The sequence below is a fragment of the Ceratotherium simum genome, chromosome 15 (assembly GCF_057802395.1).
Source record: "Ceratotherium simum simum isolate JZ-2026a chromosome 15, ASM5780239v1, whole genome shotgun sequence".
Taxonomy (NCBI): domain Eukaryota; kingdom Metazoa; phylum Chordata; class Mammalia; order Perissodactyla; family Rhinocerotidae; genus Ceratotherium; species Ceratotherium simum.
In genome coordinates, this window is record NC_141914.1 from 32,630,526 (window position 1) to 32,702,614 (window position 72,089).

At 35.3% G+C, this 72,089-nt stretch overlaps 2 protein-coding genes across 2 annotated transcripts in view; one reads left to right on the plus strand and one right to left on the minus strand.

Moving 5' to 3' along the window:
* UTS2B (urotensin 2B) overlaps positions 1 to 2,934 on the plus strand; it is a 14,260-nt gene extending 11,326 nt beyond the window's left edge. The window contains exon 5 of the mRNA XM_004424572.3: positions 2,909 to 2,934. Coding sequence (XP_004424629.1) covers positions 2,909 to 2,934 — 26 coding nt within the window. The remainder of the gene's footprint in view (positions 1 to 2,908) is intronic.
* Positions 2,935 to 5,055: 2,121 nt separating this feature from the next.
* OSTN (osteocrin) lies at positions 5,056 to 38,497 on the minus strand. The gene is made up of 4 exons (XM_004424573.3): positions 38,399 to 38,497; positions 35,581 to 35,795; positions 10,805 to 10,901; positions 5,056 to 7,049 (listed from the first exon to the last, which is right to left on the minus strand). Exons 1-3 carry the CDS (start codon positions 38,495 to 38,497, stop codon positions 10,817 to 10,819), a joined length of 399 nt encoding a protein of 132 aa, XP_004424630.1. The 3' UTR covers positions 5,056 to 7,049; positions 10,805 to 10,816.
* Between the last annotated feature and the right edge of the window lie 33,592 nt (positions 38,498 to 72,089).

The following is a 72,089-nucleotide window of genomic DNA, read 5'->3' on the forward strand; positions in this document are numbered from 1 at the left end:
TGTTAAAGCAGCACCTTACTTCAAGTTATCAAATTGCATTTTGGGATAAATTAGGCAAACGATGTTAACAAAATAACCTTACAATCCCAGTGATGTAACTTGCTTCAAGATTTATTTTGTGTTGACATGAAGCCTTATGTACATTGATCGTTTTCCTTCCCTTTGTGCCTACACCAACTGTCTCTGTAGCAGGATAGGAGAGAAATGGAGGTAAACACACTCTTAACTGCCAAAATAAGGCACATGATCTCAATCTAACTTAACAGGGTCAGGGAAGCACCTGGGAAATGTAGAGAAGCACAAGGAATAGTTGGCGAGTCCTATCCCTACCACAAACATTTTGGGCTTGTTATACCATGTATAACAAAATCTTCCCAGTAGTCATTTGAGTAAACCATTGAATATATGAATTTGGAGTTTAGAGAAGCAGCCCAGATTGGAGAGATAAATTTAACAGTTATCAGCATGTCAGTATTGCTTGGTATTGTGATGAGACCATCTAGGAAATGACTCTGGATCTGAAAGAGAAGACATCCAAGGACTGACGCCCAGCTCACTCCAAGGTTAGAGAGTGACAATCAGTGGGTAGACAAGAGACAATCAGAGTGAGATGCTGAGTAGAGGCAGCTACCAAGGAAGAAGGCAACAAAGAAAGGAATGCCCCAGGAGTCAATAAGAAAACTGTTTCCATGAAGAAATAGTTCAACTGGATCTAAAACTATGATGGGTCCAGTAAGATGAGAACTGTGACTTTCTAGTTGAACAGCAGTGGAAAGATTATTAGTGGCTCTGACAAGAATTTTTGGTGGACTTTTGGTTAAAGAGAACATAATAAAAGAATGGAAACCACTGACAGTAGACAACTCTTTTGAGGAATTTTGTTCTATTTATTTATTTATTTTTTATAATTTTATTTATTTATTTTTTCCCCCAAAGCCCCAGTAGATAGTTGTATGTCATATCTGCACATCCTTCTAGTTCCTGCATGCGGGATGCGGCCTCAGCATGGCCGGAGAAGCGGTGCCTCGGTGTGTGCCCGGGATCCGAACCCGGGCCGCCAGCAGCGGAGCGCGCGCACTTAACCGCTAAGCCACGGGGCCGGCCCAGGAATTTTGTTCTAAAGTGTAGAAAAAACTGGGATATTAGCTAGAGTAGTTTGAGGGATCAAGCAAGCTTTTTGCTTGTTTGTTTTTAAGCAAGGAGATATTAAAATGTATTTGCATGTGATAGGAACTAAGCAAATATTTGTAGTGATAAATGTAAGAATTAGATGCCCAGGTTAGGTTGCAAAAACTTAACGCACGTTATAGCTGAAGTGTGGTTCTACTGGCAGAAATAGAAACTGTCTACCATGAATAACAATGTTTAAAGGTGAAATGGACCCCGAGATACAGCTTAAGGCAAAAGTAACCTAGACTTGCTGTGAAATATTATAATTTTCTATAATCATTTAACATATAGTTGATAGATACCTAATAAAATATTCCATTCATTAAAAATATAGCTGTCCAACCCCCTAGCATCATGCTAAAAACAGGAATTACAAGAGTGAACCAGACAGACATTAAGGGACACTGGAATGCAGCTAGGGTTTTCCTTTACATAAATGATAACTGAAAGATAAGCACTGGGGAGTTGGCTCTACTGGTGATGCCATTCATGACAGTTCCCTTCATCCAGGTCCAAAAAATTTTCCAAGCTATATTCCATTGCATACTTAATCGAGCTGCTCATGTAGCATATGTCTTGAGTATGTGTAGATTTATATTTTCCTGCCAGACTGAGACATTCAAAGATATCTGAAGAGACAGAAAGGGCAGTGACGATAATTTTCCAAAGCGCACTATAAAAAGAAGATCGGATTAGAGAGCCAAGCTTCTCAGTTTAATGTTTGAAAATAAACTTCTCCTTTCATAGGATTTGAATGTGGTTTTGTTTAAAGGAAACTGTGGCTCTTGCAAAAGTGAAAAGTAGACTCTGAGTGCTATCATAACACTGTGTGCGTCTGCGGCATTTGAACTAGGGTCACAGTTTACAGGGTGAGTAGAGTAGGAAGGGAAACCTGGGCAGGCAGACAGACTTTTATCATTTATTTCACTGAGTGTCTTAGCTGTACTATGAGTTTTCCACTCTTTTCATTGTGCATCCCATTAATCATTAGTGAATCAAAGACCCATCTCTCTGACGTCTTAATTTTATAAACCATTTAAATTGACAGACATTAGAGAAATTTATGATTAGTTAAATGAAGCTACTCTAAGTCAGGCAATTGATTGGGAACAACCTACAGAAGATTTAAAATGACTCATTCATGCATTTGAAGATTAAAATGCTGTTAGAATCGCTTTGATTTTTCTGAAGCATTATTTTCTGATCAGAATGTGAAGACTCAATGTGACAAACTACTTAAATATCATTTGGTGGTTTGCAAAGGGAACTTGAAACTCTCTTTCTTCTTTCCCCAGTAAACAGAAGCACATATATCACTGTTTTTTACTATGTGACTTCCTCTTTGGGATTTCAGTTACCCCAACTATGAAATAGAGGGATGCATCTAATAGGACAACCTACTATTCTCTGAACTATATTACATGCATTATAATGTAGAACAGTGCTGGCCAGTAAACCTGTCTGTGATGATGTGACCATTCTCTAATTTGCACAGCGCATTATGGTAGTCACTGGCTACAAGTCAGTAATGAGCACTTGAAATGTGGCTAGTATGATGGAGAAGCTGAATTTTCAAATTTTAATTAAAGATCCTCCTGAGCGTAATAACTACTATATAGAACATCCCTTTTACAAAACTCTTTCTCTCATACTCAGGCGCACATAAAGTATTTTATTCAAATGTAATGTTTTATCAAATGTCCTCCTAATAAAGAATTTGTTTTGTTTTCTTTTTTAGCTTGCTTTTGGAAATACTGTGTCTAAAGTTTTTTCTCTGGATGCCAAAAAGGAACGTTAGAAAAAGATATACATCTACTCACTCTACTGCTTAAAGATTGTGGTTATTTCAAGCATAAAGAACTGTGGCATTTATTCTGCATATTGTATGTTTGAGGTTTATGTTGTGGATAATGACAAATCTGACAAATCAGATGCACTTTTGAATGTCATGGGACTATCAAAATGGCTTTGTAGAGCTAAAGTTGAGAGTGGTATATCTATTGTATACTTTCCATAAATTTATTGTCTACATAGAGTTTTGTCTGGTGATGTCTATGCTGTTGAGCTATCAATTAAAATATTTCAAGGAGCATCTTGGAAAATTAAAATAAATTATATTATCTTAATTTATGTGGAAAATATGCACCATTGTCCTTTTTTTTTTTTTTTCAGTGAGGAAGATTGGCCCTGAGCTAACATCCATGCCAATCTTCCTCTATTTTGTATATGGGATGCCGTCACAGCATGGCTTGATGAGCAGTGTGTAGGTCCATGCCTGGGATCTGAACCTGTGAACCCCGGGCCGCCAAAGTGGAATGTGTGAACTTAACCACTACGCCAATGGGCTGGCCCCTCCTTTCTCTTTTTTATGATTGTGCTGGCTACTACCTCTTTTCTGTTAAATTGGACAACTTTCACTAAGATGTATGAATACATTACTAGGAAGCAGAAATATATCATTTATTGGACTCTGGGAGAAAGACTAGATGTCTCAGAGATAAATATTAAGAGAATTTTCTTACAGAACAATTTGCCTTTTGGTTTCTTAATTCTCGTCTCCGTCTCCTCCACAACATCAAAAACTATTTGAGACTCTCAGCATGTCGATAAGAGACTAGACTCAGTGTACTAAAAAACAACAAACAAAACAAAATAAACTTATTGGCTTTTCCTAGATTCATTTCTTTTTTCTTTTTTCCACATCTGTACCTCAAACTGCTCTTGCTTACATCTGAACAACATTATTTAACCAATTCAAGGCTGGGAATTCAACTTCAATTTTGTCTGCCACTTGTGCTGGCACAGAAATGTTGTCCAAGTTACTTTATAATTAAAGGATATTAATGACTAGAATAGCTGGCCAGATGAGCCTACACACATTCCCTTACTTCACAATATGGGGGAAATGCAGTTTATCTACATAATATTAATTGTGTGGTGCTTGAAGATAAAACTGTCTCAGAAGACAGAATGAACAATATTGCTTACACTAAAAAAATAAAAATAAACACATTAAACAGACGGAGTTGAGTAATATGCTTGTAGTGCTATATATATGTTTGTTAGGAGCCACTCAAATGTACATACATATTGCTGCTCAATAATGCCTGAATGTTCCCATGTATTTATACCATTTGTGAACACAAACATAATATTATCATAAAGAAAGACAAAAACTCCGGCTTTCATCATCTCATGTTTATTAACTTTGGAGCAGTTGAACAATATTCAAGCATTTTGAAACTTTAGGGATAATGTCATTCAAACAATCTTTTAATACTTCTTCCTTTTAGAAGAATCCATTAAGTTATCTATTAATAATTTGCTTTAAGAAATTTAATTCCCTAAAGCTATCTGTAGATTAAAGGTAGAATTTGCTAGACTTTTTCTAGTGTGAGTAAATTTTAAGACAATATAGCCAGGAATTAATGTCCCCTCACGGAAAATTGGTTATGTGATTGGCGTCAGGACTCAGAAACCCATTTCACAGTTTGCTCTATGAAGCTTCACATAGAAACCAAGAGAAAAAAAAAGGTAATGTATTTCTTAGAAACTAAATGAAAAGTCCCTTTAAGTTGGTAACTTACCAGTGAAATATAGCTGGATTTAGTAATATACAATGCATTGGACAAATAAATGAGATGACTCGTCATATTCTTAACAGAAATTACGTCTTAATTTCCTGCTACGTTAAAAGAATACCTATTTCAAAGTAGTATACTGATGACTTATTTTCTACTCTGGATAAAGTAGTAGTAAAAATTAAAATATGAAATAAAATAGTTGTAAGTGGATAAAACATTTTTTTTTCTTGGGTATATATTATATTATGAGACAAATGCATTACACGTTAGAATAGAGTATAAATCAATATACTGTGACTCTTACTTTAATTAAATTGAATGCCATAAGCATAATTTTGAATTAAAAATATATGATAGGAAATAAATTTGTTTAGTCCAACTTTAAGTCTTCACTAAGAGAAATTTTTAGGCTAAAGGAGGTTGTAATACCTTTTGTCAAAGCATGAAGAAGTAACACCCAGTTGGATTAGAGGCTTACAAATATCCAAATGGGAGAAAAGGGAAAGAGCTTCCAAGAAAAAGCATACATTTTTGTAATTCATCAGAAGGTTGGGGAAAGGTGGGCAAGAGAAGTTATGATATCTTCTTCTTAAATAATTCTTTCAAACAGTGAGTCCTGCAGGGTATTTGCCCATGTACCACTGCTAACTTTCTAATGTAAGTTTATGAAAAGCAGAATTGGTTAGCTTTCTCAAAATTCATTTCTCTTTGCTACAGCACCTCTATTGTAATTAAAAGAATCATTCATTTACTGTTTTTTCCTACACTTAAAGATTTCTAGCAGTTGGAAAGTTTTCCCCAAAACTAAGAAGTTATATACAAAACTACTCTGTATTTTAAGTACATAGGTTCATTTTTATATTTCTTTGCATTATTTTATTCTTTGGATTGTATATTAATTCATTTTTAGTTAAGATTAATAACTACCTATTTCTCTCTTCTTCTAATATGATTGTACCTTCTCATAACACTCTTCCTTTTTATGCTAAAATAAACCTCTGCTCTACTGGCCAAACTGTTTTCCTCCCACATATCAGGTCTATTTGACAGTGATTGTTAGAGTTTAAAGAAGTGCTTTCCAGAGGTTTTAGAAACTTCTCCTAACTTATGTCGAATCTCTGGTCCAAGGACTATGTTATCTTCATGTTTTGAAAGCATATCCAATGCACAATGGTTTTATGTGCCTAAATTACAGTAACATCACAGTTATTGCTGAGAACTGAGAATTGATAGGTCAATTAAAAATAATTTGAATCATTTTAAAGAAATCATTCTCAAACACATTATACTCTTCAATGCCTTATTAAACACAGTATATGAAACAGATTAAACAGTTTCTTAGTTGAGTCAGTAACATCAAAAAGATGGTTTATTGTGCTATGCTAAAATGGGCTGTGCTAAAATTATATGTACTTAACCCAGACTGCTCTGGTGGCTTACTGCCTCATGATTCTTTGACTTCCCCCATACTTTCATCTGTTGCTTTCTTGTCTAGTTGTTCTCCTCATAATCAGACACTACTGCTCTTAATTAACTATCAGTTGTAATCTAGAGAAATGGAAAGTTGTTAGTGGACACGGAATATCCAGACTTGACAAATGAGTAATATCCTTCACTTCCTAATTCTAAATCAATATTCTCTGACCTGCAGGTATTTTCTCAGTTCTTTGGGAGGATAAAGTTTATTGGCTTAATTACTGCTGTTTTTTCCTTGCTCAGAGATCTTTTTCCTCTTGTTTCTGGAACTGTGGCTGTGTTTTATTTGGTTGAGCCTAACTGAAATTTGAATATAATAAGAGAAGCCTAATTTTGTAATCATTACCCAAGAGGCTCACAGACAAAGGATGAGAGAGAAGTAAAAGTATTCAAGAGAAAATATACAGCATTGTCTTTCCTTGTTTCCCAATAATGAGCAAACAGATTGGACCTAATTTTACAGAACAAATCAGTCTTCAGTTATTACTCTCCAACTACATGAGTGTAAATGGTAAATGCATATAGAAAGCATTTCACTGTACCGTGTGTTTTGATTGTTTCTTAGAAAAGTAAGATTTGGGACCAAGTAACCATTCCTGAATAACTAAAAAATGTATTTTAAAAACATCCATGCATTGAAATGACCTGCATAATTTAATTGAAACTGTAACAATACTGTGATGTGATGGACTGAAGTTCAAGCTTTGGAAAGGATTTGCAGAAGGTCAGTTCCTTAAAAGTTTAATTATTAAAGAGTGTGAAGAACTTCACTGAAGCATCTTCCATGTCTCTGTGACATTTTACCCAAGGAAGCTGCGCCTGCAAAAATGAAAGTTGAAATTGTTAAAGCTAATGAGAACTCTGTAGCTAAGGGGAAATCCATTAACTACAGTTGAGAGGAGTGAAAACACGACATGATGTTTCCTTATAGCTTTTATTTATGTGGCATGATATTATTGCAAAAACAATACTGTAAAATTGTAATTTCGGATCAAAATGCATTAAAAAGAGCACTTTCAATATATAAGCTAGGTGCTTGTGCTCAAGCCACACTTCCTTTCTTTGGGTACCTGCTATATTCTATTTCTTTTGAGTTTTCAGTCTTAGTTCAAAGGATGTTGCTATGACAAATAAAAGAAAGATAAAGAAAATCTGACTACTACTTTCTGTTTATTGTTATGATAACATGTTGATAATTCTTGTATATTTTCATCTTTTTAAAGGGTCCAACCAGATACTAGCATTTAAACATGACATTTCTGCTGTTTGAGAGTTATGTTAATTTATTTGAATGATGCTGTGTCAATATTGTTCTAAAATTGTTGGTATAATACAGCAACATGTGCCTCACATTATTAAAAGTCTTAATGTGTGTGGCAGCAAGATGTGGCACAATTACCGGTCATATTTCTACTAAATTTCATCAAGTAGGCATCCTGATTTCAATGTCAGGGCCCTAGAACTTGCTACTTGCATCTAGAGAAGCACAAAACCTTAGCTAAAATATCTGCCTAAATTTGAGTTGCTCAGAGCTGAGGCCTATTAAAAACTCAAAACTTTGGTCCAATATATTAACGATTTGAGGAGGACATTGTCTAAATATCAGAATTATCTTCCTTTCCAAAACATGTATCAGGGAAGAGATTAGCATTTGTTCTGGAAATTAGGTAACACACAGCAGCTATATCTAGACTTGACCTCAAACCAAGCAAAATTTCCACGATTATTACCAGTTTCACTTTTAGTGTGAAGACTTATAGTGAAACCCAGAAGGTGAAAACCCACAAATCAACCTCCTCCAAAAGAGTATACATCAACTCCCACAGAAGTGAAACAAAGATTTTCATAAGTTCTGAGATATTGTTTCTGTTTGTTTTAGAAATGTGTGACCAGTGAAGTTACCATCCAGCAATGACAATTTAACACCCAGAAGACCTTATGGGTCATGAAGAGAATGTTGGCCCTACAAGTCCAGAGACCTGGGTCCTGGATCTTGCTCTCTCTGACAGTCTGTAAAATTTTCTGCAAATCAATTTCCTCTTACAGCTCCAGCGTCCCCATTTGTTAAAAAAAAAAAAAAAAAAGAATTAGATTAAATGAGACTTCATGTTCTTGAATCTCTAATGACTTAGCTGCAAGACTGTGTGAACATTATTTAATGACCTTTAAGTTATCTATTCAATGATGCAATATGACATCTCCTGTTCAATTCAAAGGAATACTGTGACAATAAGAAATAATATACCAAAAAAATAATTTTGAAAAGTTGAATGGAAATGAAAAATATATATTTTATGGTTTTTATTTTTCATAAACTATAAAACATGAAACTTCACATGAGGAAGTCAAAAAATATCTGAGATATCTTGGTGATAGAGGCAGGAAACAATGAATAGAAACAATGGTTGAGCAGGTGAACCCACAATGCTTGCCAAAAGGGAAGCAGAAAATATATGATAAGTCCTTTTCTAAAACTATTCTTTTGTGATATTACTATCTTGAGATTTTAATAATAAAGACAGTGATCGTCATGATACTCAACAAAGTCTGTTAAGTGAAGGACATAACACACTAATTTAGATTTTACCCAACAGTGATTCAGGAAACATTATATTAATTCAACTCCCTTTTCATTGTTTAGTAGCTACCTGGAGTTTTTATGGTCTAAAACTTCATATGAATATTTACATGGAAAAATGAGTTTCCTGTATGATTTTTTTTTTATTATAACCTGTTTTGGTTGAATTCAGAAATATTAAAATGGGTGACAATCAAGAGTGGCAAAGGGGATAGGGTACATGTGGAAACCAATTGAACTTAATTACTGAGCTCAGTGTCATAATGTTTTCTATATATCAAGAACCCGAAGGATTGTGACCCTGATTTCAGGGAATTACTTAGTTTTTAACAGCGATTAGTTAGTCCCTACTCAAATATAACGTGGTGATTTTTAACAACGCTAAAGAGTGACCAAATCTCTAGATATAAAGAAAGAAATATCTTTAGATATAAAGAAAGAAAGTTCAATCTGAGTTTTGAAGATGGTGCTGCTGAAAAGGCAGTGTTCTTGGCAGTATTCATTAAGTCCTCCTGTATTTACGAACATTCAGTAACTTCATAACTTCAGTGATTAAGGACTCCAAGGGGAAAAAAGTTTCTTTTAACTAAGTCATTCTGAGAATGAGAAAGTTGAGGTAAAATATTGACTTCTCATTGTGATTTAGAGCACTTGATGAGGAGAAAAAAAATGGCATGATTTAAATTAAGAGAAGGTCAGGGGTAATGTGATGCTTCTGGGGTCTTTACATCATTGGTCTGAGGATCATCTTGAGAGAAGTGGAAGGCAGAGTTCTCTCTTCTGTAGCCTGACATTGTCAAAGCAGTTCCAGGTTCCTATCTGTTGGGAGGGAGAATTCACCCTCTGTAAGCCCTACTGAGAGAAAACATATGGCCTAGATTTTATATTTAACAAACATTTAGTGTTTAAAACATATATGTATCATTAAATATACCGTTTAAAATATAAGCTCAGGATTGAAGCTTTCTGGATTTAAATTCTATTTGTTTCATTTACTAGCTATGTGGCATTGTGAGTTAATATATCTAAGCTTTCCACTCACTTGTATAATAATGAAAATAATAATAATAATAATAACAACTAATGATTATTGGGCACTTAACACATGTCAAGCACTATTCTAAGTGCTTAATGTGTATCAATTCATATGGTCCTCAGGATTTGACCCACAAAGCCTGACCTCCCTAGTTGGCACTTTTACTCCTTATACTGTACTACTTCTCAAGGTACTGAAGATAGAAATAGTGCCCACTTTACGGAAGAGGATGATTAAATGAAGCAATGCATGTATAGTGCTAAGCAGAGGGCCCAGCACAGAGTAAATTTCCAGAACTGTAATATAAGCTGTTATCACTTGCATGTATTGTGTGTCCAATGCATTCTAGGATTAGTACAAGCATCTAATTTAATCTTCATAATACTACTATATTATTATCTAAATGTACAAACTGTAAAGAAATAAGGTATATTGACGGAAACAAGATAATGAATGACAGAATCAAGATTTGGATTAGGTGTTCTGATTCCATGGCTAATATTCTTTCTGCTACACCATTCTCTCTCTTATGTTCCATGTTATCATAATTCTGGTAATGTAGTTATTGGCAACAAAATGGTGTGTGTCACTGGAATATATTTTCTTCATAATAGAGGGATTGCTACACATTTATGTATATTTATGAAGGTGATTTATTATGTTAATTAGAATTTTAACCCTTGTTTGACTATTAATATTCAATAATTATATGGGAGTTTGTGAGAAAAACTAGATCTTTTCTTTAGGGGGAAGTAGATCTAGGGCGTTCCTTTGCTTCTTTAATGTTATTTAAATTATGTAGCATCAATATGCTAATTGAATACAGAAATGTTTGAAAAAGTGAATTTATAAGCTAGAAAATCAAAAGGGGGATTTATAAACCAAGATGGATCAATTAGCCCATTGTGAAGTGTTAATCAAAAGCCTGCGTGTATTGTTACTTATTCAAATTGTACTCACTACTGGAATCAATTAGCTTCTGGAATTTGAAAGCCGGTTTCCACCAATCCGATCCACAGGGATACCAAATCGTCTTTTTGGATGATTTACTACTTTCCTGAAACAAACCAAAGAGAACATTTTTAAGCTCAAGTCCAAGTTATCAATCATTACTTTTGCTCTTTTATCTCATGCAGATTTGGGGGCTTTCTTTGGGAATTGGAATAACCATGATAGTTATCATTCATCAGTACCCACTATGTGCCAGACATTATCTCTTACCCTTTCAACGTCTTTCAAAGTAGATATTACCACCTCCATTTTACATCTGAGGAAACTGAGGCTTAGAGAAATTAAAGAACTTATCCAAAATCAAATAGCTCAGATGAAAAGCTAGGTTTTCCCAGCATACCAATTTGCTAAGTGTTCAGTCTGGGTAAGTCCCTATCTCTCTTCAGATTCTGATGTATTCCTCTTTTAATTGAGGAAGATCGCACTAGGTCAGTGGTTTTCCCCAAGCTCTTGCCTCAGAATGGTCTTCTGGGGAAGGATAGTGGTGGGACAGGAAAGGGTGCTGATGCCAAGACTGAATGGGGAGTAAGTTTGCCTCCCATCTCCTCACTCACATTTTACCTAGAGAAGCTTTGTATGTGATGGTCTGTGTTCGTTCTATATTTTCTGAGTCAAATATTGTTTGGGGAAATAAAAACTTCGTTATTAAAATGAAGTTCAAAAATATACTACAGGAGGCATATAGCTTGTATGTCCTATAAATTATTTCTTTAAAAAGAAGAAACATTTTAATTTGATTTATTGCCATCACTTAGTGCTATCAAATCAAAATCCTATCAGGAGAGGTCCCAGAAATTTGAGTGCATAATATTAACTGGCTTAGAGTTAAGAGAAGTTTGGAGTCTTCTTAATGAAGATACAGATAGGCAGGAGAAGCTAAGAAGCTTATGTAAGTGACTTATCTCACAGCTAAATGTAATTGACATATAGCTTTGTTAGGCTTTTTTTTTTTTTTTAAGGAAGATTGGCCCTGAGCTAACATCTGTTGCCAATCTTCCTCTTTTTTTCCTTTTTTTTTTCTCCCCAAAGCCCCCAGTACATAGTTGTACATGCTGGTTGTAGGTCCTTCTAGTTCTTCTATGTGGGATGCCGCCTCAGCATGGCTTGATGAGCGGTGAGTAGGGTCTGCGCCCAGGATCCGAACCGGCGAGCCCAGGGCTGCCAAAGCAGAACACACGAACTTAACTGCTGCACCACTGGGCCTGCCCCGTTAGGCTTTTTATTGAAATAATATATATGTAGAAAAGAGGAAACAAGTGAACAATAATAGACATATACAGATTATAAGTGCAATAAGTACCCAGATCAAGAAATAGAACATTACCAGCAAACACTTTTGGAATGGGGAAAAGTCTTAAAGGTTATTCTCCCACCAAATGTCAGAATTTCTGCTTCAATTTTTTGACCAGCAATGATATAGCTCATTGCTTGAAAATCTCAGTGATGTAGAGCTAATTACCTTACAAGACAACTTAATCAATTTTCAACAGCTGAACGAGTCAAAAAAGATTTGTTTCAGAACATTTTCAATCGTTTCTTTAGTTCTTTCTAATTACTTGCATAATCTTGTCAGTATATACTATATAATTTAAACACTAAAAATGAATGAAAACCACAATATCTATGATTTTTTTCCTATTATCACTTACTATGTACCTACTATATATAAGGTTCTTTTTGTGGCTATCTTGGGATCAATAAGTCAGAAATAGTCTTTGCTTTCAAAAACTTATAAGTACTGTCAGACTGATAATGATTTAATGCATATAGTAGAGGAAGAAATTCTCTCATTTTTCTTTATGCTAAGTTTTCACCTTAACTACCAGGTCTTATCAATGTTCTTCATATCACTATTAGGTAAATAATTTATTTGAAAATCTCTGAAAAGTATAGAGAACAATGGAAACATGGGAGATTTTTATTACTGTATCTTGCACATAGAAATTTCTATAAACATTAATTCTAATTAAAGCAATTAATTTGAAAGTAATTGATATTTACTTAATGCTTTCTATATGCCAGGCACTGTGCTTAGTGCTGTGTATACAAGGATGATAAAAATAGGCATTTTGACCTGATATGAAGCTGACCCTCAAATGATATTATAAGAATAGGGCCATGTTATGTTTTTTTACTTTATTCAGTCTTCTTTTCTGCTGATTCACATCCATCTTCCTTTTTAGATTGGCCCTTAGTTTTTCTAGTCAATGCAGACAGCATTGTACGTATGATCTTGTAGGACTGTCTCCTTGACAACAGTTTGATCAGTGGGGGAAATCTGGGAAAAAAATATATAGTGCTTATCCTTAACCTATTCACACCTCTGCCTCCATTCTTCAGATTTCTGAAAAAACACACTCTCTTATGTGGTGCCTATTGATTGCACTTCTAGATTTCTTGCCACCAAATTGAATACATATTTTTCAACTTGATAATCTAGTGGGAAACATGTTATCTGTAAAATTAGCAAAAAATTTATGGTCAAGAGTGCTACAAAGCTATGCATAGGAGTTGTGCTTTAGGTCTTCTGATGTAATTATAAATAATGACTGCTGAAAAAAAAGTATTCTTTATATTTTTTGTTATTTTTATTCACATAAGTAAATTTATTGACTCAAGTGGTTATTTTCCTTGTGGTAGTCAGAATAATGCCCCTCCCCCAAGAATGTCTACATCACAGAATCTGTGATTATGTTACCTTATCTAGCAGTAGGGACTTTGCAGATAGGATTAATAAAGACCTTGAGTTGAGAAGACTATTCTGGATTATCTGGGTGGGACCAAATTAGTCATAAGAGTCCTTAAAAGTGGAAGATAACTGAAGAGTGGGTCAGAGAGCTGCAATCTCAGAAGGACTTAACCCACCATCGCTAGCCTGGAAGATGGAAGAAAGAGCCAGGAATCAAGGAATGCTGTGACCTCTAGAAGTTCTCAAAAGAAAATGGGGACCTTGGTCCTACAACCAAAAGGAACTGTGTTCTGCCAACAACCTGAATGAGAAGGAAATGAATTCTCTCCTACAGCCCCCAAGAAAGAACACAGCCGGGGACCTTTTGACTTCCTCTGTATCCTGCTGCCAGACCAGGCAAAGAGAGAGCACAGAGCGGCATGCAGAAGGAATTTTAGGGTCCACCCATTGGCTAGCAGTCAATCATACAGCTGCCCCTAATTGAAAGGAGACTGAGAAAAGTCGTCTAGAATGATATATGGTGACTGGTGAGCATCTTCTGGACTTCTGACTTACACTATTGTAAGATAATAAATTTATGTTGTTTTAAGTCCAGAAGTTTATGGTAATTTATTGCCATAGCAATAAAAAAAAAGAATATATTTATCTGTATGATTTAGGGCTGATGTCTAAGTGTAATGTGGTTAATATATTAAAAAAATTAAACTGTTGTGATTCTTATTCCTTTAACCCTTATATTCCTTCACTGACTACCACCAGTATAACTCCAGGGAAGGGGTAAGGTGGAAGCCACCTCAGGATGGAGGAGAGTGGTTACGGGAAGTCCCAGATATACAGGAAGAGGAAGTGAGAAACCAGCTCCTTCCAGATGTTTAAAGGGCTGGTGACAAGAGGAAGGAAATGGCACCTGGGAAAAAGAGTGGTGCCACACATATGAGAAGAGGAAGGAAATGGCACCTGGGAAAAAGAGTGGTGCCTGACCTCCCAAGGCTCCTGGGGTACTGATGATACCACGAAAAGTAATCCTTTTACTTTTTTTAAAGAGAACTATAATGGTCTCACACATCATTATAAAGTAGAACATTTATTGGTCCATACTACTAAGGTATTTTTTCAAAAATGAAGGTAAAATAAATGAAAATAGCATTTTTCTTTCTTTACTGCAGTTGATCTTCTGTTCCTGCTCACATAAATGAGAGATGGCTGTGGTATGGTGGATAGCAAAATAAACTCTTTTTCCTTCCTTCTTCCCTTGTCTCTGTTCTTTCCTTCTCTTCTTTCCCCCCGGTTTGATCCAAAAAGTATTAGGAACGAGGAAATGGTAGGCGTGGATTCTATTTGACTCTTCCGCTTACTGGTAATGTGAGTGTTTAGAAGTCTGCTGTCATTCTGAGCCTCTCTTCCCTTGTTGATAAAATTCAGATAATACCTGCTCTGCCTTTCTTCTGGAGCTGTTTATTCACTTAACACACTTGTTTGTGAAGTCCTATTTGATTGTCTAATGCATAACGGCATGTATTCGTTCTCTGCACTGGGGAATCAGAGGTGAAGAAGACACATATTAACTGTTAGAGCCGACATGTTACTTGAAAAAAGCTAATGAGGTAACACACCTGAAAACATTTTATACATTTTAACTGATTCTATTATTCTTTCCTGTCAGTCCAGTCCAGTGGTTTTTAAGCTATTTGTAGCTTACTATTTCTACAAATAAAAGCTTTATAAAAGAGAGCTATATCTAAAAAGCTAAGAGAAGAATTGTCTTAGGAAAGGTGTACCTCACTTTCCCCCTATATAGTGGCCCCTGAAAGAGCTTCCAGAAACACTTAAGTGTCCTTAAAGCAGAGTTTTATAACCACTGGATAGAGACATAGATCATGAGTATTTTTGTTCCAGCAATAGATTTGATTTGATTTTGATTCATTTTATCAAATTTGGGGTTGGTTGCAAATGTTCACAGGTATCTGTGAAATCAAATAAGAAATCAAATAAGAAAAATAAATAAAACAAATATATCTGAAAAAATCCATTCAGCGTTTAGAATTTTTAGCACTACTAGAAAAATTGAAACAATTTTTTCCATAAAGCAGATAAACCAAAAATTGATCATAGCTCAGGAAGTTAAATAATTTCTATACAGTCACTATCCATTCAAAAGTAAAATGGCAAATTAGTATTTAACATTTTTGCTGACATGAAATATATATAATAGACTACACTGTATCACACATACACTGACAGGAATACACAGTGTGTAAAACATGAACATTAAGATACAGAAATATTCTTATGACCAAAAGGGAAAATTGTACTTTCTGACTATCTAGTCCCTCTTGTGACAAAATAATGGTATGACATGGTTTTATTATATATCCATTTAACCCAATCTACCTTTTCCATTCTAAAATATTCTGAAAGTAGTTTAAGGATACAGAATATCTAGCAAACTAATATAAAGAGAATGGATTGTTTATTTTAAGTATAACTTTAAACTTCACACTCAAATATAGACTTCTTGTGCCAAATAGGATTTTCAACATTTATATTCTTCGATAAGTCAATTTCTGAAAATGTTTTACATTCTAAAACAATAGTTAAAAAAGTTGTACTTAAATTTTTTATTAAGAATCACTTCATACATACAAAAGAGTCTATAAATTTATCTATGTTCATTTTAAAGAAAAATGAAATGAACCATTCCTATTTGCAGCACCAAATTAAGAAATAGAATATTGCCAGTACTTTAGAATTCCCCAATGTTCCCCCTCCAAATTGCATCCCTCTCATGGCTCAGTCCCTGAGGCAATCTGTAGATTGAATTTTGGTCTAATAATTCCCTTGATTTTCCTTATAATCTATATGTATTCTTTAAGAGTCTCTTGTGTAGTGTAGACAGTTCTACAATTTTATTTAAATGGCATCAGGTATGAGTTCTTCTTGACTTCTTTCAGCAAGTACTATGTGTTTTGAGATTTGTCCATGTTGACATGTGCAGCTGCTATTCATTTATTTTCATTGTTGTATAATAATTCATTGTTTGAATATATACCAGCTTATTTATACATTTTACTGTGGATGGAAATTCGAGGTATTTCCTTTTTTGTTATTATTGTTGTGTACTGTTCAGCTGAAAATTTTCTTATATATGTCTCTAGTACACATTCAAGGATTTCTCTACAGTGTATTTTTAGAAGTAGAATTGCTGGCTATGCCTGTACTTAATTTTAACATAGTGCTGTTTTCCAAAGTTGTACCAATTTACACATCCAAGAGCAGTGTATGACAATTTCTATTGTTTCAAATCTGTGCCAACTCTTGTTATTGTGAACTTTTCATTTTTCCAGTCTAATGCATTTGTATTCACATCTCATTGTGGTTTTAATTTGCTTATCCTGAATACTAATGAAGCTGCTCACCTTTTCATTTGTTTGTTGGCCACATGGATTTTTTCTTTTGGAAGTACCTGTTCAAGTCTGTTGCCTATTTTTCTATTGGTTTGTTTTTCTTTTAAACATTGACTTATAGGAGAGTTTCATATATACTCTGAATATTAGACTTTGTCAGTTATACGCATATATTCTTTCCCATTTGTGGTTAGTCTTCCTTATTGTGTCTTTTATGAAAATCTTTAATGTGTTTTTAAATTTATCAATATTTTTGCATTTTGTTTCTTAAACCATTTCTAATGTTATGAAAATATTCTCCTATGTTATCCTAAGATCTTTTTATAGTTTTACCTTTCACATATACATTTTTAATCCTTTTGAAATTATTTTTATTTATGGAGTGAGATAGGGGTCATGTTTCTTTTTTTTGTATATCCATACCTAATTATTTATAAATTTTAGATTCCACTTGTCAAGTTTCATGAGAAATTGTTTGGTAGTTTTACCTGGAATTGTACTGAATCTAAGGTATAAATCAATTGGGAAAGAATTGAAATCTCTATGATATGAGAATTGAAATCTTTATAAATCTCACTATCCAAGATTATTTATTTAGGTTGTCTTTAAAACATTCTCACACATTTTTATAATTTTCTCCATAAAGACTTCCCATAGTTTATTGGATTTATTGTTGTTGAAAGTGATATCAGGGGGCCGGCCCGGGGGCTTAGCGGTTAAGTGCACAGGCTCCGCTGCTGGTGGCCTGGGTTTGGATCCCGGGCGTGCATCGACGCACCGCTTCTCCAGCCATGCTGAGGCCGCGTCCCACATACAGCAACTAGAGGGATGTGCAACTATGACATACAACTATCTACTGGGGCTTTGGGGGAAAAAAATAAATAAATAAATAAGAAAGTGATATCATTTAAGAATATATGTTGTGGGTTTTTTAATGTGTCCCTTACTTCGTTAAAAAAAGTTCCCTTTTATTATTAGTTTACTGGTGATTTTGATCATGAATAGATGTTTAATTTTATTGAATGCTTTTTGTGCATCTATTGAGATGATATGTCTTTATTTTGTCAACTTGTTAACTCTATTAATTGACTTTCTAAAGCAAATCAACGTTATACTGTATTTTTGTGATAAACCCAACGTGATAATGGTGTATTAACTTTTTGATACATTACCGGAATAGTTCTGCTATTTTTTTGGTAGGAATTGTATCTACAGTCATTAATGAAGTTGTCTTGTAATTTTCTTTTCTTGTTCTCTCCATACGTAGTTTTGGTGTCCAGATAATGCTATTCTCATGAAATGATTTGAGGCTTGAAACTTCTTTTTTGGTTATCCTTCTGTTATTTGTTTGATTACATCACGGTCTGAGAACACATTCTGTTTGATAAGCAAGTTTTTAAAATTTTTAAGGCTTATTTTGTGGACAGGCATTTTATTAATTTTAATAGTTGTTTCATGTGAACGTAAACATTTTTTTCCCCAATTGTTAGATATGCAGCAACTTTTACTGATACTGCTTATGGTTTTTAGTTCCAAGGAAAGAAACCTGGGAATTAGGGTGTGGAGAGTGTTCCCTAAAAACAATAGTCTGATTTGTTGCTACTCTTAAAGAGGCAATAAAATGCTTGGCCCCGTTCAAGAAGGGCATATGGGGCTCCACCAACACTGAGTCATATGCAAGCAGGGATACAGTAATGGCTAACAGAGCATGATCTTTTAAACAGTTCAGTAATTTAGATTAGTAAAACATGAAAGTAAATTATCTTATTAGCAAGCTTAGATGAATATAGTAGCCAGACTCCACAACGGACCCCGATAATTCTACCATAATTCAGTCTCCTTCCACATTGAACAGGGCTGACTTCTCTAACCAATAGTATACGATGGAAATAATGATGTGTGACTTCTAAGGCTAAATAATGAAAAATATTGCAGCTTCTGCCTTGCTTTGTTAGATCACTCACTCTAGGGGAAGTCAGCTGTCATTTCCTAAGGACACTTTCACAGCCCTATGGAGAGGTTTATGTGGCAATGATCTAAGGCCGCCTGCCAACAGCCAGTAAGGAAGTGAGACTTCCTGCCGTCAGTCAGCCTCGTTAGTGGGCCATTTTGGAAATGGATATCCCGAGCCCCCATATAGCCTGCAGATGACTGCAGCCCTGGCCAACTTCTTCACTGCAACCTTGGGACAGACCCTGTGCCGGAAGCACCCAGGCAAGCTTTTTCTGGATGTCTGATGCATAGAAACTGTGTGAGAACATACATGTTTATTATTGTCTTAAGCTGCTAAATATTGGGTAACTTGTTTGCATAGCAATAGATATCTGATATGGTGAGATGCAGAGTGCTCTGGGATTCCACAAGAGAAGAGATCACACCCAATTTGTGCCTTCCAGGAAGAACTTATAGATAATGTGGAAACAGTAAAAGAAATGGTGTCTCTGAATCCTGCAATCTTGGATTCACAATTTAAAATTAAAGTATAGAATTGAGAAATGTCTATAGGAAGACAGATATAACTGTATGAGCTTGGAAAGACTGATGTTGGAGGCTATGCTAAAATGAAGGACTCAGCAAAACCTGTAAAGAATGAGAAGGAAAATCATCAAAGTCCACAAGCCGTGTTTAAATTGAAAAGAGACAATTAGGCTTTTAAATTCAAACTCCAGAATGTCAGGATAAAGGACCACGTTAAGTCTGACTGATGATGTAGTTTTTATAGGCCAATACATAATGCCCATTTTTCCTTGAGTCCACATTGAGAAATGATAGAGAAATACAATATAAATGATCAATGCATAAAAATCAAATGTCATTTTGATCAAGCTGAATGTAGAATATGGCTTTAATCTGCATTTAAAAAGACTTCCTTAAATTTCCTGTCTGGATTAGACAGATTTACACAACTAGTCATGTTATCCAATAAAAACAGGAAGAAGGAGGATGAGTTGAACATGCTCAATTACTCCTCCCAGACTGGCCCGTGAGATAAATGACGACTTCTTCTCTGGGAAGGAGTGAATGAGGGGGCGAGGCAAGGGCCCAGTCTTTCCCTAACTGGAGTTCCTCTACGTGGAAATATGGGGCTGCGAAATCTAAGACTTAATAAATGGGATATGTTTACAATGATAAAAGAAAGTGCTACTTCATTAGCAGAAAGTTGACTTATGAGTTTTGGAATTCTCTCTCAAAAGTGGTAATTCAATTTTAAATAGATTCTATTAAATGTATGATGATGGTGCTGACTAGGCGTAATGCCATCTTCTGAAGTATTATCCCAAGGAATGGACCTTACGAACAGACATTCAGAAACAAGCCATGAGCATTGGAATCAAATAATGAGTTTTAAAAGGTTTACTGTAAAGTAACGCAGGCACGCTTGATTTGGAAACTGCTGCAGAGCTATAGGATAAGGCAGAGGAGATCTTCATTTACTCGGCTCATGAGCCCTCTTGAGGGTCTAATGAAACTTTTGGAACTTCCATCCAGAAAACGGATTTACACAAAAATGTCTTCTAGAATTTTCTTTTGGGGAGAGTGGGTAATATGCATTTCAAAGCCTATACATGGAATCAAGTATTACCCCTTTCGGGAGAAAGTTTTAAACCTTCATATATGAATTAGGGTAGGGAGAAAAGGTAAAGAGACTGTCCCATTCTGTATGTTGAGCTGGGGTGCTAAGAGACAGGTAGTAAAGAGAAGTTATTAGGAAAAATGGCCCCAAATCATTATGCTCAAGAGCGTTTCCTATTGTACAGCCAGGCTTTTCAACAAAGAAGAAGGAAGCATAGAAATAGGGCACCATACTCTGAATCCTTTTACTGTGTTTCTCACTCTGAAATGGAGCCCATTTTGAACTACCTCCTTTGTGCATTAACAAACAAGAGCGGGAAACAAAAGATACTTGGTTTGGCCTTGGTCTGTGGCATTGCTTCACAATGAATAAGAAAGGAAGATGAAATGTTAGGATTTTTACCTTTAATCTTTGGGACTGTCATCAAGAAGGGCTGTCATATCTGACAAATTGAAGCTGGAACTGCTATTCTCAACTGTAGTCTGAACTTTACGTCTGGCTTAGGATAGAAACCCATATATCATTGTACAGTTTTCCAAAACCATTTATTTATTGCATACATTCCAAGTGAACCTCACTGTTCCTTGCCTTGGACAAGTGCCTTATTCACACAGAACTTGAATTTCTTTATCCAAAGCAGCTTATTTAAGCGGAAAATCATTGGACTTAGAGTTAAACAACTTGATGTTCTAGTTAGGTAATGTCAGGGAAATCATTTTATCTCTCTGAAAATATACCAATAAAATGGTGATGATATCTTCTTAGGGTGTTATAGGGATTAAAAAAAAACGGTACCAAAATGTTAAAATGGGATTCTTTCTATCTCAGTTTTGGCTGTGGCGCGAAAAATTTGAGGAAAAAAAAAAAGAGTGATATTTCCCCTTGCATTCCAAAGTGAGGTGCTAGACTTATGTAGTATTTGCAGAGGAGGTTGCTACAAACTGATTTTTCCAACTTTAATCCAATAAAAGGATTGATGTTGAATAGGTGAAGAAGGGGAATTTCTCTGGAACAAGTGATTGGAGAACATCAGCATTTTCCCTCCTCTTTCCTATAGAGGAAGGTCTTCAAGAAAACCACTCAGAAAGCTTGACATATACCCATGGAAGCAGGGTAGACCTGATAGAACAGTGTCTATGAAACCTAAAATGCAAGAAGCTGTGAGAATTGGCTCAATGCCAGAGTGAAGAGATGGTTACATAAGGAACAGCTTCACTTTCAGTGACCAGAGTTGAGGATGTGGCTTTTCTGTGGAGCAGATGTAGAGCGAGCATGTGGGTAGAGTTGGTCTAGGTTAATTATAAAGAGAACCTTCCCGGAAGGGCTTTCTGCTGGAGGTCGTGGGTAAGGTGACCTCAGCAGGATGCTGGTGGTGGTGTCAAACGAAGAAACTGAAAGGGTAGGATGAGGATGAGGAGCAAAACTGAAGAGAAGAGCAAGAGGGGAAGAAGCCCTTCCTGTTGGAAGAGAAGCATTGCTGGAGGCAAGGATATTTGTGTCAATGTTCCCAACGGGGGTTGTGCGATGACCCCACAAAAACATCCCCTGATAAGGAATCCCTTTTGAGTATTTACTGAGGCCAGAGAGGACTAAGGCCAGGTCATGATACTATCAGTCGAGTAAGACTATTCTTTACTTCTCTGTACCCCTATCCCCAATAGTGGAAAAGGCAGAAGGCAGCCCACTGTGCTAGGGGAAGGGGTGAGAATAAACTGAATGTACCCTCCTTCCCACTGCAGCTTTCTAGTTTGAATGGTGCCCAAGCCGGGGAAAGGAGAAACTTTAATAATATTCATGGTGTGGGCCAAGACATAAGAATGGTTACTTTAATTACTGAAATATGGTTGTTTTTCTAATAAAAGTGACAAGAGGGATTTTTATTATTTCAATGTGACCAGTAGAGCTGTAGTACCTACCTTTATTTTTATCCAAGAGATAGGAAACAACTCCTACTGAATGAATTTAAATGCATGTAGGTGGGTGATAAAATTGTTTTTCTGATTATGTCCAATGGAGTCTTTCTCTTACAGTTAAGTGGTTATAATAACAATGTTATGGAGTAAAGTGTTTAGTGATCTGAATCTATAGAATGTATATAATTGTGCTGAGTATCTTCCATCTGTTCTCTAGATCCACTCTCTGCCTTTTCTCACCCTACTTTCAGTCCAGGATGCTAACCTGTCTGGATCACAGCAAAGTTCCTGTGCTGTGTGGCTTTGGTTTGAGGCAGGCAATGGGCTGCCTTGCCAGGAGAGACTGGAAGGAGAGAAAAAGTGAGGTCAGGATAATTTTCTCCTGGCTCCCTTCTTGCAAGATCACTTCCCTCTGCCCAAAGGTCCCTGCTTCTCTCAAGGCATCTGACTCTTCAGACCAGGGCCCTGGGCTATTGAGCCACCCATTATGATTTGCCTATATGCAGTCATTTGTAAATAATCCTGTTGTGAATAAACTTCTCAAATTTTCCTATTTCAAATGCACTGCCTGTCTCCTGCAGGAAACCTGACTGACACAATGACATTACTTGCTTTGCCAACTTCAAAATATTAATCAGAGAATGAAAGCAATAACAGTTGTGAAAATGTTTATAGCAATTAAATTCGAATATAGAGTATTATTATTATTGTTATTGTTTTTGCAAGGTATTTTCAGTACTGTGTGAAGGAGTGAGGGAAACTATCCTTTAGAAAAATTCCAGGCAAATTATCAACATCGTCTAATATTAAAGGGTCATTCGGATAGTAGATAATAAAAATATAAAAGATATAAATAAATTACAGGTAAATAAGAGATTTATTAAGGTGTATATGTCATTCTAAACAAATTCTAAAAAAAATTAGAATAAATAAATAAATTCTAAATAAAACAATCCTGACATTGGAGGTCACCTTTGTTGTTAAGCCATAGAGAACAAAGGAGCAGAGTCTGTATTCCAATTACAGTCAAGAAGCAAGATAAAGAGTCTAGATTTGGGTAAATCCTCAATTTTTCAAGCTCATGGATAAACTTCTGCACAAATGCATTAGCTCTCCTTAACACTTCCAACCTTCTGAAAGTAGTTGGAGGTGAAGGGAAAGGTAGATAAAAGGGGAAAAGAAAATAATTGTTTTTGACATCCTAAGATCATCAATTACTCTACTAAAATTCTTTCTTGCTTTATACCACATTGGATGGGACCCTCATAATCTGGTGCCAAAGATACTGACAAGGTTATGTAGGTTTCACACTGCATAGCCCAGAAGGCAACAATATGAATAGCTTTTGACTACAGCATCCCTGTGTGGCCCCAACTCTCCTTCCCAATTTCATTTCTTATTCTACTTCTTAGGATCTGATATTGAGCCCACATCAAGCTATTTAGCCCTCCCGAGAACATGCCCTGACTGTTCAAGCCTACAAGTCGTCTCTTACATGATTTCCTCTTAACAGGATAACTGTTCTTAATCTATTTAATCTTTCAAAAGCAGTACTGGATTTTTGGGTCAACATTTGTGGTTACTTTTGAATTTGAGAAATGATCTTTTTTAACCATTTCTGGAAAATTATTGAAAAAAATACCCATAATCTTTCCAAACAGTGATACTTTCTCTTCTATTTGTTCCCACTAAACTCTCATTAGATTAATTTGTATGTTACAATTTCTCATTCTCATACAGAGAAATTGTAACATCTCTTTCTGATATACTGAGTCATTTCCTTAGCTTTATCATATGATGAATTTATTTACTCTTTTGCCAGATTTAATCTGCTGTTTATCTCACTTAGTTTTTTTTAAAAAGTTTATTATGGAGCATTTCAGATACATGCTAAAATAGAATAGTATAATGAACTCCCATGTAGTCCTCATTCTAAGTCAACAATCATTGATTTATGGAAAATCTTGTTTCATCTATTCTGTTCCCACTCCTGTATTATTTTGAAGTAAATTCAAGATAATACTTTCAATTAAATATTTAAATGAAAATCTCTCTCGGGCTGGCCCCGTGGCCTAGTAGTGAAGTCTGTGGAGTTCCGCTTAGGCGGCCCAGGTTCACTTCCCAGGTGTGGACCTACACCACTTGTCGGTGGCCATGCTGTGGCGGCAACCCACATACAAAATAGAGGAAGACTGGCAGTAGGTGTTAGCTCAGGGCGAATCTTCCTCAGCAAAAAAACCAAAAAACAAAAAACAAAAAAACCCCCAGAAAATATCATTTTTAATGTAACCACAGTACCATTTTCATATTTAAAATACACAATAACTACTTAAAATCATCAAATAGTCACTGTTCACATTCACAATTGTCTCTTACATATGCAGATTTTTAAACAGATCATTGTTTGAATCAGAAAGCCCAGAATTGTGACTGGTTAATAAGTGTCTTACTCTACTTTAATCTTTAGAATCCACTTTCCCCATCATCTTTTTTTTTCAAGTCCTTGTAATTTATTTATTGAAGAAACTGGGTTATTTGTCTTATAGTTTCTATAGTCTGAATTTTGCTCTTTGCGTCCCTGTAGTGTCTCTGAAGTCATTTCTCTGTCTTCCATATTTCCTGAAAATTGGTAGGTGCTCTAGAAGTAAGACTATTTTTTTGGCAATTCTATTTTATAGGGAGCATTGTGTTCCTCCAGCCGGAGGCATATAATGTCCTGCTATTTTTTCTTTGTGATGCTAGCACTAAGTGATGATCATTGTCTAGATCCGTCATTTCATTAGGGCTTGCAAAACAGAGATATTCTAATTCTACCATTCCTTCTTCATTTATTAGCTGGAATAGTTCTACAAAGAGGAATTTCTACCTCATCTACTAATTCTATCATTTCTTCATTGCTTTAGCCATAAAAATTCTATCAAGAGAAAATTCCACTTCATCTACTGTTAATTACTCAGTGGTGCAATTCACATAAGAAAAGTAGGTTTAATGTTCTCTATTTACAAGTTTTCAAAACAATGAATTGATAACTAGCATTCTCCAAAGATGATCAATCAGTCTTTAAAATATAATTTTTAATTCACAGATTTAAGCGGATTTAATGCATTATTGTTAATGTTTTTATTGATGCTTAGATTGTCATACTTGGCCAGTGGGGATCTCTTTCAATGGGTTTTGAGTCCTTTTGACCTTACCTTAATATAGCAAGCTTTCTTGCTATCGGGTATGACAAGACATTCAAGCTCAATTTGTATGTTTTACGTCCTCTTTTTCTGAGGAGCTCTAATTCCTTGAAGCGAGAAACGATGTTGAAAGATGACAATCTGAACACTAAGGTTGCTCATTGCCCCTAGACCGGTGATTGTTTTGCAGAATTTTCAATGTACAGACTGAATCATGAGCTCATGCTGATAGTAATTCATAAACATGAGTTCATACTAAAATGAATGTCTCGTGGATATTTTGAAATCAAGGGATATTTAAGGACCAGGAGTTTTTATTTTATTTAACATGTTCAACTTACAACTTTATCTAATTTTTATTCCATGCTGTGAATCCCAGTTCTTATCGGTACCAGGAATGACAAAATTAGAATATTAAATAAATACTTTTTTGCTTTTCCCACAATGCACAATCAACAGTCTCAAAATAGCAACACCAATAGTACTACCAATGGTATAATTTTTGAAAATATTTTGTTTTTTTTTCTTTCAGGCCTTTTTGTCTCATATATTTCAATAAGTATGTGCAGTCAAATTATTTTATTTCATCACTTGGAGTAAATCTCGTTTGTGTAGTAATGCCATCAACTGGAATATATATGTTAATAAGTTTTAGTCATTTTTTAATATTTAGGTATAACATTTTAATATTTATTTTTGTTGTATCATTATGTAAAATATTGAAATGGTTCTGAAATCAAAACAAGGTATATTCAAATAAGTCTAGCTTTTATTTCTGATCCCTTTATCCTTTTTCATCTTTCCCTAAAGATAAGCATTTAAAAATATTTTATATTTATCCTTTTACTTTTTTAATCTAAGCATTTTTGTACTTGTATTGCCATTTTTAAACAGTAGCATACTATACTCATATTTATCCATCTTACTGTTATTAATTAACAATGTCATAAAACTCACCCTACACAGGCATAACTCAGAGATATTGTGGGTCAGTTCCAGACCACTGCAATAAAGTGAATATTGAAATAAAGCAAGTCTCATAAATTTTTTGGTTTCCCAGTGTATATAGAAGTTATGTTTACACTATACTGTAGTCTATTAAGTGTACAACAGCATTATGTCTAAAAAAACAATGTACATTCCTTAATTAAAAGGCTAAAATATGCTAACCATCATCTGAGCCTTCAGCCAGTCACAATCTTTTTGCTGGTGGAGGATCTTGCCTTGATGTTGAGGCTGCTGACTGATCAGGGTGGTGGTTGCTGAAGGTTGGCGTGGCTGGGGCAATTTCTTAAAATAAGACAACAAGGAGGTTCGCCACATTGACTGACTTTTCCTTTCACGAATGATTTCTCTGTAGCATGTGATGCTGTTTGATAGCATCTCACTCAGAGTAGAACTTCTTTCAAAATTGGAGTCAATTCTCTCAAACCTAGCTGCTGCTTTATCAACTAAGTTTATGTAATATTCTAAGTCCTCTATTGTCATTTAGACAATCTTCACAGCATCATCACCAGGAGTAGAGTCTATCTCAAGAAACTACTTTCTTTGCTCATCCCTAAGAAGCAACTCCTCATCTGTTAGTTTTATCATGAGATTGCAGCAATTCAGTCACATCTTCAGGCTGCAGCTTTAGTTCTAGTTCTCTTGCTGTCTCCACCACAACTGCAGTTACTCCCTCCACTGAAGTCTTGAACTCTCAAAGTCATCCATGAGGGTTGGAATCAACTTCTCCCAAACTCCTGTTAAGTTAAGCTGGTGTTTTGACTTCTTCCCACGAATCATGAATGTTCTTAATGGCATCTAGAATGATTAATCCTTTCCAGGTTTTCAATTTACTTTGCCCAGATCCATCAGAGGAATCACTATCTATGGCAGCTATAGCCTTATGAAATGTATTTCTTAAATAAGAAGACTTGAAAGTCAAAATTACTCCTTGATTCTTGGGCTGCAGAATGCACGGGCTAGCAGACATGAAAACAACATTAATCTCATTGTCTTTCTCCATCAGAAAACTTGGGTGACCAGATGCATTGTCAACGAACAGTCATTTTTTTTTTTGTGAGGAAGATCAGCCCTGAGCTAACATCCATGCTAATCCTCCTCTTTTTGCTGAGGAAGACCGGCTCTGAGCTAACATCTATTGCCAATCCTCCTTCTTTTTCTTTTTTTCCCCAAAGCCCCAGTAGATAGTTGTATGTCGTAGTTGCACATCCTTCTAGTTGCTGTATGTGGGATGTGGCCTCAGCATGGCTGGAGAAGCGGTGCGTCAGTGCGCGCCTGGATCTGCACCTGGGCTGCCAGTAGTGGAGCGCGTGCATTTAACCGTTAAGCCACGGGGCCGGCCCACAGTCATATTTTGAAAGGAGTCTTTTTTTCTGAGCAGTAGGTCTCAACAGCAGGCTTAAAATATTCAGTAAACCATGTTGTAAACAGATGTGCTGTCATCCAGGCTTTGTTATTCCATTTATAGAGCACAGGCAGAGTAGATTTAGCATAATTCTTAAGGACCCTAGGATTTTCGGAATGCTAAACGAGCATTGGCTTCGATTTAAAGTCACCAGCTGCATTTGCCCCTAACAAGAGAGTCAGCCTGTCCTTTGAAGCTTTGAAGCCAGGCATTGACTTCTCCTCTTTAGCTCTGAAAGTCCTAGATGGCATCTTCTTCCAATATAAGGCTGTTTCATCTACATTGAATATCTGTTGTTTAGTGTAGTCACCCTCATTAATTATCTTAGCCAGATCTTCTGGATAACTTGCTGCTGCTTCTACATCAGCACTGGCTGCTCCACCTTGCACTTTTATGTTATGGAGATGGTTCTTTCCTTAAACCTCATGAACCAACCTCAGCGAGCTTCAAACTTTTCTTCTGCAGCTTCCTCGCCTCTCTCAGCCTTCAGAGAATTGAAGAGTTAGGATCTTGCTCTGGATTAGGCTTTGGTTTAAGGAAATGTGCATGGTTTGATCTTCTATCCAGACCACTCAAACTTTCTCCATATCAGCAACAAGGCTGTTTTGCTTTCATTTTTTTTTAAGACTATCCAAGTCCTCTTCCACTTTTTTTTTTTTTTTTTTTGTGAGGAAGATCAGCCCTGAGCTAACATCCGTGCCAATCCTCCTCTTTTTGATGAGGAAGACTGGCTCTGAGCTAACATCTATTGCCAATCCTCTTCCTTTTTTTCCCCCCCAAAGCCCCAGTAGACAGTTGTATGTCATAGTTGCACATCCTTCTAGTTGCTGTATGTGGGACGCGGCCTCAGCATGGCGGGAGAAGCGGTGCATCTGTGTGCAACCGTGATCCAAACCCGGGCCGCCAGTAGCGGAGTGCGCGCACTTAACAGCTAAGCCACCGGGTTGGCCCCTGTTTTGCTTTCTTAAAATTTGTATGTTCACTGGAATAGCACTTTTAATTTCTTTTAAGAACTTTTCCTTTGAATTCACAACATGGCTACCTGTTTGGCACAAGAGTCCTAGCTTTCAGCCTATCTTGGCTTTCGATATGCCTTTCTCACTAAGCTTAATCATTTCTAGCTTTTGATTTAAAGTGCAAGACATGTGACTCTTCCTTTCACTTGAACATGTAGGGGCCATTTTGTGTTATTAACTGGCCTAATTTCAATATTGTTCTGTCTCAGGGAATAGAGAGGCCCGAGGAGAAGGAAACAGACAGGAACAGCTGGTTGGTAGAGCAGTCAGAACACACAAAACATTTATCGATTAAGATCTCCAACTATTTTCTTACCCCATTTTTCTATAGCCTTGTTCTTTTTCTTTTCTATTCTTAAAAGTTCTTTCTATATTAAAGATATTAGCCTTTTGTTTTTGATATAAGTTAGAAACATGTATCCAATTTATTCTTTTTCTTTTTACCTTGCTTTATGGTGTCCTTTGCCATGGAAACTTTTAAAAGATAGGCAATCAAATGTATCTATGTTTTCCTTATATTTTCTGAATTTTCCATCAGAATTTAGAAGCCTTTACCTATTCCCTCTCCGTATGGAACTTCACCAATGTTTTCTTCTAGTACCTATACGGGTTTATCTGTTTTTTCACTCAAATTTATGATCCATTTAGAATTTATTGTAATGTATATTTTGAGAAAGGATCAATTTTATCTTTTTTTCCATACTACAAAATCACTTATTGAAAATTTATCTTTTTACTCACTAATATGAGAGGCTACTTTTTTAATATATTAAAAGTTACGTACATAATTGGCTTTATTTCTGGAATTTCTGTTCTATTTATTTTTGGTTTATCCATGGGTTGATATTATGCTATTATAAAGAAAGGAAAATAAAATATTTAAAAATATTTGATAAGACTCTTCTTTCTTCTTTTTTCAGGGTTTTCCTGGTATGCTAGTTTTCAATTCTTTCAAATGATATTTATGATGAACTTCTTTAGATCCAAAAAAACTGTTGTTATTTTTTATTAGAATTGTGTTGTTTGTAATAAGAGCTGACATCTTTCTGCTTTTGAGTCTTTTGATGCAAGATCATAGTATAGTATGTGTCTCCATTTGTTCATATCTACTTGTTGTATTTTAGCATTATTTTTATGGTTTTTCTCACGTATTTTTTGGGCATTCTTTGTTAGCTTTATGCCTAGGTATTTTCCTGTCTTTATGCTATGTAAATGAAGTCTTCTATCTTCTATCTGATTTCTGTTTGTATATATCAAAAGAGTTTTATTGTAGTTGTTTTTCCATTGATTATCTTGGTTTTCTAATTTGTCATTTGTAAATAAGCAGTTTTACTTCTTCCTTTCCAATTCTTATGCCTCTAAATGTTTTTTGTTGTCTAAACGAATTTCTAAATTGTAGTGGAAATAATGTGCATGGTTTTCTTGTTCCTCATTTTAGTAAAGCTTCCAGTATATCTCACCATTAAATACAATACTGACTTTCGGGGGGCTTGCCTGGTGGCGTAGTGGTGAAGTTCGCACGCTTCACTTTGGTGGCCCGGGGTTCGCAGGTTCAGATCCTGGCTGCGGACCTATGTACCGCTTATCAAGCCATGCTGTGGCAGGTGTCCCACATATAAAGTAGAGGAGGATGGACACGGATGTTAGCCCAGGGCCAATCTTCCTCAGCAAAAAGAGGAGGATTGGCAACAGATGTTAGCTGAGGGTTAATCTGCCTCACCAAAAAAAAAAAAACATACTGACATTTGGGCTGAGCTACACACTCACACACACACACACACACACACACATCATGTTAGAGGAGTATCTGTCAGTTCTTATTTTAAAAAATTATGAATAAACGTTAGATTTTGTCAATATCCTTTTTGCATGTATGGATATGGATATGATCACATGCTTTTTCTCCATTTCTCTATTACTACGATGGATTACATTAAAGAAATTCCTAATATTGAACCACACTTACTTTCCTGGAATAAACCCCACTGGTTAAGATGTGTTATATTTTTAAATATCTTTTAAAATGATCTATTATCTATCTTATCTATTGTGTTTTGCATTGATATTCACATATGAGATAAGTCTAAAGTTTCCTTTTTAAAATGTAATATTTGCAATTTGAGGGTCAATATTATATTTGTTTCAGGAAATAAACTTGGAAAGTTTACCTTTTTGGCATGCTCTGAAAAGTTAAAATAACATTGGGATTATCTGATAATTTAAGATTTGGTAAAATTCTCCTGTGAAAATATCTAGATCTGGTGCTTTCTTATGGCAAGCTCTTTAAAAAAAATTCTCCACGGTGATTGAACTGTTTTTGTCTTTTGGGAGGTCAATGTTTGTAGATTATATTTTTCTTAAATTTTATCCATTTTTTCTAGTTCTTCAACTTATGTGTGTAGAGTTGAGCAAAGTAGCCTCCTATTCTTTTTTTAAGTTCTTCTGTTTTGATGGTTATTTCCACCTTGTCATTTCTAATTTTGTGAATTTGCTTTCTACTTTTTTCTTAACTAGGTTAGCTAGTGGCTTGTCCTTTTGTTGTCTAAAGAAAAACAGCTTTGCATGTATTTATTATACCTTGTGTTTTGCTTTACAAACTTATTGATTTCAGCTTTTGTCATTGTTAATATCTACATTCTGTTTTTTTTTTCTGCTTTTCCTGGCTTACTTTGCTGTTCTTTCTAGATTTTCGTTGTGTAGTATTTGCTTTATTTTTATTACGGTAGTGCTGATCTTTATCTGGTATTTTCTTTATCTGCCCATAATATTACATTTTCCTTATTATTACTTTCAATAAAATATGTAAACTTATTTTGTATTCCTCTTTGACCCAACAGCTTATTTAATGACATGGTTGATACATTCCAGGTTTGTACCTTCTTGTTTTCTGGTTTTGTTATTAGGTTCCAGTTTTATTACATTTCAGTTAGTGAATGCTTTTGTAATATATCTGTTCTTATATTTCTTGAGGGTTTGTTTGTCACCTCAGATGTGATAAATTTTGTGACTATTTCACATGCACTTGAGAAGTTATATCTTCTATTATCGAAGTTCAGAGTTCAAAACAGATTTACAAGTTCTATTTTATGGATTATGTTGTGTATGTCTTCTATAAATTTCCAATATATAATCTGTCTTGGATTTTAAAAAATGGATTAAAGTCTCCTATTACTAATACATTTCTTTCTATTTCCTAGCATTCCCTGCTGTTTCTTTTTGATATATGTTGTCACATTTTCTTTTAATTTTTAATTTATGTTTTTTCCTTGTATAAGGAAAAACATTCTTGTCCATTCTTTTATTGTCAACCTTTCTAAATTTCTTTAATTTTCTTTTTTTTTTAAATTTTTTGTTTATTGCAGTAACATTGGTTTATAACATTGTACAAATTTCAGGTGTACATCATTATACTTCTATTTCTGCATAGATTACATCATGTTCACCACCCAAATACTAGTTACAACCCATCACCACACACATGTGCCGAATTATCCCTTTCACGCTCCTCCCTCCCCCCTTCCCCTCTGGTAACCACCAATCCAATCTCTGTCCCTATATGTTTGTTTATTGTTGTTATTATCTACTAATTTTCTTTTCTTTTTTTTTTTTGTGAGGAAGATCAGCCCTGTGTTAACATCTGCCAATCCTCCTCTTTTTTTGCTGAAGAAGACTGGCCCTGGGCTAACATCGGTGCCCATCCTCCTCCACTTTATATGGGATGCCGCCACAGCATGGCTTGCCAAGCAGTGCGTCGGTGCACGCCTGGGATCCGAACCGGCGAACCCCGGGCTGCCGGAGCGGAACGTGAGCACTTAACAGCTTGCGCCACCGGTCCGGCCCCTAAATCTCTTTAATTTTCGTTGTGTCTCCTAAACATAGAAAATTGTTGCATTTTCCTTTATCAGCCAATCTGAAAATACTTGTAATTTAATAGGCAAGTTACATTCATTTACATTTATTGATATGATCATTATTTTTTGGAATCAATCATATTTTAAAGTTATATTTATATATATGAGTCTTTTATATAAAGTTTTTCACTGTGTCCTATTTTATTGTGCTCTCTTTTTTGTAAGAAACTTTAAAGTTTGGTTCTTATGGTTATTTTCGTACTAATATTTTTATATGAAAACCTTGGTCCTCTCTCTTTTCAGTTTTTGTCTTTTGTTCTTTAGTAAAAGATTCATTAAATTTAGTTGGTAATTTTTTCTTTTCCTTCTTCTCCATGTCCCGAAGCAACTATTTGTTGTAATATCCTATTATTCCCAGTCAATAGCCATGAAGCAATCAAAACCTCATTCTAAATTGTATATGCTCTAACTATTGTCCCTGAATTGTTTGATACTTTGATGTACCTATATTGTCAGACTATAACTATAACACCTTGCACTCTTTTCCTTGCAACCATCATTTCATGTTAATTTTAAAGTTACGCTCACATCAATTCTTATGATGATATATCTCCAGTCATGTTTGTTTGCCTGAAGAAACTCATCTAGTAGCTTCCTCAGGAAGTGCTCGTGGGAACAATATTCCCTAATTTTTTGCATGCTTATAATAGTTTATTTTTATCCCTTATATATAAAAATTTGTTCCAATGGATATTAAATGCTTGTCCATTTCCCTTTATTCTTTCTAAGCTGAGCTATGTTAGATAAATTATATCTCCTAATATAGTCTCTATTTATGACACTTCCTAAAGAAATCGTTATGATGAAACCTCAATGTAGATTATATATATTTATAAAATTTATGCAATACATATTTTGTATATAAGTTATGTAAGCTATTATAAATGTATATGGAAATATTTACATATAACATTTGTATATTGATTTTGAAATTATTTAGTAGACTATGTTGTAAGATCCAGGAATCAAAGAACTAATATTTATTAGAAGACACAATATTTTCTCCATTTATCCCTTGGATTTCCATGGCTTTCTTTATAAATTGCTCTTTAAATATATTTCTTCTTGCTCTGGGTTACTATTCATTATAAATATTTCTATGTTTTTTAGCGGCATGTGATTTCTTTGAGGGACAGAGACTATATTTTCCTCTTCTTTTGCGCCATAGCCCAACACAGTGCCTAGAACATAAGTGGAACTAATTTGTATTTGTTTAATTAAAATGGGGTCTGAATTTCAAAATGTAGGTGTGGGATTATTTTTCAAGCACAAGTAGGATAAAATATAGTCCCAAAGTGATGATTTTATTTCCTAGTGTAGCTTCAAGAATCTTTCAGAACAGAAGTCTAGCAAATTGTATCTTGTATGCTGAGAATCATTGAACAGAGCAAAGTCATAGACCCACGAACAAGCGTGACAAGTCCTAGAACTGCAAGTAACGAGGTAAGACTGGAGCAAAGAACGCGGAGATGGGTGCACGAAGAAATGAGGCGCCAGATTATGAAATTCTTCCTAGGATTTGCTTAAAGAGTTTGCTTTTATCTTGCAAGCAATGGGAACATTCCACAAAAAGATTTTTGTATTAGATGATCCCCCTGATAGCAGAGTAAAGGATATATTGGTGGTAGAGGGGGGGTGATGGTGGTGGAAGTGGAGATGAAGAAAGACTGGAGAAAGAAAAAATATGAAAAAGAGAAGGCCAGAATTAGGAAAACCTTAACAGGAAAGGCTGTTCTGGAGATATTTAACATATAAAACAGATAGGATTTAGAGAGTTTAGTGGAAAATGGAATGTTTAGAGTGAGCAAAAGGAATCCTGGGGAGTAAATGGAATCCTAGTAAATTTCCCAAATTCCAGACATTGGTAACTGGGTGGTCTCTTGTGCCATTGCTAATATGAAATGTACAGCATGAGAAACAGATATGGAAGGAGTAGAAGATGAGTTAAGTTTGGAATGACTGCTTGAAAGTACTGACAGTTACTCAATGATTATTGAGAGATTTAATTACTCTAATTCCATTACAATGCTTAATAGCTTACAAAGTATTCATCTGATTTTTATGGGGGTAAGTAATTATCCCCATTTTACAGATAAATAAGCTGAGTATCACAGAAAGATAAGATTCTTATAAAAGTCACATGGCTAGAAATGAGTTAAGCACACGTGTTTCAACTCCATGTCCTGAGAGCTCTTCAAATCTTGGTATAGGACTCATTCATGTAATTTGGAAAGCTTTGTATCATGGGTAAAAATAAAAATGGTATTCTGGTAACCTCTATTAAATAGAAAACTCAATTGATCAGAACATTTATCCCATAGCACACACATTTCCCCTCACCTCCCAAATGTAATATCTCATGATAACTATTTTATATCTGTGTAAAACAGAATCTTCCTCAGGCAACATTATGACAAAATATTAATGCATACTGTAGAAGTCATTTTGCTCCCTAAACAGTTATTTCCAAAATCTTACTAGTAAGAGGACAAGTTACCAGCACACTGTCAAATCTGCTAACCTAAAAGGTTTTCATTGTATTTTTTAATGTGGAATTCTCTCTGTTTCTGAACCCGGAGTAGACGAATTAAGAAATGAAGATATTCCTTCTCCAAGGGTTACTTACCTCTGTTTACCTTTGCGCTCTAGAGAGCCAGCTGAGAGTCTGTCCAAGGGGGAACCAAAGCCAGAGAAGCTCCTTTTCTTCTTTGTTTCAATCACATCATTCTCCAGAGACACGAGTTCATCAAGAAACAAGAGTTTTGCTGCCAGATCAGAGGCTGATTTCTCTTCCCTGACTGTGGGTGGTGACTGCACATCTGTGACTCCAGAATCAAAGGTCTATAGGGCAGGAAAGGTGATTCCATTCATTAAGAAAAAGAAACCTCAAATCATGTGCATTTGGCTATCTTTAGCTGACATGCCTGTTATGAAACTTGATTTCTTGTGGAGTTATGCTTCAGAGAGAAAGACTTTTGGGGACAGAAACACATAAAGGTAAGGTATATCCAAAAGGAATGAAAAAGAAACAAAAACAAGGGGCCAGCTGGTGGTATAGTGGTTAAGTTTGTGTGCTCCGCTCTGGCAGCTGGGTTCGCGGGTTCGGATCCCGGGTGCAGACCTACACACCGCTCATCAAGCCATGCTGTGGCAGCGTCCCACATACAAAATGGAGGAAGATTGGCACAGATGTTAGCTCAGGGACAATCTTCCTCACCAAAACAAAACAAAATAAAACAAAACAAACACACACACACAAAGAAAAAAGAGGAAAAACTCCAGGCTTGTCTCTAAAATTTAGTACATTAACTCATCATTCTTCCAGATTCTTTACCAGTATCAACTGCATCCTTCCTTATCATTCCCATAGCACTTTATATGTACTACTTTCATCATCACACTTATTACATTTTCCTTTGTATTAGATTGGTTCCAATATATTGGTATTGCGTATTAGATTGTGAATAACTTGGGGGCAATGACTATGTCTAATCAGTCTTTTATTTCCTCTATTCAATACTTATCTGAGTATTTTGCTCATAGTTAGTACTCAATGAATTTATGATGAATATTTATTGAATGAATTCTGGAAAAAAACTAAACCTCATGCTATTTTAGTTTCACCATTCATTCATACTTTATTGATTCAATCCTCTAAGCATCCACTATGTACCAGGTTCTGCATTAGACCTAAGGGATACAAAAATGAACAAAATCCAATCCCTGTCCTCAGGGAGCTAACCTTCTCCATGCATGTGATTTATTAACAAATATTAATGAACGTCAACAGTGAGTCAGAGCTATCCCAATGACGTTATTATCCCTTGTAAAATTTCTTGTTTGTTTATTTATCTGTTACACATGTTGCCACTTTGCACTTCATCCAAGTCATAAACGTATGTGTGTCCAGTTTGTAAAGTCTGTCTTTTCCTTTCTAGGCCTACTCAGCATTTTTAAAAATACTCCTGTTAATAATCTCAAGACATTGTGTAGTCCAGGAGATGCTACTTTTTTCCCCAAGAGCCATAGAATATTCCCCTATGGGAAGAAATCTTAGCTTCAGGAATCTCTTCCCTATCCCTTTTAAGACACATTCTTCCATGTGCCAGACTCTTGGTCTTGGCAAGACTCTTTCTCTTCACTTCCTGTCTTTCTTCTTGGATTATTTCTTCCATTCTCTTTCTGTTCTCTTCATTTTCTCCAATAAAATCAAAGAGTAGCATTTTCTAAGCTTTTTCATCATTGGCTCAAGCAACTCTCTTTTGAAACACTTATAGTCTGACATATAGACTCGAAGCTATTGAGCCTCGTCTTTCCTAAACCAATCAAATCTGCACTAAGTCTGGTTAGTTCTTCCTGGAAAACCCCTCTTGCCCTGTTCTTCCTGATTCCCACTGGAAATGACTTTTATCAGGTCCTCTTGACTGCTTAGTGTATACTCTTAATCACCTTATAATTTGTTTATCTCCTATATCCCTCTCTTTTCTATTCTATCCTGAATAATACCTTGAAGTTAATCATCCCCAAAGACTACTTTCATCATACAAAAAGAAAATTAAAAATCTCTATAGCTCTTTGTTGTTTACAGTGCAAAGTCCACAATTTGGTTCCAAACTCCTCTTAAAATCCCAACTTCTATCACTTCTCTATATAAGCATGACAACATAGAAACTGGAGAAGGGAAGGTTGCTATAATCATGAGAAAGAAATACTAAAGAGCAGGAGACAAACCTTCAAAGAGCAAAGGTAGGAGATATTTTATTATCTCTCAGAGCATCCTCCAGAAAATGTTTTCATTCTTCCAACTGACACACATACAAAATAGAGTTTTTTTGGTTTCTTTTTCTTTTTAAACATATTCTTAATCCTCAGAAAAAAAATTATAGAACTTGAATAAAACTTGCCTTTCAGTAAAATGGATTTCAGATTCTCACTTTATGTTATTTAAGAAATACAAAGAATATGTTTCTAATAAGATCAAATAAGCTAAATTAACTTTTCTCTGTGTGGAGATGTCCTCACATTTCTTTTCCTTTGTAGTTTAGTCATGGCAGCAAGAAAACATTTGTATAATAATAAAAAGTTTGGCCAAAACTACTCAAATTTTGACATGTAAACAACTTCAAATTTCACATAAAAGCACTTCATCTTTATGTAATTATTTAATTATAAATATGGCTGAAAGGATAATGAATTTTCTCTCATGCTTTTTTGTACATGGAATATAAATCTTTGTTATTACGTCTAGTTTTTTTTTTTAACATTTAGATATCTGGCTTTCTCTGAATCCATGGTGAGGATAAAACATAGAAAAAATGCCTATTTCCTTGATTTTGTGTTATCAAAGCATCTCCTATTTGTCAGTAGCGCCTGCTTCTGACATTAGCAGAAATGGCTTATGTTCATTAAAAAAACATCTCGAGCCTTAAGCTAGTTTCCATTACCTCTGTTGTGACATCCACTGAGAGCACTTTTCCTGAGCTCCACAGCGTCAACATCACAGCCAGGATAAAATGTGCATTTGCCAATCTCCAGTCCAGCATCTAAGGGTTGCATAAATCAGGGTTAACATTTGTTAGTGTGGCATATAAAGATAGAAAACAAAAACTCCTATAATGCTTGTTATAGGCATGTGATAAACCAAATTATTCAGCTTCTATATGTTGGAGTGTACCTCTGCAAAACTTAAATAATACTTAATAGAAGCTGTCAATCTCCCAGAATGAATTCTATCAAGGCTTCATTTCCATGGAAACCCAGACTGGGGTTGTACAGCTATAATCATAATTTAATTCAAAGTAACCCAAGTCTAAGAAATCTAGTTTGTGTATTTATTCTTTGACTGTATAATCCAGGGATTACAACTTCATGTATCTAAGAGGAAATGTGTAAAATTGGCCAGGTACGAGAGAATAAGGCCTGGTGGGGTCTGTGGTCAACCAGAGCGAATGTGCTGTATGTAAAAGCATTTAAATTCAAATTTTCAAAAGCACCACAGTTGCAATAGGAGAATATCTTCATGTCCCTGTGATATGTAAGGATTTCTTAAGCAAAACTCAAAAGGTGAATGTCTTTTTTTTTTTTTTTTTGATTTTTGATTTTTTGTTTTTAATTTTTTTTTTTTAATTCTTTCCTTGTTTATTGCAGAAACATTGGTTTATAACATTGCAAAAATTTCAGGTGTACATCATTGTACTTCTATTTCTGCATGGACTACATCATGTTCAAAAGGTGAATGTCTTATAGAAAAAAATGTCAACTTTCATTATATCAAAATTAAACCATTCTGTATGATAAGATACGATAAACAAAAAAAATAAATTGCAAAGTGGAATATATTTTCAAGAGATGTAAGAAAGAAAGATTAGCATTTGGAACATTTAAATAACTCTGATAAATAAAGTAATAGACACACAATTAAGTAAAAATGGGTCAAAGTTTATAAAGAGACATGTCTGAAAGTTCATAGCCTCATTGTTTACAGTGGTAAAAAACAGGAATCAACTCAAGTAGGGAATGGAATTATCAGTTGAGGTATATTCATACTAGCAACTTAAGCAAATGATTTAAATATATGTGTATTTACTGTTAAAACAAATGACCTAAATGTTATGTGCATTTATATGTATGGATTTCAAAAAAACAGTTTTGGGGGGGGAATAAGAAGTTCTAGAACAATATATATGGCATGCTACCATGTTACCTAAATTGAACATACACAAAGCAATTCCATATATTTTGAAATCTACATATTATTAAAGTACAAACCAATGGAACTTGATTCATGACTGTGATTGCCTCTGGGGAGGGTGGGAAGTAAATGAGATTGTGGAGGAAACATAAGGGACTCAGTTTTTATCTCTATGTATCTTTTAAAGCAAATATGTCAAATATTACATTTGTTAATTCTGTCTAGTAAGCACAAAGATGTGCCATTTATACATTTATGAATTTTTACCTTAAAACACCACTATATATCCAATTAAAGCTTATCTATGATCTGTATCAGGCCTGCTGGCTGCCAGTTTGGCATCAGGTAAAGGGAGGAACATTCCCTGGCTGAGGGAAGATCACGGGGTGTGAGCTGTAACAGAATGAGCTTGACTTTTCCACTTAGAACATGGCATTGGGAAGTCCCCCAGTCTATCCTTTATGAATAAGATGTCACAGTAGACTTCTATTTCCTTAAAAAAAAAATGATTTGGAAACTTGCCGGGAGCAAAAAGGTAGGGATGCTAGGACGGATCCGAAGAACTGGATTTGAGTCTCATTTTTGCTTTAGTATTAGTGTGATCTCAGATGTGTATCATTTAACCTACTTGAGCTTTATTTTCCATATTTGCGAAGTGAGGAGTAATTCTCACCTCAAAAGAGCTTTGAGAAGATTGAATTGATTCATGTATAACTTCTTTATCCCAAATAGTATTTATAATTTGTAAATGAAAGAACATTTATGAGGCACTACTAAACATTACTTCAGTAACTACATTCTCTATGGTATGACCCAAGATTTTCTTTATGATACTTCCTTAAAATATTATTGCGAAACCTCAGTGTAGATTTTAGTAATAAATATTATCTTCCAGAATACAGACGAACACAATGTTTTATATAGATAGAGAAGCATCTGTATTAACCATGTTTGTTGACTTAAAATGGAGATAAAATATTTTAGCATTGTCTATAACATTTATTTATCAAATATAATCTTAATTTTCATGTATGTAGTGTAAACTAGTCCTTTTTTTTTTTGTGGGGAAGATCAGCCCTGTGCTAACATCTGCCAATCCTCCTCTTTTTTTGCTGAAGAAGACTGGCCCCGGGCTAACATCTGTGCCCATCTTCCTCCACTTTATATGGGACGATGCAACAGCATGGCTTGCCAAGTGGTGCGTTGGTGGGCGCCTGGGATCCGAACCCTTGAACCCTGGGCCGCTGCAGTGAGCGCAAGCACTTAACCGCTTGCGCCACTGGGATGGCCCCATAAACTAGTTCTTCATTATATGACCAATTAATCTATTTTGGAATCTTAGTCATAACTTATATGACTATTAACGTATTATATTAACACATAATATTAGGCCCTAGCTGCTTCTCTGTATTCCATCCTTTCTGGAAGGGGGTAGTAAATTATCTCTGTGTTCTCTTTCTGACAAATTGATACTTACGCTGAGAGTTTTGGTAAGTATCGAAAACAATAAATCATGATTATGTCTCTAAATTGAGACACTAGAAAAATAACAAGAAAGAATGCAAAAGTTATCTGGTAAAAATACCAACCAAAACCTGTATTACCAATTCCTTTAGAAAATCAGCCACTGAATCATGTTTTTATCCTTCTGATTTTGCTGGTGTCTCTTTGACTTTCCTCAACAAAAAGGAAGATATATTAAAAACATAACTTTTTAAAATGATCTCATATTTCTGACATCTTTTTTAAAATAACTTTCTCATTCAATCAAAGATAAACTACACTTGTGATCATTTTCTTCCTCGTTTTTTATCATGTTAAAAACAGGTTACAAAGTGTGAAATTGCCCAATTTTATAAGCCTTTCCATGTGGATTTCCTTTAACTATTTTTAAGCACATTTTACTAACCAGGTTTCTCTTCATCTCCACAATCTTATAAATGGCACAGGATGATGGGCATTTATAATATTGATGATTATGTCTGAGGTATATATTTTTGTGCTTGGGTGTATATAGGAAAAATGTCATAATGTATCATCTTACAGATAACCACATCCTGATTATTTGGATAGGGAGATGTAAAAATAAACGCTGAGTTTAAATACACACATTTAATGGTTTAAAGCCATGCTTGTAGCCAGTTAACCAAAAGGCCAAGTTCCTAAATATGGCATTTAGTACACTAATGAAAACAAACACCCTGGCACCTGCCACACAAAAGACATTTGATTAACTAGTTGAAACTTGATTGCTACACAAAATTAGAAACAGAGGAAATTATAGGGAGGGAAGGAAAAGACTAGGTTCAGCTCCATTTCCCTATTTTGTTGATAGTAGATAAATATAGCCCATGATTTAAAGATCTGCTCTGCCCCATGTACACTCTGGATCACAGAAAGAACCCTCAAAGGATGGTCATTGTGTGAATACACCGAAGTGGAGGTGTTTGCAATTTTTTCAGTACAGCAATAATTTTTATTGAGTAATTTTTGAATAATATTTCTCTGGGTAGAGAGAAGCTTCAAAAGAGACAATGGGCATGGGAGCTGCCTTATAAGAAGATTAGGTGTGTACTTCATTCATTTTTAGCCAATTGGTCTACCGTGTGCATGAACTTTCACTTTTTAAATAATACTGCTGAATAAAGAAACATCTTACATTATGTAACATCTTAACCTTTGTTTCAAAGACTTTTCACATGTAAGAACTCATTATACACAGAAGGGCTCCTCCAATCTGTGGCTGGAGTGGTGGTGGAGGGAGCAAGGTAGGGAGGTGTGAAGTTTTGACATTTAAGTTTGGGAAACAACATATATCGTGTATTCCTTCAGAACTTGGATAGTGCATATTGACATATTAAAGGCCCTGAAAGTCCCGTAGTAAAGTGACTGGTTTAATTATACTTAAACCAGAATTAAACAAGAATTCTATAAAAAGGAAGAAAGATATTTGCATTATTGTGAACCAGTGGTGCAATGAGTCATTGTTATTGTGAAAACACTCTCAAGGTGCTAGAGCAGAAAAAGAAAAGATTGAGAATCACTGATCTAAAAAAGAAAGAGCAAACTGGAATGGGGGAGATGATAGAGTAAGAGAGGATTAAGTTAAAAAAGAGACGCAAGACGCAAGGGGCCAGCCCCATGGCCTAGTGGTTAAGTTTGACATACTCCACTTCCGCAGCCCAGGTTTGGTGCCCAGGTGAGGACTGACACCACTCGTCGGGGGCCGTGCTGTGGTGGCCACCCACATGCAAAATAGAGGAAGATTGGCACAGATGTTAGCTCAGGGCAAAACTTCCTTAGCAAAAAAAAAAAAAAAAAAAAAGGAAGCAAATATCAACTAGTATCTGATCTAATGCACTTTTTAACTAATAAAACTTTGAAACTATCTCCCTTTGAGGGCTGACTGGTGTTGAAGGAAAACAGACTACTCAGGTGATTACAGAAATTTCTCTTTAACAACATATGACTTATGGATAGTAGATCTAACCATTAGAAACTCACAACAGGACTGAGTGCGGGAGTGAATCTTGGTAAGTTCTGATAACTTCTTATTTACCCTAATTTCTTGATTGGAAATATTCAAAATAGGCTATCCACCCCTATTTTCAACAAAAGTTAAAAATAAAGGACTTAACTAAAGATAAAGGACTTAAAAAGTAATTAAACTTTTTTTTTAATCCTCTCTTCCCACTTTGACAGAGCACAGACATTGAAGTGAAATTTAATAGGACATGTTATACCGGGTCCCTAGTTCTGATACTACGAAATGACCACGTGTGCCTGCCCACAACACTGCCCACAATCTTCTTTCTCTGAAAACGATGGTCTTCTTCTAGGCATGTGGTGAGTCAGCCTGGCCCCTAAGTAAATCTGTAAAATAGAGCAAGTTCTTCTTCAGTATACCCTTTACCCTGCCCCATGAGTTACTGTCACCCAGGGCTTTTTGATAATAGAGAAAAGCCTCAGAAATAGTAGATGACAGAGTGACTACGGTGTTTTATTTTAAAAGAGGGCCTAAGAGGGACAATGTTTAACACACATCTGTGTGGCTCACTGTAATAGAAAGAGACCTGATCTAGGAGTTGAGAGCCAGGCCCTGCCTTGGCTTGGCTGCTATTTCATTATATGACCTTGGGCAAAACCTTTCCTTTCTAGCCTGGGTAAAATGGGTTTGTTCTAACTGATTTCTAAAATTACTTCTAGCTTTTTAAAAACCTGTTGGTGAAATTGGCTCTTTTCTGGTGGAACTGCAGACATTGTAGGTAATAATAACATTTGGTGCAGGTTTAGCTAAAGCCTGTCTGCTATCCTTCAAATCAGCCAAGTCTAAGCATTAAGATTGCATCTAGGTTTTGACATAAATATGATCCTCTTGAATTTTAAGTATTTCTAGCTGAAAAGAGAAGGCCTCCAAATCTTTGATTTTGAGATGTCATTTATGGTAAGAGATCCCATTTTATAAATGTATTTAAAAAAATGCTATCAATTAAATTATGACATGCTATCAAGTGTAACAATCATTCTAATTTCAGGGATGTTAAATGTGCATCAGAAAGGATGAGATACAGCATATCTATTTACTTTCAGTTGTTTACTTGGGGTTTTTTTTTTACTTTTTTTTCATCATGCTTAATCACTATGCTCAGTTCTCCCACACTTTCAAAGAATTGTTAGAGCTGAGGTTCCAGATGCCATAATGGGCAGTTATATGCCCTCTTTTGGGCTCAGAGAAAGAAAGGATAGTACAATATTTAATTTACTATCAGACATAAATGTTAAAAATCACATAATTAATATTAAAAATTTTAAGGATTTGATTGCGTCCCTATTCCCCTGCATTTGGAGTTAACAGTCTGTCTATCCAGGTAAAATAATCATTTGAATATTTTCACGGTAATCACGAATCTTCATATTTGTGGATACAAAATTAAGAATTTTTGATAATAGAAATTTTTATATATCTGAAACCACCACCAGTATCACATATACACCCACTTATGTACATGTATTTTTCACGGTGTTACTCCAAAAAATCTTCTTTAAAGGAACTAATAAATATTTTAAAAATAAAACTCTTTCAGCCAATAAATAGGTATTCAACATCAGAAAGGTATTTCTGTGATGCTAAGGAAAAAACTCAGAATTAGACTTGAAGGATAAGGGTAAATGTTCTTACTGTGTTATTTATTGTCCTGGTGACCTTAAGCAAGATGTTTAAAGTGTTGAAACCGTCTAATAATACTAACTTTATGAATTCATGACATTTTAATTAATTAATTTCAGTTAATTTAAAATTAAATAATTTACAAATAGCACAAATCATTATGGATTTGGCTTAAGTTTGCCAAATAAGAGCAACAGAAGTATTTAATTTTATATTTAATATTATTTATTAAAAATGTACAAAGATATACGTTTATCTGTGAAAAAAAGCTGCATTATTTCTATTCTTATTTTATCATAGGTAAAAACTTTTCAATGAGAACTCTAAATTGTGCATGAAAACATTTTACAAACTATAAGATAGCACGGAAAGATTGATTGCATGGCACAAAAGTGATTATTACTGAGCTGAAGGCAGGTCTTTGAGACCAAGCCCTTTCAGGAACATAAAACTTGCACTCAGCAACCACTTAGGGAATCTGGGGCCATTCATAGAGATAATCTACAAAATTTATATTAAACACTCAAGAGGATACATTACAGTTTGACAATATACAGATAATCTTGATATTTCAATGAGTGACATTTGAAGAGGGTGTTGAAGATTGTTTTCGGTTTTCTTTGATGAGTGAAGCAACCAGGTGGCTGCTGGAAAACAGAGACTCGGACTTCAGAGTCTCTTCCTTATTGGCTTTGTGCTTCCACAGCCTTCGGTGAAATTGGCTCCACAAAGAGAACTCGGCGTGGCTATGGCACTTAGAACTTTAGAAGGGGCGAATTAGTTTTGGATTCTCATAAGCTCAAATAAGAAATTTAAAATCACTGAGAGATAATAACAACAACAAACAAACACATAGAGACAGAGATTGGATTGGTGGTTACCAGAGGGGAAGGGGGGAGGGAGGAGGGTGAAAGGGATAATTTGGCACATGTGTGTGGTGATGGGTTGTAATTAGTATTTGGGTGGTGAACATGATGTAATCCATGCAGAAATAGAAGTATAATGATGTGCACCTGAAATTTATACAATGTTATAAACCAATGTTACTGCAATAAACAAAAAATTAAAAAAAATAAAATAAAATCACTGAGGATTTTCACCCAAGAGCAATTGAATTACAACTTGTAGCTTCTGTCACTAACAAAAATATCATCTATATCATTCTCACAAAAATGTATCTGAGAAATACTCATGGTACTTAGCCATTTATTTAAAATTCTCTCTGAAATTTGCTATTTTCAGTAAAATGTGGGATGGGCATTTTGCTTTATGTTTGACTATGATTCTGACAGGAAGGCGCAAATTGAGACTGAGAAATTTAACATTACATTTTTTTAAAATTAAAATACTGAGAAATATATTCTTTCCATTTCTCATTGTTCTTTAATCGGCAGTAGTAAATTTTCCAAAGTCACAAAGCCAGTTAGAAGATGAGCCAGAACAACAACTTACACTTTCAGAGTCTCAGTTGCATGCTCCTTCAAGTATAACCTATTTGTAGAAGTATAAAACATTTTTCCGTTTCCAAAACAAATTGCTTATAAAGTAAAATGACTATGGATGAGGTATTCTTAATGTGGCAGACACCTGCATTTTAAAATGACTTTCCCTGAATGTTATGATCAGGAAAAACGATAATTTACTAGCATACATATGTTAACCGATTCTATCTTGGCACCATTTTCATTCTTTTCCAGACACTATTGCCTTCCAAAATTGTAAAATTTTGTTGTTAAATATCTCTATTTTCTTTTTCTATTTGGAATTTTCAATCGTACTTCTAGTATCATTCTTGCAAAAATTTAGGAAGGCAGAAACCTGCAATGACACTTTAAAGGAAGATCCCATTATTAAAAAGCCCAGGTATGTATGTTTAACAAAGTATTTAGTTGTCACAGTAAACTCCTCGAGGGTAGGAACTGTGTCATATTTACCCTTGCATCTCAGCACCCAACATAATGCCTGGCATAGAGTCGACATTATGTGATGAATGAATGAATGAAGCAGACTTACGTGGTAGGTAAAAAGGGATGCAAGGCAGATATTAACATCCCAATTTTACTGATATGGAAATGAGGCTTAGAGAAGGGAGGAGATTTGCCCAAGCTTTACATCTAAAGCAATATGTGATAAAGCTCATGCCCGAATCCCAGTATGTCCATTAATGTTTCACCTCACAGATTCTCATTCTAATGAAAGGGACATGCATCAATATTCCCCACTAATTATCCCAGTAGACTTTAAGATTTTTCCTTATCAAACATTAATTTGTGCTTAGATCCCTGAATTACTACACGTTTCTTGACGTAAAACTATGTCATCTAGAAAAGGAAGAGAACTTTGTGTGCGACTGCATATAATTCTGGTAAAAGAATTTGTTGTTTAATTCTAATGCTTAATTGTGGCAAAAACAAGAATTTTTAAAACCCTGGATAGGGAAAAGCTGGTAGAGTTGCACATGAATGTGCTATTTGGCCATTTGATACATAGGCAATTTTTACGTGGTAAGGAAAGGCTTTCAAAGGGTAGAGTTGGATCAATGCAGCTAAATATGGCATATATAAGCCTGAGGAAAATATGGGCTATCACCACCTCCTCCACCCTTTACCCTACTTTGTACTCATAGATAGTATTTACTAAAATGTCAACTTACATTTTAATTACATTAAACTAGCCAATATAATCAATGAAAAAATACTCTCTAAAATGTAAATGAAGGGGCAAAAATATAAATTTTATAATACTCAACAAGAGAATGCATTTATTAGGTATAAACTGTATATCAGGCACTTGGGATATAAGAGTGAATAAGATACTCTCCCTGTCCTCCTGTTGCTCACAGCCTGGTGGAGCCGGCAACCTCTCAGCCACTTGCCCTGCCCAGGGATTTCCTTCCGCGAGAGCAGGCTCTTCCTGGAATGCTTCCATTTCCTTCAAGTACAAGTGTTGCAAATAACCTTTTTTTTTTAGCATTTGCATAATATTTTATTATTTTGAAATGCATCTATCTCCTTTCATCTTCACAACAATTATGTTAGATCTATATGGAAAATATTATAATTCTGTTTTTTTAATAGATAAACTGACACAACCTGGGTTACTTTAGAACCCTGGTCTCCTAACTCCAATACTCCTAAAGTATTGTATGTATACTTACTTTCTTTCTTTTTTTTTTTTTGGTGAGGAAAATTGGCCCTGAGCTAACATCTGTGCCAATCTTCCTCTATTTTGTGTGTGGGACACCTCCACAGCATGGCTTGATGAGTGGTGTGTAGGTCCGCGCCTGGGATCAAAACCCGCAAACCCTGGGCTGCCGAAGCAGAGCAGGTGAACTTAACCACTATGCCACCTGGCCAGCCCCTGTATGTATACTTTCTTTTTTTTTTTTTTTTTTTGTGAGGAGGACTAGCCCTGAGCTAACATCCATGACAATCCTCCCCTTTTTTCTTGAGGAAGACTGGCCCTGGGCTAACATCCGTGCTCATCCTCCTCTACTTTATTTGGGATGCTGCCACAGCGTGGCTTAGCAGGTGGCGTGTCAGTGTGCGCCCGGGATCCAAACCTGCGAACCCTGGGCCGCCGCAGTGGAGCACCCGTACTTAACTGCTGTGCCACCGGGCCAGCCCCTATACTTTCTAATACACCAAAGTGAATTAGTAGAAAGAAGTTGGTTGGCCCTTAAGTTACACAGACCTGGATATGATTCCTGACTGGGCATGTTACTTAGTCTCTTCGTTTTAATATCTTCATCAGGAAAATGGTACAAAGACTTACTTTCTAGTTTTATTATAAGGATTAGAAATAGTACAGGTAGAGTGACTGGCACAAAGTAGTTACTCAGTAAATAATACCTATCATTATACTGATATTGCTTTCTAAATATGGCAACTTTTGAAAATATTTTTCCTCTTTTATTTTTATGAAAAAAATCTTTTTTTAATACTTGTTCATTTTGAGGAACAAAATTAGTCCCTGGAATTTAGAATTATGGGAGAGTGATAGAAAATAAAATATAACAAAGAAAGTAATATTGAGTAGGGGAAAAAAATTTCACTAAAGAGAGCTATTAAGTGGCAATCACTCTAACATTTGATGTTACGGTACATTATGCATTACCATTAATTTCAGCCATAATATTTCCAGGAAAATATTAGCATACAGCTATAGAGAATATTATAATGGGAAGAAAACAAAGGGAAGAAATCTCAATTATACTCAGAACATAATTATTTTTCAAGGTCTAACTATATTAACAAAAGTGAATTTTTAATTGAATTTTAATTTAATTTTCTGTGATATATATTTTGTTTTATAGTTCATAAGATCTTTATTGACTTCATTTTTGAAAAAAATCACTAATTATGTTGTTAGAATCATGATTTTCGCAGGTTTTATAATATTGACAGTATAGCATAGTCAGGCTTGTGTAATGGAAACAGAGCCACCATGGGTGTTATGGGAATTAAGGACCTTGTTACAGGAACTAGACCTTACACAACCATGGGAGCATCTAAAAAGGGATGGACTGCAGAGGAGGTAGAGGAAGAGAGGATATCACTTTCCAATCCTCTTAGAGCTCTGGCATCCATCGACAAGTCAGAGCTTGCAGAGAAATACAACCACCAACGTCGGACCACAGGGAAGCCCATGGGGAGGTCCATGGAAAGCCACATTTATTATTTGGTGGATCAGCAGCCAAGTTGCCAGCGATAGCCTGGAAGATATTTTAAAAGTGCATTTTTCACATATTTAGAGCCTTATGCGTCACAAGAATATAGAATTTTAAAAAGGAAGGGGGCACTCAGAAATTGTCAAATTTATCACCCTCAATAGATAGAGTGAGGCTCAGAGATAATTAACTTGCCCAAGGGAGAGGAGATGAAGGGGAGATATAAGACGGATGAAGAGAAGGAGGGAGCAGGGGGAGGCATGGCAGAGGAGTTTTTGCTGGAGGGTGAGGGCGCTTGGTGCTGAGGCCTGAGTTGATGGGGCATCAATAAGGGAGAAGGGGTAAGGCTGGGCAACAGCCAGTTCAAGCCAACCAAGGCACCAGGCAATTACTGGCAGGTGATGCTAACCAACCCCAGAAAGACACCCTGAGAATTATTTGGAGAAAGAAGAGGGAGGGCTCAGGTAAAAATGCCTCTAATCAGAAATCTTCGAGCACATGGGAGTTGACCTGTGTAGAGAAGTGCCTGGGGCTAGGAGGGAACTTGCAGCTAACCTTTTGTACCCTCATGGGCTCTATCATCACTCAGGGGAGAATGAAGCCCAAGGGAGCCTGGGTGAAAGCTGCTGAAGTCAGGACTGGGATTAGCAGTCTGTTCACTGACTCCAAAGCTTGTGTTCCTCCAATGGCACCATTGAATCTAAGCAAAAGTTGTCTGGTAGGTAGGGATCACAGTAGATGAAATATTGGCAAAGAGGTTAAATTAGATGATGTCTAAAGATTAGCCCCAAGATTCCATGATATTGAGTTTTCAATCTTTCACATAGGGAAAATTGACCAATATAGGAGCTTCCTGGGGTCATTGTTATACTCAGCAGCCCTGGCACTTCTAGTTCTTTTGTTTCTTTCAAAGACAACAGAATATCATTCAGCTCTACTCTGTCCTTAAGGCTTGCCTAAAGTTGTAAAACTACATAGTGACAGAACTGGGGCAGTATTTGGGGACTGTTTACTTTGAGTTCTATTCCTTTGGGACAATCTCAATTAATCTAATTTTATTAATCAAATGTTCAAATCATTGAAAGCATTTGAACAAGAAGTTAAAATTATAGCCTGAGGTCCCTAAACCTAGTCTACTTCTCTACTGCCCATGATTCATTATATAAGAGTCAGTTCAAAACCCTGAGAAATAAGGGAGAGAAAGCAAATGTCAACCTTAAATAACTTAATAACTTATTGAATTCACTTATTGAATAACTTATTGCAATTCACTTACAAAAAGGAGACTTGCATTTATATCTACAGGAGAGTCTCCTTAGAAAAGTCCCATAAGAGTGCTGAAGAGAAAATACCAAAGTAAAGTGAAGCCACAAAATGTGCCTGATGTTTTTGGGGACACCATTAAATATAATCCTATCAATTCTATAACTTATATGCTCGTTAAAATCACCATAAATCATTGTCAAAATTATTTAGTTTCTAGAAGGATAACTCAGAAACCAATAATAATCACATTCCTAAACCTATAGAGTCTATAATTGTAATTCGAGGGAGCAATATTTGGCGAGAAATGAATTTATTGGGTGTACACTATTCCCATAGAACAAAACCTGAAACAAACTCTTGAATTTGTTCTTAAACAGAACTCCAATGTATGTTTCAGATTAACTCTCAATTCAATCACTTATTAGCAAGAACACTTCAAATATTGAAACATAGACAGGATCTAAGTCTGCTCTAAACTGTTGTTAATATCATACTTGTATATTTAAGTTTTATAAAAAGAAAAAGAGGATACTTTAGTTTGAAGAATATAGAATATAGAATTTAGAATTTGATTAATTTAGGGAAGTTTTTTAAGCTCCAATTTTGATAGAAATAAAGATAAGAAAAAAACTTTCTTTTCTACCTAGGTTTTTAAAAGTAGGCCACTTTTGCACATTTAAAAATTTCCTAAGACTGGACATCTTTGATAAAAGCAAAATTAATACTGTTAACATACATATAAAATCATTATCTTGAGTTCTCTTTCTCTTTGTTTCTGGAATGGAAAATAAAAGCAAAATATAATGTAATAAATATGAAATGTCTGAGCAAACAATTATCTCCATCCTAAGTTTGCAGTACAAAAATATCTTAGATTTTCTACTCATTTTAGAGAGGAAAATATTACCAAAAAACATTTCTAATTTTAACTAAATCAAGATATAATCAAAACATTTAAAAAGTATGTGAAAATAAAAAAATAGTTAAAAGGAAAAACAACTAAATCTTTATCAACTTTTATATTTATCTTACCTTGTGAAAAATCAGGAGATTCTAACTTTAGAGTCCTGTCTGTGCAGTTTCTCCTAAACTCAGCCCTGATGGTGAGTTTTCTCTCTGAGTTTTTATAGTCTCAGTTATACACCCCTTACTCCAATCCCTGCCTTTGCTTTCTCTTACATCATTTCTACAGATTTTCCACTGAACATTTTCCCAAGCCTCTCTTCAGTATCTTTCTCCCTCGTTCTCGCTCTTTTTTTTTTTTTTCTCTCTCTCTCCTATTCTTCCTCTCCATATTTATTCTATGTATTGCTTTGATCATGGCATTTAAACAGCAACAAGAGCTTGGGTTCTGGAAAATTTAAGTATACATTTCCTATTGTGTTTAGCCTTAGACCCATCACCTCTCCCTGAGGTTTTAGTCCAGCTCTGACCATTCCAAATCATAGTTGGGAAATAAAATGCACTAGGATTTGTTAAAAAGAAAGTCACTAGGGTATTTGAAAGTAAGATTTAGGGAGATCATAATCGGAGACTCAAACTGATTTATTGGTGTATATTTGGGACCTTTAAATTAAATGGTCGTCTATGGAAGCAGTGAGTGGTTTCAGCCTCAGTCAGGTGCACAGCACTGTGTCAGTGAAACTGACAGCTACTTCGTAATTCACATTGCTATACTGGGAAGGCTGTCACTAACAAACCTATAAATACTGAACTGTGACATGTGGGCTATAAATGCAGACGTAATCACTCTTATCTTGCTCTGATTCTCCAGTATTTTAATTTCCTTTTAACCAAAATATTCCTGCCTCGGTCTGAAAGTTTTGTTCATTTCCCTTTCCTACTAACCACGTTTGCAACTGTACATACACAAATTGTAAAAAAGTAAGTTATTAACTCTTAAAGGTAAAACTTTATGTTGTTAGATCATTATTAGCTCATTTGATTCACTGGTATATCCCCATCTGACAGATAAAGAAACTAAGGCTATGTAAGTTAAGTGACTTTATGAGATTACACAGCTAGGAAGTAGGAGCAGAGCCAGATTTCAAATACAGATATTCTTTTTTTTTTTTTTCATGGGGAAGATCAGCCCTGAGCTAACATCCATGCCAATCCTCCTCTTTTTTTGCTGAGGAAGACTGGCCTTGGGCTATCATCCGTGCCCATCTTCCTCCACTTTATGTGGGATGCCGCCACAGCATGGCCTGACAAGCGGTGCGTCAGTGCACGCCTGGGATCCCAACCCAGCCGCCAGCAGCGGAGTGTACGCACTTAACTGCTATGCCACTGGCCGGCCCCAGCAAATACAGATATTCTTAATTCCGTATCTAGTTCTTTTCCCACGACTTCATTCTGTCTCAATATTTAAAAAGCTAGAGACGAGAATCCAAAGCAGATTGTTTTTGCATAAACAGAAATAAATTTGTTCTTTTTGCTTTTGCTTAAAAAAACCATAGAAAATAATATTCACTAGTGTAGGAACAATTATATGGTTAATTTGGATCTAGATGGAGCACTGACCAGAACACACTGAATTAGTGGGACAGTAAAATGCTTCATTTTTATGAAGAGTTTCCAGGGATAACATATGTCTCAACAAGTTTGAAATCTGAGTAGTTGGCAGTGGTAGTTCACAAGTCAAGATAAAAATACAGCCTAATTGTGGACCCTTGTTTAGACACTGCTGCCATAAAACGATTATGTTAGCTTGAATCCACATGATGGAAAACTCTCAATATAGATTTAACGGATGCATCATAATGCTACCAGAAGCCAATATTCTTGACTTACCTTCTACCCTTATTTCACATGCCTCCCTCAGCATGCTGACAAGTGATATCTGTGGCTGATTTATTCCAGATCTGTCCCTGCTTAGACAGTCCAAAGATTCCACCCTATTTGTGGATTTTGTTGACCTAATTCAAAAGTTTGACTTAACTGTTCTGCAGCAGTAGAAATAGCAACAGTTTATTCCAGGAACATAACCGTGGTACATTTAAGCCATTTATACAGGCTTCTGCACATTATATACCCCTATGTAAATTACTTATGCATTTATACATGATAGAGAAATTCTATTATCTTAAAAGAGGGAGAGAAATGGGAGCATATGAAGAAGTAGAAAGAGAATAAACATCCAGTGATGGGTGGGAGAGACTAATATGAGAAAGGGAGAAAATATTAATGCAAATGTTTTCAGCTAGTATATTATTATTTAATTCCCATAACAACCTTTCCAAGGAAGTATTATTATTCATATAAAACAGATGAGAAAACTAAAGCCCAAATGTGAAATGCATAGCCCAAGTGCTTACAGCTTAAAAGTGATGGCACCAGAATTTGAACTTTGCTCTCTATATCAGTCAAGATTCTGGAAGGAAAGAGATGACACACTCAAATTGAGTAATTTGAGGAGAATTTAATGTGGGCAGAGCATAGAGGAGCCAGAAAGGATAGTGCAGTACACTGAACCAATAATAACCAGGTATCCCTAATCCTGAAGGGTTAAAGGTGATTACAGGGACTCAGAGACAGAGGGATCTGGGTAGAGAAAGTTGCCTGGCAGAAGTGTAACCTTTCATCAAAGGACATAGCCAGTCAAGAGCAATTGACAGGGGCGGTAGCTTAGGAAATAAACACTGAGATTTCACTCTGCTTCCTTGATGCAATCTCCTGTCATGTTTTGGTCAAACCCAACTAGAAAAGGGATTGGGGGTGGCGGACAGTGGTAAAAGACCTAGCACGTTGTTTAACCTCAAAACTGTGCTAAGAGACGTACAAATGTATGACTTTTTAAAGATCAACATGACTACAAATGCCACTGTTACCCACATTATTATCTCATGCTTCTGAACATTTCTTTTTCAAGTCAGGTTTATTGAGGTATAATTTACATACACAAAATTTACCCTTTTCAAGTGTACAGTTTGATGAGTTGTGACAAATGTAGACAGTTTGTAGCCTCCACTGCAATCAAGGTATAGACCATGTCTATAACCCCCCCCCCACACACACCAAATTTTCCTCATGCCCCTTTACATTCAAAGCCCTACCCCACCCCCAGATCTTGGTAAACACCAATCTGATTTCTGTCCCTATAATTTAACCTTTTCCAGAAGGCTGTAGCAAATTATACAGTACGTAGTCTTTGGTGTCTGGCTTTCTTTCACCTAGAATAATGTTTCTGAGATTTATCCATGTTACTAAATGTACCAGCACTTTCTTTTTAATGAGAGTGTTCTATTGGATAGACGTACCGCAATTTGCTTATTCATTCACCAGTTGGTGAAAATTTGATTTGTTTCCAGATTTTGATAATTACGAATAAAGTTGCCATAAACATTAATGTAGAGGTCATTGAATGGATATATGTTTTCATTTCACCTGTGTAAATACATTGATGTGGGATTTCTAGATTATGTAGTAAGTATATACATTTAACTTAATAGGAAATAGACAAATTGATTTCCAAAGTAGCTCTACCAATTTGCATACAGAAATGTATGAGAGTTCCAGTTGCTCAGCATCCTTGCTAGTATTTGACATTCAGTGGCATTTTCAAAAATTTAGCCATTCTACAAAGGAAACCAGGAACAAAACGAAAAGACAACCCACCAACTGGAAGAAAATATTTGCAAATCATATATCCAACAAGTGGTTAATCTCCAAAATGTATAAAGAACTCACACAACTCAACAACGAAAAAACAAACAACCCAATCAAAAAAAATAGGCAGAGGATATGAACAGACATTTTTTGAAAGAGGATATACAGATGGCCAATAGGAATGGGAAAAGATGTTCAACATCACTAATCATCAGGGAAATGCAAATCAAAACTACACTAAGATATCGCCTTACACCTGTTAGAATGGCTACAATCACCAAGACAAAAAATAACAAATGTTGGAGAGGATGTGGAGAAAAGGGAACCCTCATACACTGCTGGTGGGAATACAAACTGGTGCAGCCACTATGGAAAACAGTATGGAGATTTCTCAAAAATTTAAAAATAGAAATACCATACAACCCATCTATCCCACTACTGGGTATTTATCCAAAGAACTTGAAATCAACAATTTGAAGAGACTTATGTATCCCTATGTTCATTGCAGCATTATTCACTATAGCCAAGAAGTGGAAGCAACCCAAATGCCCATTGACTGATGATTGGATAAAGAAGCCATAAAAGAAGACATAATCGTCCCATTCGCAACAACATAGATGGACTTGAGGGTATGATATTAAGCAAAATAAGCCAGACAGAGAAAGACAAACACCATATGATTTCACTCATATGTGGAAGGTAAACAAACACATGGACAAAGAGAACAGATTAGTGGTTGCCAGAGGGGAAGGGGGTTGGGAGTAGGCACAAGGGTGTAAAGGGGCACATTTATATGGTGACTGACAACAATAATGTACAACTGAAATTTCACAACATTATAAACTATTATGACCTCAATAAAAAAATTAGCCATTCTAATAAATGTATACTGGTATCTCACTGTTTTAATTTGTATTTCCCTGATGACTAATGATATTGATAATCTTTTCATGTACTTGTTTCCCATTCATATATCTTTTTTGGTGAAGCGTGTTCAAATCTTTTGCTTAATAGTCAGTTGTGAGAGTTCTTTGTATATTCTGGATAAAAGACGTTCATAAGATTTTTGTTTTGCAAATTTTTTTCCACTCTGTGGCTTCTCTTTTCATTCTTGTAACAGTTTCTTTCACAGAGCAAGCATTTTTAATTTTAATAAAGTCTAAGTAGCCTTTTCAAAAAAATGGATTGTGCTTTTTGTGCCCTAAGAAATCATTCCCTCACTCAAGTTTGCAAAAATTTTCTCCTATGTTTCCTTCTAGAAGTTTTTCAAAATTCTTTTGGCTATTCTAGGTCCTCTACATTTCCATACAAATTTTGAGATCAGCTTATCAATGTATACAGAAGAAGTTTATTGGGATTTCACTGAATCTGAAGATCAATGTGGGGAAAATTATATTTCTCTTTTATTTAGATCTTTGATTTCTCATAACAATGATTTTTATTTTCAGAAGCATACAAGTCTTGCACATATTTTGTTAAATATATTGCTAATTATTTTTGATGCTATTATAAATGATAGTTTTTCAAATTTTAACTTCCAAATGGACATTCCTAGCATATAAAAATACGATTGATTATTGTGTATTGATCTTGTATTCTGTGATCCTGGTAAACTCATTAATTAGTTCTAGTAGGTTTTTGTAGATTATACAGAATTTTCTATGTATGTAAAAATCCTCTTGTTTGGGAATAAAAACTGTTTTGTATCTTCTGCTTCAATTTTTGTGTCTCTTATTTCTTTGCAATTGCCTATTTCCTCAGCCAGCTCCTCCAGTGAAATATTGAATAGAAGTGGGGAGTGAACATCCTTGTCTTATTTCTGATCTTGAGATGGGGAGGGCATTCAGTTTTTCACCATTAAATACGATAACGTAGGGTTTCTACGGATGCCTTTCATCAGGTTGTGGAAGTTCCCTCCTATTATTAGTTTTCTGAAAGTTTTTCTTTTGTCATGAATAGATATTGAATTTGTAAATTTTTAAAAATATCTTTTCTGCATTTAATGAGATGATTTTGTTTTTAGTCTATAGATATGGTGAATTATAACCTTGCCTTCCTTGAGATAAACTCCACCTGATCATGACATATTATCCTTTTCTATATTGCTGGATTTGAAGTGCTGATACTTTTTAAGGATCTTTATTCATGATGGATATAGGCCATTTGTTTCTTTAAAATATACTTTTCAGGTTTTGGTATCAGGATTATGCTGCTCTCATAAAATGATTGGGAGGAATTAACACCCTTGTCTTAGTCCATTCAGGCTGCTATAACAAAAATACCGTAGACTGAGTGGCTTAAACAAGAAACGCTTATTTCTTATGTTCTGGAGTGTGGGAAGTCCAAGATCAAGGTGTCTGCAGGTTTAGTGTCAGATGGGGGCCTACTTCCTGGATCAGAGATGGTGGTCTTCTGAATGTGTCCTTGCGTGACAGGAAAAGTTAGAGAGCTTTCTGGGGTCTCTTTTGTAGGGGCACTAATCTCATTCATGAGGGCTCCACTCTCGTGAGCTAATCACCGCCGGAAGACCACATCTCCTAATACCATCACATTGGGGCTTAGGATTTCAACACAATAATTTGCGAGGGACACAAACATTCAGTCCATAACAACCCTCATCTATTTTCTGGAAGAGTATGTGTCACATTTGTAGTATTTCTTCCTGAAATATTTGGTAGAATTTGCCAGTGAAGTCACCTGTGCCATTAGTTGCCTTTGTGGGAAGATTTCTAACTAAAACTTCAAATTCTTTAATAGCTATGGGGCTAATCATTTTAGCTATTTTTCCTAAATGAATTCTCATAGCTTGCATTTTTCAAATAATATGTCCATTTCATTAAATAATTAAATAAAAATTATTTATACTACTGTCTCTTTTTCTTTAGATGTTTGTACAACTTGTGGTGATGTCCTCTATTTCACTCCTAATTCTGGTATTCTTTTTCTTCAATCTTTTTTCTTGATCAGTCATTCTAGAATACTATCAATTTTATCTATTCAAAGAATCAGCATTTGGTTTCATTGATTTTCTTTAATGTTTTCATCATTTTATTTCACTGATTTCTACTTTGTATTGTCTCCTTCCTTTTTTTTGATTTGGGTTAATTTGCTCATCTTTTTCAATTTTCTTAACATGGATGCTTAGATTATTGAAATATCTTTGCTATAGATGTTTCTTTTCTTCTAATGTAGGCATTTAGTCCTATAAATTTTCCTCTAAGCACTGCTCTAGCTATAGCCTATACATTTTGATATGCTCTGCTTTCGTGTTTTATTTAATTTGGAATATTTTCTAATTTTCTTAAAAATTTTTGACTATTGGTTGTTTAAATAGATGTCTTTCAACTTCCAAATATTTGGTGATTTTCCATATATTTTTCCATTATTGATTTCTAGTTTAATAGTTTTATAGTCGGGAAACACACTTTGTATTATTTCAGTTCTTTTAAATTTGTCAAGATTAGTTTTATAGCTGACAATATAGTTGTCTATCTTGGTGAAGTTTAATGTGGACTTTAAAAAGAATGTGATTCTATTGATATTGAATGGAATGTTCTATAAATCTCAACTAAGTTAAGTTGGCTGATAATGTTCAAATCTATATTTTTAGTAACTTTTCTCAACTTGTTCTCCCAATTACTGAGGAAGGATTGCTGATGTGTCCAAGTACAATTTTAAATTTCTCTGTTTCTGTTTTCAGTTCTATAAGCTTTTGCTTTATAAATGTTTAAGCTCTTTATTAGGTGCATATATCTTTATCATTATGTAATTTAACTTTTTATCCCTAATAAAATTCTTTGTTTTGACATTTACTTTGTCTGATATTAATATGTTCACTATAGCTTTCTTTTGATTATTGTTGGCATGGTATATCTTTTCCCCATATCCTTTTACTTTTAGTCAATCTATACCGTTATATTTAAAACAGGTTCCTATAGAGAGTATAGAATTGGTTCTTGCTTTTATTTTTTTTCAATATAACAATCTGTAAATTTCAATTGGTGTGTTTTGACCATTTGCATTTAGTGCAATTATTAATATACTTTTATTTAAAACTACCATCTTAAAAATTGTTTCTTTTTGTGTTCTCTGTTTCCTCTCATTCTGCCTTATTTTGGATTATTATTTACGGTTCAGTTTTATTTTTTAAGTTGTTGCTATAGGTTTGCAATATGCATCATTATGTTGCTACAGTCTCCTTTCAAATCATATTTTTTCACTTCACACATAATGTAACAGTCTTTCAATAGTATACTTCCATTTTACTCCTCTCATGCTTTATAGAATTACTATCATACATTTTAATTTTACCTGTTATAAACCCCACAATTCTTTTTTCTATTTTTGTGTTACACAGTTAATTATTTTTAGTGATTTAAAAATTTAAAAAAATTCATATTTACTTACATTTACCCTTGTGATGCTGCTGTTTGTGTGTTTGTGTATGTGTGTTTAGATTCACATTTCCAAGTAGTACTATTTTTCTTTTGCATGAAAATCTTTAACATTTCTTATTGTGTTTTGTCCAAGCAAGTGTTTAATTCATCTTTATTTTTAAATGTTATTATTGTGCATGATAGAATTCTGAGGCAATAGCTTCTCAGCTTTTAGTGTTTTAAAGTTAATGTTCTCCTTTCTTTTGGATTGCATAGTGTTTTATAGGAAGTCAGTTATCATCTGTTTGCCTATGATGTGCTCAGCTGTATTTGACTTTATATTTATTCTAAAGGTCTCTGAGTTTCTTGATTGTTTTCTTTCATTAATTTTGGAAAAAACATTGGTCATTATCTCTTCAAATATTTTCTTGTCCCATTCTCTCTCTTTTTTTCTTCAGTTACTCAAGTTATATGTATGTTACATCATGTGATATTGTCCTACACCTCTTGGAAGTCTAATTTCTTTTTTACACTCTTTTTCCTATTTCCTTTTTCCAGTATTTCAGTTGGAATACTTTTTATTGACTGAGCTTCAAATTCATTTACTGTTTCCTATTCTGAATCTAGTTTCTGATATTTTGTGTGTGTTTTTTGATTTTTAGCATATTATAGGCCTGGCTAATGAATGTGAATTTTACTTATGTCTGGGGCTTCCAGAAATTCTAAACTCTCATGCAGCCTACACACTTACTTTAAAAATTTGTTAAGGAGTCCCATGGCCCAGTGGTTAAGTTTGGCGCGCTCCTCTTTGGGGGCCTGGGTTCGCGGGTTTGGATCCCTGGCATGGACCTACACAACTCATCAGCCATGCTGTAGCAGCGACCCACATATAAAATAGAGGAAGATTGGCACAGATGTTAGCTCAGGGTCAATCTTCCTCAAGCAAAAAAAGAGGAGGGTTGGCGACAGATAGTAGCTTAGGGTTAATCTTCCTCAGCAAAAAAAAACCATTTGTTAAAATTTTGACTATTTCTTTTCTTAACCACTTTTTTGGCGGTCTCTTCTTCCTTAAATGCTCTACCAAAGGTGAACTAACTTGTATTTCCTCTCTCCCCTCAGAGGGGCTGTAACCATTTGAAGTTAACTATCCCTGGTTGTCTATTGACCTCAACTCCCTCATGGGCTCAAAAAATTTATAATTTTGCATGACTTTGTGAAAATGACATTGGCTTGCAGGTTCCTATATGTTAAGTGGAAACACAAGTCTCTTTCCTTTTATTTTTCTGCTTGTTTTGCAGTATAAAAACATTTCAATAATCCCTTTCCATTTATTTTACTGATAATATTGTTTTTATCATCATCCCAATGTTATAGATGTGAAAACAGATTTGAGAGCACTCATGTTATAGAAATAAGATGCAAAGCATGTCTCTTAGCTAAGTCATACATTTTCTACCGCATTTTTCGTCTGTATAAATCATCCCTCTAATGATGGAATTCAGGGGTGTGAGAACTGCCTTCACAAGCCTTCCCATATTTTCCCTTGTATTTGTCCTGAAATGAACTCCAGAAGGCTACATTCTCATTTCGTCCTGATCTACCAGATCGGAACACTGATTTCTACCTCTGGACTCCACAGCACTCCTCATGTTACTCTGGCATTGTATTAATTTTTGATCTTTTCCATGTCTAGGGCAAATTGTGCCTATGTAGTTGCTATGGTGGGGCCTTTACAACAGACTAGAGGTTTACAGATCAACTTTGAGCCAAAGCACATTATCTTTCCTCTTTATTTTATAGGGCTAGAGCCTCAGTTAGTCTTGTTGGCTTCATTTCAAGAACTGTTTTTACAGCCACACCAATTGCTGACCCATGTGGAATGCGCTTGCCATTTGATACCTCCATCCTTTACACCCTTCCCCCATTAAGATTACCCCTACCAGTTACATTAACTACAGAATTCTATCTGCTAAATTCTAACAGTTCAAATCACTGACTTTATCAGTTTAAGGACATGGAAACACTGGGGACACCAGAAGCCACCCTAGAAGACCAACTGTTGTACAAATCCCCAGTTTTATCACACACACACACACACACACACACACGCACACACACACAATGCCTAAACAGAATGATTTAATGCCCTATCAACATATAACATATAGATTTACAAATCTTTTTATCATTTATATTACTGCTATAGTAACTATTCTTGTTGACATAATGGTATTCTTAGATAATAGGGCAACTACTATTAACATCATTATACAAATGAAAAAATTGTAGTTTAAAGAATTATATTTACCTATTCCTTTGATGTGCCAGGAATTTCGCTGGGTCTGTGGAAGTGCTGGTTCTGCTCTCAAGGAGCCTGTATTCAAATAGGGAAGGCAAAATTGAAATGCAAATAAATCCAGGATGTTCTCCATGTTATTCTGTGAGGAATTCAACCTTCCATTTTTGGCCCTTATTTGCAGCATTTTTATAGGGTTTCTTTCCCTAATGGATCACCTGATACTCTGGAAAGTTTTCCAACAATCATCATATCAAGTGTGTTTTTTTCATGTTGAGTCAGGAACTATTTGTCTTAAGTTCAAGTTATAGGAAATTATAGGGATGGACACTGGATAATAAAAATAACCATTTATTTATTACCTCCTATGAAACAGGTACTGTATTATGGTTTTTAAAGTCGTTAAAATAATCAACAAAATTTATTGAAAACTTGCCAAGTGATAATTGTTATTAAATCCTCACTTCTATACAGTGAAGGGGTAATTATTATTATCCACATTTTACAGAAGAAGAAATCAAGATGTAGCCAAAGCCAACAAACTAGTTAATAGTAAAGCCAAGATTTCAACCACATTTTTCTGACCTTAAAGCTTATGTTTTTAACAACTACACTATACTGTCTCTCCATCTAATCCTAGAAACCATCTTACAAGGTAGGTATTATCCAAAATTAAATAATGGGGATACCAGTTTGGAATATGTTTAAAGTCATGCAGGGGTGGGATTTGTGTGCATGAAGGACTACTCCAAAATTTTTTCTCTAACCGCTACTCAACATTGCTTTCCACTGTACTACACTAATGACACTGAGAAGTCGAGTTGACAGCTTTCATTATCCCTGCCATTCCCGGAATGCCATCAACTTCCATCGTAGTTGAGAAGTAGTGTCTCTGTGAATTATGCATCTCTTAAAGTCATCTCTGTGAATTCACACTGGGAAGGATCCTCAGGCATATCAAAATAAATAAATTTTGTTCAATATGCCATGATAACTAAGGTAAGTAAATTGGAACCTTTCAAATAGGAAGTGCCCCTAACAAGATTATTAAATTCTCTAAGCAGCTAGGAAAGCAAGATTTTACCCTAAGTAAACATACCTGGTGCAAATCAACACTATGACAAGGATGCTAAAAATGTGAATAAAACTTTTAAACATAGACATGATATCCAAAGGGTGGAGGTAAGAGTCCTACTCTACTCTATGCTGGTAAGATTATACCATACAAGAGAGATACGGACAAACTAGAGTGTCCCAAAATGGGGGCCCAGCATAGGGAGGGGTCTGGAAGGCAGTTAATCTAAGGACCATTTAGAAGTATGGATATGTTTAATTTGAAGAAAACTAAATCTGTAAAGAGTCCTAATAATTATCTCGGGTTATAAATTATAGAAAGACAAATCTGAATTCAATAGGAACTAAAAGACTGTTTATCAATAACATTTTTATTTAATACTTTTTTTGTGTGTGTGCTGAGGAAGATTCACCCTGAGCTAACATTGGTTTCCAATCTTCCTCTTTTTGCTTGAGGAAGATTCATCCTGAGCTAACATCTGTGCCAGTCTTCATCTGTTTTGTATGTGGGTCACTGCCACAGCATGGCTGCCAAAGAGTGGTGTAAGTCCACGCCTGGGAACTGAATCCAGGTGACTGAAACAGAGCATGTCGAACTTAACCACTAGGCCATGGGGCCAGCCCCTTATATGATACTTTTTGACAACAGAATTATTTCTCACACAAAACAGTTAGCCCCCACATCAAAAAGTACTTATGAAAAAGTGGAAATGACAGGGGTGCTGAAGAAAAGATTGTCACATCAAGAGGGAGGTGACATTAGGGGACTAGTAAGGTCCTTCTAAGCATTGTGACCTATAAACAAAAATGAAAAGTAGGTATATACTTATATTCAAATAGATAAAGAGTGGCTTGTTTAGATAATTCTCCATTTATTGATCAAGTTATTACCATATGAAAGTTTTAGACTATAAAACACATACCCTAGTGTGATTGCCAGACATATCAGGCAAATCAACATAAATTTTCATTTGATAGTGCTCATCTTTGCCACATAGTCAATTTACATCCTGTCACCTAAACAAATACACTGTGAAACAAAACATACGTATGATATGTGATGTGATTGTTACTCTTTTTTGCTTCAAAATTAGTTCTTTATTATACTATATTTGCTCACAAATTTACAAAAATTTTTATTCCAAATGTGGGTAGACAGGTGTAGGTATGAGTGTAAGTCCTGGTCAGGCATACTCCTTGTCAGATTTCACTCCTCTTGCTGATTATTATCTCCATATATTAAATATTAGTGATTTACTCAAACTTGCAGAAGTGATTCTAGAATTATAAGCTCTTTACTTTTTAATTCAACATTTTCTCAAGTAGAAAAAATGTTTGAGCTTAGTTTTCTCTGTCCATTTGTGTTTGTAATGAACTTGAATTGAGGAAGGAAGGAGGGAATGACTTCCAAGTGATTTGGAAGTTTTTTTTTAACTCTGAATTTCCTTTTTTTTCAAGTTTCAGTTTAGGAGGCATATTGAAGGATTCATAACCCAGTGTTTGGGGATTGGAAATAAAACACATATATATATAAAATATATAATACATATAATAAACATGTATTTAGCGTTTATATACATATTCAATATTTATTGAGCAGTCACCATGAACACATATTGCTCTAAGCATTTTACATGTACCAGTTTATTTAATCATCACAATAATCCTATGAGGTGAGTCTTTTTTATTATATTCATTTTGAAAATAGGCAAATTGAGGTGGAAAGAAGTTCAAATTGAGGTGTACAGAAGTTAATCAACAGATTCAGTTTGATTCCGAGACCAGAGGCCTAGTTGTTACTCTTTATTAATAGAGAAAGGGCATTGTGCCAAGGCAGTGATGAGTATCAATTTTAACTGGAATAGCAATAGGTTTTAGTCATAAAAAAATAGTCAATAATTAGTAAAGATAATGTTTTCCCTTTTACTTTTTAAAATAAATCAATATTTATGTTGAAATATATTTATTTTTGTATTTCCATGCAATTAATTAATATAATTTCCTCGAGAATATCTTCTTATTGAAAGCTTGCTCTCTCTTGTTCTTTCTCTTTCTTTCTCTTAAACACAGAAACAGTAGCATTTTTAATGTTTTTATGACTGTGCGCTTGAAGTGAATAGATATTTAGCAGAGGCAAGCAAATTTCCTTTTTCTTCACGCAGAATCTTCACATCCCACAGCCTTCTGCAAAACTGGACTTTTGGCCACCAGCCATGATTTAATTGAGGAATATCCCACAGTTTTTCCCTTTGCAAATTAGAAGATACTCATTGGAATAACGACCCCTAGTGCCATTTGGTCCTCCGTGGACTGGCAGAATTGGGATCCGTAAGTGAGACCGGATCTCCCCTGTCCGGTGCGGGTCCCGGACAAGTCTTGCATTTTCTGGGCTTCCGATTCCTCATCTGTGAAATAAGGAGCTTATTCAAGTAATCCCTATGTCCATTTCAAGTTTTCAAGTCTCTTCGACTTACTAAGTCGGGCAACTGCTTATTTGAGAATATGCTTGCATTGACTACACTATTGTGTGTTTCGTTGCTACAAATATTTCTGAGAGTCTTTTGCGACCAGGTCCTGAGAAACTGAAAGTGTAGCATAAAGAGTTTGTTAGGCATAGCCCATGTCCTCAGGTAACTTAAGGTCTTACAGAGGAGAGAGTTAACATTAAAAATAATGACATTTCAATGCGATTTGTGCTTTACAATCGCTATGAAAAAGTTTTATGGAAGCATATTTTAAACACGATTTGAGAGATTTACCTTCTGGCATATTATTTTAGCTGCCAGGATTTCTGAAGAGTGGCTGACAGTTTTCACCCTAACATTAAGTATGTGCACACATGTTTTTTGAATAAGGATGTATCTTACCATCCACAGGCCAAGCCTAGAAGAGGCCGGAAACATCTGCACTATGAAATCAGAAATTGACAAAAGTAAATTTTTTTTTACATCAAGATTCACATCCTCTTTCAGCTTCCATGAATATAAAAAAAAATTGAAGCTATAAATCAAAGTTGAGGCTTAAAATTTTCTCACCTACAATTAGCACCATGAACTATTTCCTTGAATAGAAATCACACATACTTAGCCCTGTTCCTCTATATTTCTTAGAATGTAACAGAATGCCGTTTCTTACTCTTCACATTGAGCCCTTGTTTCAGCATTTATCCTGACCTTCCTCATTACCTGAAATAAACTCTCACTCATTTGTCTGCCAAGTTACCAGAATTCACTGACGTGCCAAAGTGAAGCAAAACTATATACCTCTCATTAAAATGTATACTTCAGTCTTAAGTCTAATCATAAATGTGGATATGGCAAGATGCAGTTGAATGTAAAGTTAGAGTTAACTTTGTGCAAAGTTGACAAAAAAAGTTACGTGGGTGTAAGCGAAGCCATCCTCTTCCCAGTCTTTCCCACAATATTTTCCAATTTCATCCAGTAAACTCTGAGCATCATCATCAAGTGCTATCATCTTGTTGTTATTTTTTACTCATGTTCACGTCTAGCATAAAATAACAATAAAAACACATTAAATTATTGGAAGAAAAATTAATTTCTTTATCAACATAAAGCAAACAGAATGAAGTAAAAATCACTGAAAATGACAAACATTGAAGTTCAAATATTACTATTTTAAAAATAATTAATTACTTAATTAAAATTTATAAAGGATGAAGCTAGCTGGTTATTCATTTATTAAAAGTTTTAAAACACTTTTCAAAGAATCTGAGTTCAATAAGCAACAAAACTCTCAAGAAAATGTTGCCCTTAAATTATTTTTTCATGTAATGTTTGTCATAACATTATTAAATAATCATGGTTTATTAAACCTTCTTTCATTGAGGAAAAAGTCTCTGTCTATTTAATTATTTATTTGGTTATGATTATCTGATCTAAACACTTTCATGAGCCTTTGTTCCTGTAAACAGAAGGGTGATATTTAGGTTAAAGTAAAGTAAATTGAACACAGAATGGCTCATCTACTTCAATATTCCCAAAACATGACGTCCATTAATAATAACTATTAATATTTATTCAGTGTTTGCTTGGAGCCAGCACTCTACTAATAGCGTTACATTCATTATCTTGTTTAATCATCACAGTAATTCTAAGAGGTGGGTATTACTATTATTTATAAGGTTTTTTTTTTGTTTTTGCTGAGGAAGATTCACCCTGAGCTAACATCTGTTCTGATCTTCCTCTATTTTGTATGTGGGTTGCTGTCACAGCTTGGCTGACGAGTGGTGTAGGTCTGCGTCCAGGATCCGAGCATGTGAACCCTGGGCCTCGGAAGCAGAGCATGCCAAACTTAACCACTCGTTTTAAAAGAAGTAACTTTGGCATGGAGTACTCAAATGACTTACCAGAGGTCACCCAGTTGGTGAGTGGTAGATGCAGGATTCAAACCTGTTGTGTTTAGAGCCCACATTTCTAATTACATATTATATGCCTCCTAAATTTAAGTCATTTCTACTTACCATTTTCTAATTAGAACAAGTTACCCAGAATTATACACCTATCTTTTTATTCTTTGTTTTCTTCTTTTTTTTTTTTTTTCCTCCAGAAAACTTCTGCTAGGGTGAAGAAAGTATTTGGGAAAATTCAGAGAAAGCATGTGGAAGAGGATATGCTGAGCACATACACATAGAAAAATCTCCTTTGAGAAGCAGGGTTGGCCAGATTAATAAAGGAAAAATCAAAGGTATGGCTATAGAATTTGGTCCAGTATCTGTTACCTTAGTCCAAATAATTCAAGATCCTGGGGAAATCTCTCTATAGAATTGGGGATTTAGAATGCAAGGGCTGTTGATATATCAAACTACTCTGAAATAAGAGTCTGCTGGAAATGTTTTTCTATATCTAGTGCCTTAAAATTAAAGCTTTTCCATTTATAAACATGAGCAAAAATTGATTTAGTTAACTGTATTTTTTTAGTTGATTTAAAAATATTGATTCTGGGTACATCATACAAATTTTTGTGTTTAAATTCAAGCATTAAAAGTGAGTTTAAAGATAAAAAGCAGTACCATTCTTTTATTATCACTTTATCTGATTTAGACCATCTTCAAAAATTAGCTTTCACTTTCTCAAAAGGCTTGTTTTCTACATCAACACCCCTTTATTGGTTGGGGCAGAGAGAAAATTTTGATTTTCCAAATGTTTCTCTTTAGATAGGTTTGTACCTGCTGCAAGAAGAGATTTGCTTCTAGGGACGCTGTGGACAGACCAGCTAGACTTAAGCTGATACAAGGAAACTGAAATTACAAAGGCGTGGCTTCATGGTGGCGCAAGCAGTAAAGTGCGCGCTCTGCTGCGACGGCCGGGGTTCGCACGTTCGGATCCCAGGCGCGCACTAGACGCAGCGCTTGTTAAGCCATGCTGTGGCTGCGACCCGTATAAAGTAGAGGAAGATGGGCATGGATGTTAGCCCAGGGCCAGTCTTCCTCAAGGAAAAAAGGGGAGGCTTGGCATCAGATGTTAGCTCAGGGCTAGTCCTCCCTCCCCCCCCAAAAAAAGGCGTGGCCTCATTTCTAGCATACACTGTCCAGATGGTCTGTATAAAGGGATGAGTACTCTTTCTTTTCTTCTCAGGTTCTATCAGATGCTCCTGACCTTCAAAACCCTTACCTGGCTTGAGTTTGGCTACTGGAGCCACCCTTAGTCCATTTCAGGTACGTTTCCAGATCACTTCCTTTTTGTCCACTCCATGACTTTTTTTTGTTTTTTCGGTGAGGAATATTGGCCCTGAGCTAACCAATCTTCCTCTTTTTTCTTGAGGAAGATTGTCCCTGAGCTAACATCTTTGCCCATCTTCCTCCCTGGACCTCCAAAGCAGAGCACGCCAACTTAACCACCACACCACCCGGCGAGCTCCCTTCCATGACTTTTTATCTTTAGTTTTTCTGGTTTCTCAAATCACTAGTTGGTTTTATTGCTGACTTCCACTGGTCACCTTCCTATTTGGTTTGACTACTTGATTTTTTTAATTGCCAGTGAATTTTAATCTTTGGTGCATGCCTTCTGGCATCTGTCCTCTGTTTTCAAGTTATCTAGGTAAAACGTTCCCACTTCTGAGCTCTATTTCAGTCCTATGGAACATGTCCTAACTAGAATTGCCTTTCACTCATACTCCGCCTAACAAGGGGATAGAAATTATTGTTATTTTTCTTTACCAAGATGAAGTTATATATGTGGAGAAAATGGGGGTATGGTGGTTGGAAAGAGAATTATCCAGAGAATTGGTATGGTTGTTTTGCATTCCACACCTGGCTGAATTTCAGGAAGAAATGCAAAACATGAGCTAAATTTGTATTTTTACAGGTTTCAGTGCTGTCCAGGGATATACTTTTTATATAAATTATGAAATAGCATTTTATCTTATTGTTTAAATTCTGATGATTAATATGTTTTGGTCAGATGATAATAATACCTTATATTTGCCTAGAATTTAGATTCCATTTTTGGAACACATGTCTTTTGGATACACATTAACTAGAATATAGCATTTCAATATTTTCCAAATAGGCTAGATTCTCAAGGTGATATTGCTAAATAGTACATGATAACTCTATGTTTAATATCTCTTATTCCCCATCTATCAATTATTACTCAGTTCCCAAAGACCACATAAATGTCATCTCTTCTGTAAGTCCTTTCCTAATCTTTCCAGTTGGATTAGTTCTTTCTTTCTCTGACGTTCCATAATGCCAGTACTTTTATTTCCTCTCACTATTAACTTAAAACTTCCACTACATCTCTGACTCTTCCACTAGATTATATGATCCTTCCCAGTAACAGCAGCGTCTAACCATCTTTGTTTCTGTCACAGCAGTCTAGCTTGATACTTGACCTGTGTTAGGTAATGTAAGTTTTCCTTTAATTGAGTTGATGATTTGTTTTAGCTTTACCAGGATTATGCGGCCTCTTCTGAGGTTTCATCTCATGAGCGCTTTCGGGTTATTTGCTAAAATATTCTTAGATTTTTAATTATGTTGTTATAAAAATACCAGCTCCTATTTGAAAGCTGGTTGCTGGCTTATTGTGTTAACAACCTTATTATTACACTTGATAAAAATCCATATTAACCGACTGGTCTTGTCTCCCTATTTCAGCTGTTTGCTTGTCATAGTTCAACTAACTCTAACCAGATTACTATACTAGATATGTTCTCCTCATACATATGTATATCTTTGGGAAAATTTTCTGTAGACAGTAGATACCAATACTTATTCTGCAATGCTGTAGGGATGATTAAATTTAATGATGTGTGTAAAGCAAATGTAAATGTTAATATTTAGTCAACAAATGGTGACTATCATCACAGTTTCATGTTCAACTGACGTTTATAAGATAGATAGTAGTGTTTTGAGGTACCACCTCTATATATCTATATTATCATAATTTTTCTGCTAGGAACTTGAGACAAATTGAAGTTAAGTGGCTGGCTCCAAATCATATATCCAGTAAAGTATAGAGATTGTCTTGAACTTTGAGCAAATTGTTCTCTCACTCTCAGATAATTTGCACATTGGAAAGTATTTTTTTTTTTGATTTTATTTATTTATTTTTTTCCCCCCCAAAGCCCCAGTAGATAGTTGTATGTCATAGCTGCACATCCTTCCAGTTGCTGTATGTGGGACACGGCCTCAGCATGGCCGGAGAAGCTGTGCGTCGGTGCACTCCCGGGATCCGAACCCGGGCCGCCAGCAGCGGAGCGCGCGCACTTAACGGCTAAGCTACAGGGCCGGCCCGGACATTGGAAAGTATTAACATGCAGAGAAATTAATGGTTGATCTTTCTCAGAAGTATTTGAAAGTTAAAATAGGACTGGGCTGTGATGTAAATGAAGACACCCTGATGGTAGAGGTTCTGGCTGCTGAGGGAGTTCTCAGAAGTCCCTTAAAATACAACAGAGATTAGGTCTCCTATATAGTATACCTATGAATATCTTCTGTCTCGGTCAAGAGATGGGCAATGCAGACCGCTACAACTCTTTGAACAAAACTATCGTAACAAAAAAATGTGAGAGATTTTAAAATGGTAAATAGTCCTCTGTGTCAGAAGCATAATAAAATGCATGTATGGTCTTGGGTATTATGTGAGATAAGATCCAGAAGGCAGATTGGCTCATTTAACAAATTACTATTTTTCTCAACTATGTTCCAGAACTGGGCTAAACAACGGAGGAATAAAGAAGCAAGACATGCCACTCCTGCACTTGAGAAACTCATTCTGAGAGAGGAGGTATAAAAATACGCATGTTAAACTAGAAGGATGTGAACCTATGACATACAACTATCTGCTGGGGCTTTGGGGGGAAAAAAATGAATAAATAAAATCTTAAAAAAAAAAAAAAATACGCATGTTATTACAACAAATGCAATGGCTGCTGTTAAGTTCAGCTGGAGCTTGAAGGGAGAAGCCTACTGCCTCTTCTGGGGGAGTGGAGGATGGTTTCATAAAGTAGGAGATATCCGAGTTAAGATTGGAAGGATGTGTAAAAATACTAAGTGATGAGGAAACACTATGTGCAAAGGCTTTCATGGATTCAAGTGCATGTTCTAGGAGAAGTGAGTATTATATTCGAGCCAGAATATACAATAATTAGGGGCATAATCTCTTAACCTTGGACATGGAAAAAAATATCTTAACAAATAACAAGATATTTACCTTATATTTAAGATAAATTTAATGCAGCTCTCCAAGTACCAAATTTAACACCCACACACCTTGTGCCTATTATTAGAGCATTTTATTATAGACCTGGGTTTTCAAACCAACATACGAACTAGTTAATAATCACAACTTGCTTATTTTCGTTGAGCTATTAAGTACACTCCATTCTGAAGTAAGGAGATTAGAGAAGTAGGAGCTATATATAGTCAGCAAGTCTGAAAACCTCAGTAACTAGAACAGACATTGCTTACTGGCATAGGTACACTGAAGGATGTCCTCTCCTCACATTACCAACATGTCAGGATTTTTA

What these genes read in the sequence shown, in the direction of transcription:
- OSTN (XM_004424573.3), bottom strand. Translation starts at nt 38,497, where the DNA reads ATGCTGGACTGGAGATTGGCAAATGCACATTTTATCCTGGCTGTGATG. An exon ending in CAGTGGATGTCACAACAGAG is followed by an intron (nt 35,796 to 38,398) that starts GTAATGGAAACT and finishes CCTGCCCTATAG; the next exon opens with ACCTTTGATTCTGGAGTCAC. An exon ending in GAGCGCAAAGGTAAACAGAG is followed by an intron (nt 10,902 to 35,580) that starts GTAAGTAACCCT and finishes GGTTTGTTTCAG; the next exon opens with GAAAGTAGTAAATCATCCAA.